This window comes from Saccostrea cucullata, unplaced genomic scaffold, assembly GCF_032062105.1.
Source record: "Saccostrea cucullata isolate Sc308-1 unplaced genomic scaffold, CSIRO_AGI_Scuc_v1 ctg797, whole genome shotgun sequence".
NCBI classification, from domain to species: Eukaryota; Metazoa; Mollusca; class Bivalvia; order Ostreida; family Ostreidae; genus Saccostrea; species Saccostrea cuccullata.
Window position 1 is genome coordinate 5220 of NW_026941714.1, and position 72089 is coordinate 77308.

Here is a 72089-nt window from a genome sequence, read left to right on the forward strand (position 1 = left end):
CCATGCAATGCATCTATAGATTTTCATTCCACGTTATTTAATAAAAAATCATTGATTCTTTACGTAATCTGTGAAGAACCCGTAAGCACTATAAATCAATAGATAACTCAAGAGCATATAAATTGCAGGCAATAAATTCAATTTTTGATCAGGAAGAATAAAACACCAGACGTGTAGAAATAACCTGTAGGTTGTGTGGTCAGAATAAACACATTACTGAAACACTAGCTTTCTTTTTGGTAAGTACAAGTAAGTCAAGCTATAGTCAGATAAGTAAACTGCTATTAATTTCCCATTTTCTCTACAGAATTCATTTGATATGAATTAAAATTTTTGATGTTATCGGTTACAAATCTACTCCTCAAACCTTCGTAGGTAAAATATTTTAACTTTTTAATTTATTTTATTTTTATCAAATATAACTTAATTTTTTCAAAAGAATTTGCAAAAAAAGAAAAATGCAAAGAACGATCATCCGGATTTTTACCTTAGGTCTTTAAACAAAGCCAAAATAGTTATAACCATGAAAATTCATTGTCCTCCGCTTTCACTGAAAGTAGAGATATAAAAATTGGGTCTGTCTATCCGTCCGTCTGTCCGTCCCTCTGATTTTTTCTTGTATGTAACACTCGTATCCGCGCGATATCGAAAATCCTTGAGCTTTTTTTCAATTAAATATCTTACAACTTCCTATGGCTTAAGGGAAGCCTATGGCAAGCCCTTTTACTATCTATTCGAAAAATAGAATTTATCTTAAAATTACAGAGATATCTCTCATTTTAGAGAGATATCTCTTAAAAATTGAGATATCTCCAACCTTAAAGAGATATCTCATACTTATTAAGATATCTCTTTGAAAAAAGATATCTCTTTTACTTAGAGAGATATCTCTTTTTATAAGAGAGATATCTCTTCCACCTGAACAGATACCTTTTTCACTTTAAGAGATATCTCTTTCATAAAAAGAGTTATTTCTGAACGTTAAAGAGATTTCTCTTTCTCCTAGAGAGATATCTATTTTACTTTTGGAGATATCTTTCCAAGTTATAGAGATATCTTTAAAAGTAAAAGAGATATCTCTCTTAGTTTATCTTAAGAGGCATAATTCTTAAAGTGAAAAAGATATTTTTCAAAAGTGTCTTAAAGAGATCTATATCTCTCAAGCAAAAGGAGATATAACTTTATTGCAAATATATACTCCCCCAACCCTGTCCTCTTTATCTTGATCAAGAATAAAGAAGGATTTTCCGTTATTCTTGATCAAGATAAAGAGGACAAGGTTGGGGGGTATGACCGGTTGGCGTTGGATGCTCACTCCTCAATGATCCCACCTCTGGATGATCCCACCTCTGATGTTTCCTAGTCCATGTTTGCTCTGCTCCCATTTTACATTGTTTAATGGATTTTGAGTTTGAATACTGTTCGTTATCTCTATATATATTCTTACAGAAAAACAGACTAAAAGACGGACAGAGCACAGACCTCTGAATTTCTATCAATAAACCGTTATATGATTGATTATATATATATAAATACACCAGGTATGCAACAACTTTTTACCCCCCCCCCCCCCCCTCGCCGATTCGGAGCCGATTTTTTGTTTAAAACGAACGTGTCTTACCTTTAAAAGTCTGCAGAACTGTGCCCAAAATTGATTTCCCTAAAATTCTATCGCTTCAAAAATTTCAAATGCATCGAAATATAGACGCAATCAACCATTATTTTCCACTTTTCAAAAAAACTCTACCCATAGCCACCGCCATGCGCTGACGTCACGTAAACGACGGCTCTGCACTGAACAAGTAAGTTCAAGCAATCTCAGTAAATTAAAAACAAATCATTTCCTACCACAATAAAAATTAACAAAACTATGACCTTTGAATTTTTTTTTGTTTTAGACTTGTTTTGATAAATGTTAATACAGTAGAAAAATAATTGCTTTCAATTTGGTGTGATTTATTCAGCGATGGAATTTAAGGAAAATCAATTCTGGGCACAGTTCTGCACACAAAAGCTTAGACACTTTCGTTTTCTTTTTACAAAAATTCGGCTCGGAATCGGCGAGGGGGGTGAAAAGTCGTTGCATACGTGGTGTATTCATATATAGAGGGGGGTATATATATCACTCTAATCAAGCATATAACAGCTTATTGATAGAAATTCAGAGGCCTGTGGACAGACAGACCCAATTTATATCCCCCACTTTCAGTGAAAGCGAAGGACAAAAATTGGACGACAGTGGAATTCTATCGTATGTTAAATTAAGCACAAGTATTTGTGAGTCTAGCAAAGAGTATGTATTTATAGAAAAAAATCAATGAAGGCCTACAAAACACACTCTTTTATTATTTTGTAAGAATAAGCAAATGTTTTCATGTTTTTTTTTTCTCCAGAACCAGGAGTTATCGATATGGACGAATACATCCGTGCCCAAGTATTGATACGATGTGATATTTGTAAGATAGAACAAGTTAAAACTCACTGTAATACATGTTTTATCGAACTGTGTAGTACCTGTGTTGGGGTGCACGTAGATTCTTACGAATCTGTGAAAAACACGAGATTGTAAAATTTACAAATCGAAAGGCAATTCCATTTTATCCTTAATGTTCCCTTCATGAGAACCTGCAATGTGAAATGTACTGTAATCAATGTAACATTCCTGTCTGCACTACTTGTATTACATCTGAACATCATTCAGGTCATACATTCTTGAAAATTTAAGAAAGTCTAGATGAAATGAAAAAAAAAATCTCGAGAGACCAAAAAGAATTAAATGATGAAATATTTCCAATCTACAAACAAATCGCAGCTGATGTAGAAAACACCATAAAGCAGCTAGAAAAGGAATATGGTGATATTTTAATAGCTGTTACAAAACATGCAGAAAACTGGCACCGAAAAAATGATCAAGTTGTCGAAAAACAGCGAGCCGAACTTGACGAATTAAAAAAAAACAACAAAAAGATCGTCTACAGAAACATCTGGAGGAAATTAACAAAACTATTTTTGAGATATTTGATGAAGTCAACTCAACTGATGTTGATAGAGACTCCCAGGTCATTTCAAAACTGTTAGGTGTTATTATTAATGTATCTAAATATAGAAAACTTCCATCAAAAATTGTGCCTGTAATACCAACATTCACTCCAAAGGTAATCCAATGGACAGAATTCTGTAGCCTATTTGGAAATTTATCACGTGGTGAATTGATATCGGAGGAACAAGGTTACAGAATCAAGGAAACAAACATTTCATTAGAAGCTAGATCATCTCCAGTTCAACAGCTGCTTGATCAACCAGAATTCATCGCTTCTAATCTGGCAACTATCTAGAAACAAAAGCTTATCTCTGTTGTTCAGCTTGCATAAAGAATTTAAGACCATCAAATATATGAATTAAGTTAAACATACTTGTAGAGCATAATTTGAATTTTTATGAGACATGATTATATACGAATAATAGTAAGTCGTACAATACACATTTTAACAAGCCTTTACATGTTCATCATATTGTATTTCTCGATAAAATGTGGCAAAAAGTAATATTATTTTACATGTAAACAATGTAAAGAATTGTAAAGTCATACATATTAAAAGTTAACGTATGATCAAAATTTTTCTTTACATTATCTTTAAAAAAATCAAATTAAGCTAAAATTCCATGACAACACTGAGCTTGGTTGTTAGATTACCATTTAACGTCTTTTTCAAGTAAAATATCCAAATATGAAACAGTTGTGTCAGGTTATGTGGTATCTTTTATCTCAAGCTCACCAGGATATATCGTACCGACATGAAAATGGAAATTACCATTGTTAATTAACAATACGTCGCAGGCACGTAGCATCGTTTTTGACCGTGGGGGGGGGCAACCAGAGAAAAAATTTTTTTTTACTCCTGTTTACAAGTTGACAAGCAAAAAAAAAAAAGGAAATTGCCCAGACTCGAAAATCCTATTTCGTCTGTGTGTGTGTGTGTGTGTGTGGGGGGGGGGGGGGGTAGTGGCCAACTTCCTTTCACTTCCAATTTTTTTGGCACACAATACTACATTTCCTTGATATCACTACAATGTGATAAAAAGTGTGGGGGCCCATCAACCTTTCAATGGACATTTTCAATAGTAAAGGTAATGTTGGTGAAAAAAGTAGGGGGCCCCCCCCCCCCCCCCCCCCCCCCCGCCCCACCCTCTGTTGTTACGTGCCTGCGTCGTTGATATATCTAAATGTCGAGTTAAAGGCCACCGCAAGTATTTTCTTCTTTTTACGCATAAGATTTTGCACCTAGTCTACTTCGCATGGATACAAAAATAGGTTTGCTTATAGCGGGGCGCAATTCCTTCCCATGGGAATTCCAATAGAATGTTCGGAAAACCTGGTCTAAAAAAACAACATATTAGATATTGTCAATCAGAAACTCAAGGATCTTTTCGGGGGCGACTTCAGAGTACTTATGTCTACAATCAGAACGTTTTTAACAAAATATTTTGCAAATGACTAATGACAAGGTTAGTAAATTTACGAGTTCCATTTTTATTGAAAAAGCTGCTGTCAATGATGTTCTTGTTAACAAATATGTATCTGAATAGATAAACATATATATCAAACAATTGTACGTTTGAAAATTAACTTTTATTTTCAAAAATGCTGATCAAATCGTCTTCCAATAATAGAACATAAGAGTCTACAAGTAAAGTAATCATTCTGAAAATAGCATTTGGCAGATCATTTCATGGGGTAGTGTTTTTCGCTCAAGAAAAAAAGAAACGTACTGTAGATTCCTAAATATACGCGTCGAATTTATTATCGCGTAATTTCGCGAAAGGAACCACACGTGAAATAAGATTACTCGCTTTTATTTTTATATAGCTGAAATCTATATAAAATCTCTTGATCAACCGTCCATTCGCGAATTATTATTCTCGCAATTTGCCATTGAAGAGCCCATTCGCGATAATAAGTACTCGCGAAAAATAAGGAATTTACATTATGCGACTTGTTGTGGAAAGTGCATAATCGACTGTAAGATATGTTACATCTCAATAAATCTTCATTCAAAACACAATTGTGTCTCAATCTGGTATGAGTTTCAATCCAGTAACAATCATCAACAGAAAAAAGATGGAGTCAGTGTTGTAAATATTTTTTTATATATAGAAACCTGTAGTAGGAATTATCTTGTGTCAAGAGGTAAAGAGTTCAATTTCCTTATTGCCACAGGAACAAAAGACGATTTATAAATCATCAATCTACTCATAATGATGAAATAATTGTGTGTGTCTTGTTACGTTATTTGATTCGTGTGATCGAATGTTTGGAAATATTTCTTTCAGAAACGCGTGATCGGGTACCATGTAAAAATTGTTATATAATTGAAAGTTATTCTTAGTTTCTTTTAACATTTCTTTTAACAGTTCTTTTAACATTAAGTATAATTTTTCTAGGAATATTGAATAGAACACCCACATCAAGCTTATGTTATGTATTCTGAATAAGGTTTTATAAAAGTAATAGCATTGTTACAACGCAAAAATTATAACAAAGGGGAAACTCACTTTACAAAATTGTTTGAACTATGACAATGAAACCGACTTTACGGCTTTTACAGATATAACTAAATCTTTTTTTTCTATCTCTGGCTTTGTTTCTAACATTTTATTGGATACACTGTACTTACAAAATATTAATGTGACTTTGATTGACATGCCTTTTTATAAATCATTCTTAAATCAATCTTATTAAATATATCTAACAAATAATATTTTTGATTACAAAAGATTGACCGTACATGTAAGTCTTGATATGCAAGTTCAGCTTGTGCACATTGGTTACATATAGCAAATTAGAAGTGTATGTGTGTGTATCGAGCAGGGGCATGGATGAGTTCGGGTATTTACTCCGTATGTTGATCATTATATAACTATGGACAAACAGAAACAATCCATTTTATTATTGGAGAGAGAGAAAGAGAGAGAGAGAGAGAGAGAGAGTTTTCAAAACAGTATTGAATAATAACCGGCTCCCGCTAAATATTTACACCTGCCAGTACAAGTTAATAGATTTTTTTTAGATTCAGTGCATTTGTCATTCAATGAGCAAAAGTATACTGGACAACAAAATCACCCCCTCCTAACAACAACCACCAGTCCCCGCACGCACGTTTCTAATTTGCAACACCAATGATTTGAATATTTAACCGATTTTAGATACATGTAGCTAATAAAATCATAAGATTATAAGATCTGATTTATTTTAAGAATAAGCCTATGTTTATTTTTCCTTTTTTATTTTCTTTTATTGTCCCCCGCTTGAAAAGTGGGGGATATCAATTTGGGTCTGTCCGTCCGTCCGTCCGTCTGTCCGTCCGTCATTCTGTTTGTCTGTAACGCTTTGGTTAGCACACGATATCTCGAGAACCCTTTAAGTTTTCGCAATGAAATTTTGCATAGCTAATTCCTATGGACTAAAAAAGAACCCTATTGATTTTGAGGTCAAAAGGTAAAAGGTCAAGGTCGTAAATTTGCAAATTCTGTCTGTTATAACACTTTCGTTTCCGCGCGATATCTCGAGAATCCCTTGAGCTTTTGCAATGAAATTTTACATAACAACTCCCTGTGGCCTAAGAAAGATCCCTATTGATTATGAGGTCAAAAGGTCAAAGTTCAAGGTCGTAAATTTATACATTCTGTCTGTATGAAACACTATCCTTTCCGGGCGATTTTGAGCTGAAAAAAGTGTAACAACGCAAAATGTAATAATCCAATTGCATTATTACACTTTGCGTTGATTTCGACGCAAAATGTAATAATGCAAAATGCAATAATCCCGGTTTCTTTCGTTGTTATTATATTTTGCGTTGTAACATAGCATTCTTTAATTCGTGTGATATAAGACACGTCAAAATAAAATGAATACATACAATATTACAGGATATAATTATTATAATATTAGCGTGATCATAATTGGAGAAAAGTAAGTGCAGAGAGCATGTTATTTCTTTAAATATAATTGTCATTGTAAATATCTAAAGAACTAAAATTGTACGTTTCTCATGTACTAGAAACAATATTGAGATAACAATTGTCCTTTTCAATATGTCCATTACGTAAGAGTTGGCGCAATAAAGAGCCCTTACTGATCAATCACCCTTAGTGCCAAGTACACGTCTAAATTTAAAGCCCTTCAAAGGCATACGCTGACATCGCTATTTGAGTTAAAATTCTAACATACGATCAATCGAATAATCATTATTAAAAAAAATTGGGTTATATATTAAACATCTTCAATACTATTCAATGAATATACTTAATTTTTTTTCTTAACATCAACTGCAGACCTCATTTCAACATTCAAACTGAGTGCAGAAAGGCTTATTCGTGCAGTTTGTATTTTATGCATATAATTGATAGGTAGACGTGAAATTATACCGTATATACTCGCCTAAAAGTCGATTTTTTGGACTGAAATTTAAGTCTTATAGTCGAATCATAAAGATTTTGGCATTTTTTCTGGAAAGTGAAATGTAGCATTTCGTATATTTTTCCGACGATTACTGAAGAACAAAGCCTAATAGGTATAATCGTTTATGCATTGAAATATTATACATATAGTACAAGTGTTGACTTTTTAATAGTTTTATTTTTATTTTAAGAGTGCATCACTTATTTGTTCAATGATTTAAAATTAGATATCAGCGTTATTTCGAAAAATATTAATAAAAAAAACAATTAAAAACATCAGTGCATTGATTTAAAATGTCAAACGATTCTGGCAAATGTTGTACTGATTTATAAGCGGGTCAATTGTAAATCCCTCCGAATTAACCTAAAAAAAAAATACAACCGACTGACTTATAGCCGGACCGACTTATAGGCTAATATATACGGTACACCAAAAGTATGCACGAGGGTCATTCAAAAAGTTCGTAGACTTTTGTCATAACTTTTTTATTTAACGTCATATTAAAACCAATTTTTTTTTACACATATTGTAACAATGAATTTAAATAATTTGAGCCAAAAAATTGGAAAATATCTTGATAATTATCAAAATTATCAGATTTAAGACAGAAAAAATGGGGTCACGGAGCAGGGTCAAAATTGATCTATTTTCTAATTATACACTTTATAATGTCTAGAGTCATACCTCTAATAAATGGCTCTTAAATGAAATAAAATTGAAATGTTTAAATTTAGAATTGTTCAATTACTTCATATGCTAAAATTAAATGTGATACATCACTTTGTTTAAAAGATATCAATCTTTAAAGGCAGATAGACTTCATGAAAAGAAGCAAAAAATGATGACGTCGAAGGACGTCACGGAGCTAGTAGTACCGATAAAATTTTGTTTTGCATTCGGGAAACCTTTAATAAAAACTCTGAGAATGCTTGATGAACCAGGAAATTGATGCAAAATGTGCTATGCATTTGTTTATTATGGGAATGACCATTGTTTGAGTGTTAGAGACTTGGAATCGGACCACGAACGATCTGCGAAGAAACAAATTATAAAAAAAATCTTGTCAAAGAGTTAGCAACGTCATAAAATGTGATTTGCGATTCACTTTTGCGGAACTTGTGAAAATAAGAGTTACGCGATAAAGAATTTGAAATTTAACTTTCAATTTAAAATATTTTCATTTTACTTCAGGTACTCAAACAATTGTTAGTGAACTAGGTGTAAAGGGCTATAGATTCAAGAATCCAGAAGAAGCAACAAACAGTGGATGAAATGAAAAGGCAGAGTAATTTAAAAAAAAATTTTCGACGTTGTTTTTGACGCCTTAGTGTTGTTAACCATGCTCCGTGGTGACAAAATATGTTACTTTTAAAATTGTCTAACACGAGTTCCATTAAAACAAATGGAATGAAACTTTAAACACTGACAAAATAAATGTTTTTCACATATAAAAGTGTGTTGATCTAAATTTTCGTAAGAATGATATGATGATGGAGGACATTGTCTACGTATTTTTTAATGACCCTCGTACAAGGTATTGGTACAACATACTTCCAGCTTTGTTATGGTTATAAAAAAACAAAAGATATTTATAATCAAATTTACAAATTAGTCGGAATCGCTTGAACTTTGTTTACGGGGTACAAATTGTAATTCTAAGCCATTTTGAACGGACAAGTTACTCAAAGCATGATTTAAAAGAAAACACATTGTAGATTTCTCTATCTCTGGCTGATGGTCGTTATAAATATTTTCCATTCCACCGAAGACCATACCGAGCACTGACACGGTTGACTGACTTGACTTCCGCATGAACACAACAGAGCCACTGTCTCCAGTGCGTGCAAAGTAATCTTCATCAAAACCACCGACAAGGAACACCCCATGTTTAACAGGAATTAAACTGGAATAGCACTCTCGACTCAGAATACGTCCTGTAGTCCATCCTGTCCTTGCTCCTTTCTTATGAACAATCCAATTATCTAAGTCATTTCCCTGATGAACTTCAACATTACATTCTTCGTCATCGTCGTTATGGAAAGTTTTAATGCATTGATCTATCAGGAAATCCTTCACTTCAAACACAGCAAAGTCCTCCCATTCATTCTCAGAGGTGTATACAGATTGACCAACTTCTGATGGTAGATCATTTTTTTGTATTTCCATGAACACTTTTTCGTTTTCATGTGGAATAACGTGACGACATGTTATACCATATAGACCTTTGCTAGTTATTTCTTCCAGGAAAGCCCCTAGTGTTCCGTATTGTATGTTGGAATTCGCATCTTCGCTATTGCTAGATGCGGTATCACTTTTTGCCTTTGTTTCCGAGTCATTTATTAAATGACCTGGGTAAAGTTTATCCCCTTGTCCTATATAAGGAGTGACTTCCACATTTCCTTCTAAAATTTCGAGAGTATGTGACTGAAGAAAGCTTTCTTCAGTATCAAGTGTTTTAAGTTCTTGTTCAATATCATCTTTAGCTTGTGGACACCGGGCGTAGTGGAAAGGTGTTTCCTTTGAATTTCCAGGGCGTCATTTGTCGCCGTCTCCATCGCAATGGCTATCTCGAGCGCAGATTGGTACGTGAGGTTTTTCTCCGAGAGAAGTTTCTTTTGAATGTGTTCGTTTTTCAGTCCACACACAAATCTGTCCCGTAATGTGTCATTAAGGACGTCTTTAAATTCACAAAACTCACTAAGTTTACGTAGAGCTGCAATGTACTCACGAACGCTCTCCCCCTCCTGCTGGTCTCGCTTGTGAAATCTAAATCTTTCTACTATAACCAACGGTCTTGGAGAATAATGTTCCTTCAGCGCTTTCGTAAGTTGCTTGTATGTCCTGGCCTTAGGTAATTCGGATGCTGTTAAGTCTCTTAACAATGCGTATGTTTTGGGGCCCACGAGGCTCAGTAGCGCGGGAACTTTTTTGTTGTCGTCCACTGTGTTTGCTGTGAAGAAATTATCCAGCCTTTTCTCGTACGCTGTCCATGTTTCGATCGCCGGATCGAACACATCGATTCTTCCAATACGTCCAGTGGCCATCCTCGTCGCCAGATATGTTGTGTATTCACTCGAATAAATGAGATTTATAACTCAGCCATGCGGTTACAAACTATTTATTACGGAAGTAACATGAATAACCTCTAAAACCGAAAACTTACAAATCTACAGAATTCCGGATTACTACAGAGAGGTTGCGCATATTGAAATAAAATTTAATATACAGATTTGTCAGATGAATATTTAGGTCCAGTTATGTTTTGGGTACGATCACACAATAATTGACAGAGTTATGCCCTTTTGGACTTGGAAAAATTCCTATTTATGGGGGAGGGGGCATAAGTGTTTTACAAACATCTCTTGTTTATATTGATATAGGATCTAAAAGTCAGTTGTTATACCCCAAATACTTGAATCTTGCTTAAAACCAATACTCAGGCAATGAAGTCAGGATTTTCCGTTATCAGATTTGGGATAGGTAAATTTAATACAAGTAAAATATTGCTTGAAGATAGTTATCCTCAAATGGAAAAAGTATTAACTGATATTTTTTTTTTCGTATTCTTCGTTATTCATTTTAATTTTTGTAAGTATTTATCTTTTTATATACTTTAAAACATGTTTCAAAGTTAGATGCATTTACATTTTCGCATCAATAACAAGAATATTTATCTCAATTTCCAATCAAAACAAATGTTTAATTGTCTTGGGCAAAAAATGATTTTCATAGCTTATTCATGTATAGAAAAATCATGTCTCATATGAATTTTTTAAATTAAAAAAAAAAACCTTTCGGTGCGACACACTTCTTTAATTGGGAACTTATTGATGTGACAAATGTAATGCTTGTGCTTGTGTAATCGCAATGTTTTAAATATTATATTTTCTTGAATAGATTTCCTTTTTCAAGTTATGATTTGATATGGTCCCCAATTGTAATCAGACGATGTGTGTTGCCGAAAAAGTTATTTTCTTCGCTGTTTCAGACTGATATTTTTATCAACTAATTGTTTTGGATAGTTTACAACAGTGTAGGGCTGGGCAATAATATCGATATTTCAATATATTGCAATACAATGACAAAAAATATCGTATCGCAATACGATTTTGTAATATCGATATATTGGCAATATGCTTAGATTTAGAAATTTTGTCATTAAAAATAAAAATGGACTTATTAAAGTTTGTTATTAAGCCAAGCAGTAAGTCAGAAGTTGTTTTTTGGGAACATTTCAGAGCATAACTTAAGTAAAATCAAAAAGATTAGTTACTTATCATAGTATGTACATTCTGCATGTAAATTAAAGAAAATATAGTACCAAAAAGCCATTTTTTATTACCTTGAAAACAACGCAATGACGTTACGCGCGATGTTGGTGACGTTTGACGTTACGCTTTCATAGCGTTATAGAAAAATTGCCGTAAAGTTTCTTGTAGTGTTACTTGCTGGACTGGTACCCCATCGCTATCTCTTTGTACTTGAAATAGAAGTTTTAAAAAGTCATAGACTATTTATAATTCAACTAATGAACATAAAGGGCGCTTTTTCATTTGTATATGTATGATAAATTTTGTTAATTACTCGAAGCAGTCTTAAACGCATTTCCATGTATTGACGTTGAAGCAGAGCGAATTTTACGCGTCAAGAACGTCCACTGGACAAATATGTTGAACCTCCTAAATGTTGCATAAAATATTAATTAATGGAGTAAATTTATTAATCTGACATTCAATCTAAACGTTTAGAGTAGCACATTGTGAACATTTAATTATTCTAGTAGTCGATTGGGAAAGCAATATAACTTAACGACTCAAAAAAGCATTGTCTTATCTTTACATGTCATTTTAGACGCTGGACATTTCTGTTGAACTTGTAATCCAATTACTGGCTCCAAAGCATGCAGTTTGATATCAACATCAATGAAATATTTCAAATCTATAGGAAAAGCACATCATTTTGATATAATTTGTTTCTATATAAACTTTCGTGTAAATGAGTAAATTTATTGTGTATATTCATATGCACGTTTTTAATTAAAAGCGTTACAGATTTTTTCATCTGTAAAAACTACTGTTTCTATTTCTTGCCAACATTTACTGCAAAATTGTTAATAAAGACACAAACGACATGGTTTTGCTCTTATTTTGTGAGGAAAATGAAAATTCTAGATTTACTCATGAACGCTCTCCACACGAAAAATGCGCGATCCCTGCTAAAAAATGTAACGCGTTACACGCTTAAAATACCCTTTATTTGCGTTTTAAAATTATACTTTTTGTTAAAAAATTATTTAAATGTTATTTTCTAACTAGAACCAGGTAGTTCTGTTGAAAATCTTTCCAATCATACCAAATTCACCCATACTGCGAGTATATTTTTAAAATTAAATTTAATTTTAAAATTAAAATGAGTTTAATAGGTCAGATTCTAAAATTTGTAAAATAACACCAACATCGCGCGTAACGTCAATACGAAATCTCGGGCCAATACCCAGCCCTACAACAGTGTCTACACGATCACATAATTTAAAATGGTGTTTGTTTATGTATAATTGGGTAAATTGGTATTTAGTATGTCCTTGGCGCATGCGTGATATCCCAAAGTTGTAAGCAGCTATTTATTTAAATGATGAATTTTATGTCAACATCCTCTGATTATTATTATGGATGATTACTGTGATTATAAAGTAGTTATAGGATTTTCCTTGTTATTTCTTTTGAAAAAATGTCCATATTTTTGGGCAATTTCCTTTGTAGATTTGTCGCTGATGACACCTCGTGAAGATTTTTGATATAAATTAAAAAAAAGATATTCCAAGGATTATTTCAAATTTTAAAACCAATAGTTCTAGATCTGTAACGTGCAAGGGAGGTCACTACCTGTGAACCCCCGCAGATAACCTTGATAAAAACGGATAGCCTTGAGATGCTGCAAATGAGTACAATACGCAGTCTTAATCACGTGGTACTGCGTATATAAGGTTTCTACTGGTAGCAAACAAGTGACACTGGCAGGGAAGTCCACACACTTCCACAGGAAACAAGCAGGGATGACCACACACTTGCCTTTGCGCAGTGACAAGCAGGGTTGACCGCATACAATGTACTTGGCACTAAGACACGGTTCTAGACTAAAGACAGGGATGTCAGCACACCAATGCTCTACTACAAGATGCAGGCAGAGATGTTCACACACCTGATCTTGCGCTGCAACAAGCAGGGATGTCCGCCCACTTGCTACTAAGAGATGCTAATTACATAGCAGGTATGACCACACATTCTGTCAAGCAATAAGTAGGGATGACCGCACACTTATCACAGTACAATATAAGCAGGGAAATCCGCACACTTAGGTGCACATTACAAGGTTTTTCGAGTTTAACCTCTAGAACCTCTTTCATAATAGTTCCAGTAAAAACCTATATATCCCAAGTACCATCTGTAATACATAGTGATTATTTATTTACAAACTAATAAAAACACCAATCAAGCTTCAAATCGACAAACTTTTATCAATTCAACTAAAGAAACAAACAATTATAATTATTGATAACTTTAATTGGAACTCGACACTAATTAAGTATTTATTTTTATGCATACAATAAGTAATTTAAAACGACGATGGCGATAACTTTCGCTATGATGAACAGATAGAAAACAGCTTTCCGCTTCATCACCACAACCCCAGCTTTATGCGTCCTCGCATAAGAAAACATACAACTGCATTTAAAAAAATCTATCAAACGCTATTCACACACAAAAACAAATTCTTCATTGCAATCACCATTCTGTAAAATAAAATATAAATATTCTACTCATCAGAATAGCAATAACAATGCAACTCTCAACATTTACCATTAGGCAAAGCAAAATGCAATATTTTGCTTAACCCAATGGTAAATAGAACCAGTCAGGTTCGCGTTCTTGCCCTGGGTACTTCTTAGTGTACAACTTATAAAACGTAGTCTTCATGCCAGCGGGGAGGATGGCGTTTGCGCTTATCTCCAATTTCCTCCTCAGTAGGACTTGGATTCTTATTCACTTGGTTTTCTTCTTTCGCAACAAACACATCCTCACATCCTCTGTATTAGCTACGTCTCCGTCTTACTCAGTCTCCCCATAGAGAACTTGTTGATTTTGCAGTCGAAGTCTATCCACGTAAATTACTTGAGACTTACCACGGTGACCACAGTTAACTTCGTATAGAAGGTCAGAGATATGGCGCAGTATTCCAAATGGACCCCTCCAGTAGCTGGTCAGTTTCGATGAAGCACCAACTTTTCTTGTTGGGAAAAACACGTACACCTTGTCGCCTTTTTCAAACTTTTCCCAATATAGTTTGGCGTCATGGTACCTCTTCTGTTTGTGCATTCCCCCTTGTACATATGCCCGAACTGCATTATGAGTTTCCTGAAGTTTTCTTTCAACTCCCATGCCCATTGGTTTTGAGGTACTTGGTCTGCGTCGCTCGGCATTTGATAAATGATGTCTAAAGGGGTCGCCACTTCTCGACCTAGCATTAACGAGTTAGGAGTACAACCAATGGTTTCATGCTCAGCGGAGCGGTACGCTATCATCAAGTATAGTAAATGCGCGTCCCAGTCTCGATGATGTTCGTCAACATACGAGCGCAGCATACTGGCGAGCGTCTTGTTAAATCTTTCGACCATACCATCTGACTTGGGATGGTATGGTGTGGTCCGAGTTTTCTTTATACCAAGAAGGATATGGAGATAACGAACAGTATTCAATCTTAAAGTCCATAAACAATACAAAATAAGAGCAGAGCAAACACGGACCCCCGAAACATCAGAGGTGGGATGAGGTGCCATGGAGGAGTGAGCATCCCTTGCCGACCGGTCACACCGCCGTGTGCTCCTTGTCATGATCAGGAAATAGCGGAAAAAATCCGTCGTCAATTCAGTGTATAAATAATGGACTAACAATTGGTATGAAAAACGTCAGTCAGCATTTGACTCAATGATGAATTGTATTTGCTGACAAGGTCATTGCATCGACCATATAACTTACGAAATGATGACTTTAAACAAAACTGCTGATATTCTTGTTTCATCAACTTGCTTGTCAATAATCTACCTCGTTTTAGAAATTGTTCATACGTAGAGCATGCTCTTGCGTATCGAATCAAATGAAATATATACTCCGTATGCAGGTGATGAAGGTATATTGCTGCATAAGTAAGGGAAGTTGACGATAGAAAAGTTAAAGTCATCACGTTTATCATATAGCTTGGTTGTTAGATTACCATTATTGTCTTTTAGCAGCCTGCACATATCGGAGAACAACTTGCTTTCATACTGCCCCCCTGGTCTGACTGGATATTATATGGAACACCAAAGCGCGTGATCACTTGTTCCACGATGATGCGTGCAACAGTTGCTGCTTCCATGTTGCGCATGGGGAAACACTAAGTCCATTTAGAAAAGTAATCTGCGACAACAAAGATGTATTTGATGCCTCTCTCTGTCACCGGTAATTCCCCAAGAATGTCGGTAGCACCAATCATTGAAAACTTCATTGGCGCTCTCTTGTTTCTCAGTGGAGCTTTACTTCAGCTACACTTATCACATCCCGCAATGTATGCCCTCACGTCCATCTGGAGCCCTGGCCAATAGAATCTTTGTCTTATCCTCCCAAGGGTCTTGCGCACACCAAGGTGCCCTTAGGACTTGTTTTGTGGCTCATTGCAAGTGTCATTCGCCTTTCAGACATCGGGAGTATGGCCTGTAATTTCTTCGACTTTTTAGGATTTTCCCATCTTCGGTAAAGAGTACCATCCGATATCTCCAACGAATTAAACTGCGACCACAAAGATTTTAGTACTCCACCTTCACCACATATCTCTGAGAACTCTGGTCGTTTGCTGGCTAGTATCCAATCTTTCACCTTATTAACTGTGCATCAGCATCTTACAAGCTGCGTAAAGATCCTAGGTCATCCTGGATAACGTGCGCAACAACAACATTAGGGCTTTGTGTCTCCCAGTCTACCGTTAAACCACATTGCTTACAGGGAATGCAGCTCAACGCATCTGCGTTCCGATGTTGAGTACCAGGACGATGCTCGATCTTCAAGTCAAACACACTCAGAGTCTCTAGCCAGCGCGCTATCTGTCTCTCTATTCCTTCTTCGTGACACAATACTGTCTCTCCGCTTTAGTCAAAGTTCGGCTGACGTATGCAATAGGGCGTTCTTTTCCATCTATGCACTGGGACAGAACAGCTCCTATAGCGAATTACTGGCATCTGTGTCAAGGATAAATGGCTGCTTGCAATCGGGCATGGCTAACATTGGCGCATTACACAGATGTTACACAGAGAGTCTTAAGACAGTTGAAAGCATCTTGGCACTCCTGTGTCCAGATTGACTAGGGCATTTCCCTTTTCCGTCAGTTTGGTTAAAGGTTTTGCATTTTCGGCAAACTTCTCCTATAACTCTCCTATAGTACCCGCAGATACCTAGGAACGAGCGCACCTCAGATACGATACAGGGCTCTAACCAACTTATTATAGCTTCTACCTTCTCGGGATCAGTGGCGATTCCATCTTCCGTGATTACATACTGTGGTTTCATCAATTTTCGTCGGCATCAATTTTCGTGGATTTTGTAAAACAGACAGTTTCGAGGATACATAATTTCGTGGACAAAAGCATTGCCTATACAAATGAATGACATATTTCGTAATTCAATGAACATTTGAATTCGTGGATCTGCTCAACAACGAAATCCACGAAAATTGGTGCTTAACGAATATTGATGAAACCACAGTAGCCCAAGAAAAGTACTCTGCGCGAAAAGAGCACACATTTCTTAGGTTTCAATTTGAGTCCGGAATCTACAATGCGGTCAAAAACTTTTGTCAGGTTTACAATCATATCTTCTAATGTTCGCCCTACAACAATTACATCGTCCAGATAAATCAGGCAAATTTCCCATTGAAGACCAACCATGACGGTCTCCATTAACCTTTGGAAGGTGGCTGGCGCGCAGGTCCGAATGGCATCTTACGGAACTGGAAAAGGCCTTTGCGCGTAACAAATGCTGCCTTGGGTCGGTCTTCTCTTTCACGGATACCTGCCAGTATCCCAAACATAAGATCAGTGTTGAAAACCAAGCATTTCCAGAAATGACCCCTTTTTCCAGCGTATCATTTACATGCTTGTCTATTTCCTCGGCAGCATGGAAAGGAACACGTCGCAGAGGTTTCTTTCTGGGGCGCGCATTGCAAACGCATGGGTGTGTTGTCGCAAAAATTCTCTCACTTTGGATATCTGGTCCTCTGTCAGATCGGTACTACTTCTTCAAGTTTTTCATGAAACGCAGATTTATCCTTTTTCTTTCTCTCAGCCTTTACTACGCAGATATTTTCTTTTTTGATACATCAATTGTGCATTTTTTTCTTCCAGAAAATCAAGGCCCATAATTCCATCATTCCGCAGGTCTGCAGCGACACCACCCAGTTTGCAAGAGAAACCCCTTATCTGTGTTTTAAAGGTTCCCTTACCGCTTATCTGGAGACAGTTGCCACCAGCATCCAGTATGTCACGACTGATATGTCACGACTGATGTGTCAAGCCTGGGTCGGTCCTCTTCTGGAATTCTACTCATCAGTTCTGTAGATATTAGGATGACTGTCGCACATGTGTCTACCAATATCTTCGCCTTCACCCCACAGACGTCCATTTCAATGAATAGGTCAGCGTCCATTCCGACTGGACTTGCTCCTATGGAAGCTTTGACTGCGGTTTTTACACTTCTGCTGGAAGACTTGGCGTCTTTGTTGCGCCTGAAAAGCTCTGCAATCCTTGCGCAGGTATCCGGGTTTTCGACAAAAGTAACATATTTTCTGTGTCTCGAATGTTTGCTTTGCTCTCCATGGTCGGGATCGTTGTGAACTTTCACTGAGCTCTGCTTTCATGGCTCTGAGTTCTCTCTGCAAAGACTAAAACTTTGCGCTCAATTCCTGAAGCATCGAGACAGTCCTTCCTTCCACGGATTCAACAGTAGCTGGGCGCGCATAGGTCTCTTTCTCAGCTCTCTTGTAAGCTTCTAGTTCGATAACCAATTGTATAGCGTCATTAAGATGTTTAGGACGTGCCTGTTTAATGCGGATGCGCATTTCTGAGTCGACCAATGCTAACTATAGTTAACTATAGGTTTTTTTGTTAGGGAGTCCGCACACTTACATGCACATTACCAGAGGCCTGTTCAGCAGAGCGCTCGCCAAAATTACTATTGGAGGTATAAGGAATTTTGGCGAGCGCTCACGAACGCTCGCTCTGCTGAACAGGCCTCGGGATTTTCGAGTTTAACCTCTAGAACCTCTCTCATAATCGTGATAGTAAAAACCTATATATCCCAAGTACCATCTATAATACAATCATATTGATTACATATTTACAAACTAATTTAAACACTAACCAAGCTTCCAATCGACAAACTTTTATCAATTCACCTTAAGAAACATACAATGATTATTATTGATAACTTTAATTGGAACTCAACACTAATTAAGTATTTATGTTTATGCATACAATTAGTAATTAAAAACGACAAAGGCGATAACTTTCACTATAATGAAAATATAGAAAACAGCTTTCCACTTCAGATCTATTTAGTTTACATGTGTATATCTACATTAAAGAACAAACATTATCGAAGACAACTAATTATAATGGATTAAAACAGCCACACTATTTCCAATGCTTAGGGATTGTTCTTTGCCGTAATATTATATCTTCTGCGATTTGTCGATGATCAGGTACAAAATGTTTTCTGATTGGTCAGCGTGTTTTGCAGATTTGGGAAGCATTTAATGACGTATTTATAGTAAAAAGTTGGAATTACAACAGTCGAATAGTAGACTGTGCCACTGTATCAAGGTGAATAGTTAATTTATTCAGTTACTTCATTTTGATTAATGAACTATTGATAAAAAAGTGGAATAGTAAGAAATAGAATAACATTTTAACATCAGAATAGTACTATGTTAGAGTCTCTAGTTAACTGGTTAAATACCAGTTTGAAGATAAACCTACCAAATTTTTTATAAGGACTAAGAATATAAGAGTCGTCAATGCCCGGTATTCAATTAATTTAATAAAAAAAGAATTCAATGCTAAATCTAATTTACATGTTTGTACCCCCATTTTATCTTAGTATATGTACATGTCATTTAGAATAAGATGTGTTTAGGAGATATCAAGTTGTGTTATCGACTGTTATCAAAGACAGCTAAGAGTAAATATATTGCTGGCTAGTGTGTTATTAAAATCAAATTGTTTTTTAATCATCATTAGTTTCATACCTTTTTGATAAGTTCAAGGCTTTCTTTTTGTCCTTGAAAATAAATCAGAACAGAGGCTGGCCATATATCTGCAATATCCACATGAAATTCATTCTCTCCTGGAATATTACACAAAATGGCTTTTATATATACATTTCACTTCAACAATGATCGATAAAGAACACTCAATGCGAAAATAGACCGTTTTTATGACAGTGAACTTACCAATCTCGGTAGGCAACAATCTTTTATTTTCTTCAGATATATCTGATGGTATGTGAAGTATAACCTCCATTGTTTCACTGAGTGACCATTCAGACTCCAACTTGTATCTAGCTTCGATGTTTTTCAGCTTACTTTCGAAAAGTTTTATCATTTTTTGCATATATTTGATGTGAGGAAAATAATCCAGGCTAACTTTAGCTCTTTCGCATAGAAATCCGAATGCACTTTTCTATCTAGATAACAAAAAAAGAACAAGAGGGCCATTGGCCATAACGCTCACCTGAGTTACTTTGCCCCCTCTGTTCCTTATCAACAGATTATTTTCCCTATATATTCTTATTTCCCTCATTTTTTCAAAAGCAAGGGTTTATACAATCTCATTTTTTTGCTGTGCGTTTGCCAGCAAAACTTCAATATTAATCATTATTTTTGAATGAAGGAAGATGAAGCTTTAATATTTCACATGTGCATTACCCGTTACAAGACTCTTCCAAATAAACACTCTGCCCTCGAAGTTATGCCTTCTTTTCAAAACATTTAATTTCTTTTTTTAACTTGGTCATAACTTTTGAGTCAGTAAGGATTGGATGTTCATATTTCATATGTGCATTATCTGTGAGCGGATTTAAATGTGTTATGTTTGTTTCCCAGATGCCTTGACCTTTCCTATTTATTAATATTTTTTTAAACTTTAAATAAAAAAAAACTGGCCTCTCATATTTAAATTTTCATTACCATACCTTATGCTTTCTGACCATGTGAACTTGACCTTGAACTTTGACTTTTTTTGTGATAAATTTTAAATGAGAAAAGATGGTACATTCACATTTTACATATACATTACCTACAACAATACCTTTCTGAAAGGACAATCATTTCTGAATTCATGACCTTGACCTAGAAGTTTAACCTACTTAACAAACTTTTTTTTTAATTTCTTCAGAAGAGATAGAACTATTGCATTTTTTTCAAATGTTCTTGACTTGTGATGTCTTTCGGATTGTTATATTATATATGAGGTGATGAACTTGGTTTTGAAGTTCAATGCAGTTTTAATAAGCTTCAACCTTCACCGCTATCTTTCTTAATTTATTTTTTATATGATGGACAGACAAGACAGGACTTCTCCTTGGCAACTGATCCCATCTTTAATTTTTTAGAGATCCGTGTTTGTTCCACTCCTAATTTGTACTGTTCGAATGGATTGTTGAGCTTAAGTAATGTTCGTTATCTTCATATTTTTCACAAACAAAACAGTTACAATGTACCATAAATACCTGCATCACTGTAACTAAGATATCGAACACCATTCTTTTATTTCGCTTTTGCATGTGTTTGATCACAAATTTTGGCTTACCCTACCCAAAGGGGTCATGATTGGAACGATTAGAACAAATTTCAGCGTATACTACCCGAGGATTTCTCTATATGACTTATCATGACCTTTCTGTTCTTGGAAAAAAATTAAAAGACTTCCTCACATTTTCCCCTGTAAAACTTTTAATTCCCATTTTTGTCCAAACCTAACCCAGGAGACTTGATTTAAACAAACTTCAACATACACTACCCGAGGATGAATCCATATAATATACCTGATCATGGTTCTGCTGCTCTTGAGATGAAGATTGATAAAGATATTTGCTTTACTAATTATATTCCTATTTGAAACTCTGATCCCCTGTTGTGGTGTACTACCCCTTAGGGTCATTATTTAAGCACAGTACTTGAGGATGCTTCTGTATTTATATGACGAATAATGGCATTGCTGTTCTTGAGAAAAAGTTTTTCAAGATTTTTTCCTTTATATTACTATGAACAATTATGACCCCCGAAGTGAGTCCACCTTTTTCTATGGGTAATGATTTGAACAATTCACACTGCTTGAAGAAGTTTTTGTATTAATATGACTAATTACGGTTTTGCAGTTCTTGAGAAGATTTTCAGAGATATTTTCTATAAAATCCTACGTAAAAGAGTCTTGTCACAGGTAATGTTCATATTAATGTAAATCTACAACATGTAATGAAGCCTACGCATAATTTTCATTATTTTTCTGGCAGAGTGGTCCTTGAGAAGATGATTTTTAAAGGATGCTATCAAATGTTCACGGATTCCCTATTATTTCCCAGTTACAGAGGACATGGTGCTTCCCGTAAATGATAGTAAATTCTCTTCACCCACGGATGTTTTGTGGTAAATTTGGTTAAAATTTGCTAAGGGGTTTTTGAGAAGAAGAAAAAAAGTGAAAAGTTTACAGGTAACACACGACAGACAGAGACAAACAGCTGCAGACACCGGAAACATTTTGATAAGAATTATTCATTTGAGCCTTCGGCTCAGGTGAGCTTTAAAGTACATGTTATACAGCTGTAAAACCCGATGTTAAATTGAATTCTATTACCAAACTTTTAAGAAATGTCTTTATTGATTAAATTTATTATATTTGTTTACACTATTATTTAGTACAAAAGCAGTTTCCACTTTGAAAATCAAAACAAAAACAAACAAAAGTTGAGAAATAAATAGCAAAAATTAAATAAATAAACAAAAAATACCCCCTCATATATTTTCCTATATATTGAAGCGGTTTTTTTGTTGGGGTGGGGGGTGGGTGGGTTGGCATATAATTCTCCAATATTTGGGGGGGGGGGTTACAATTGTGAGAAGGGAATGAAATATATTAAGGCCTAAATTTTTAAGGGACTATGATGCACGACGTGGTGAAATTAAAACATTTTATTATATGACTGAATAATTTCCATCTCTCTGATTGGCTGAGATCCATTTATGTTAGAAAAATACTACGTTGTATTGACCTGCATGTGACGTTCCAGGTGTATACAAGGATTTATTTCCCCTACATTGATCTAAAAATTAATCGGGAAATTCCAAATTGATACAAAACATTTTGGAAAGCTATTTAAATGACTATGAATTTTTTTTATGTGAACAAAACATAGGCGAATATATATTTTCGGGTGAGGGTGGTAAGAGCGGATGCAGGGACCCCAACCAACGCTTTTACTGAACAACAATTTTTAGATAATACTCCTTCATTTCAAAATCTACCATATAAAAAAGACTGACATTATAATTTTTTTCATGGCAACTAAAATTGATAAAAACATTTCAAATTGCTACAACTAGTAAGGTTTATTTATACATTTTAATTTTTCTTCTCTCTTGTATTTGGCTAGGACTTAATTAAACGCGAACATGTAACGAGCTGTATAATTTTATCAGTGAATCATATAATAAAACAATTATTGCTGTTTTTTCGGTCGATACAATGATTTAGCCATCTTCGAAGTACAATATTCACCTCGCCCTTCGGGCTCGGTGAGTATTGTACTCCTCAGATGGCTAAACCACTGTATTGACCTCAAAAACAGCAATAATTGTATATTATTAAAACTGAGATAATGATTTTATTCTAGTTATCTATATTTCAAACTAAATAACTAATGTCTGGAAAATTGAAAAATCAATATTAAAGTCAACCATATTCAAAGATTAGCATAGAATGCCAGGAATATTTTAAATGACTTATCAGCAAGATGTAAACATAATTTGTTATAAATTTAGAAATTCTTTAATTTTTATTGAATTGTATAAAAAATAAGACTTACCGGATCTAGACAAAAACTTTTTGGATATAGGTCGTTCATCCCAAACCCTTTCATCTTTGGGCTATAGGATTACACATGTACATGCATTTATGCAAGGGTTAGTAAAACAAACAACACCACACACTCAGAGAGAGAGAGAGAGAGAGAGAGAGAGAGAGAGAGAGAGAGAGAGAGAGAGAGAGAGAGAGAGAGAGAGTTTACCTCGCAATAACGGAAACTCTTTGCCACTTCCATTTCTGTATAGAATAAAACATCTTTTAAAACATATTTTGTAAACACTTTTCATTGTTTCCCTTATATTTACTTATTCATAAAAAAATATCTGAAAGTGATAAATGCCTTATCTGTATGCACCCTTAATATCTTTCTATAAGCCTGTTGAACTCAGATTATTTCTAGGAATTTAATTAAAATAACATCGCACCAAAAACATACATATTGAATATAAAAAAGTATGAGTTTTCTTTCTTTGTGTTAAGGAATATTACTTCGAAAAAAAGGACTTAAATAATGTAAACATATGCGTGAAAGGATCTTGAGATAACGTAGACTCTATATTGTGAAAATCAATTCCCGGTGGTATATTTGGGCCAATGCAGGAGGCTGAATTTTCATATTGAATATATTGGAATCTAGCAAATTAAAAGATGTGCATCCCCTTTCAGTGTTTTACTCTGGGGATGCAATAAATGATGTAATATTGTAAATGCTTTTTTGTTTGTCCTTTATAGATCATAAATAAAATTATGAATTATTGAATAGACAAAGGTGACGGTCAAAATTGAAGTTCTTCAAAACTGCATCGAAAGATCAAAGTCAGGAGGTCAAATATCATAAAAGAATTTGAAAAGACTTGTCAAAAGTAATTTTCAGGGAAAAAACATAGAAGCCCTATTTCTTCTGAAGCACAAATAAAAATGTTCATAAATAGGTCAAAATTCTAAGTCAGAGTCATGAATACTGAATGGTGTTTAGGTAATGCATTTAAAAAATGTGAAAGTTTTTTGTTACAAACTGACAGAAAAGCAAACTGACAGACGGACAATGATAAATAGCTAGACTGAAAGACGAATGAGAATTTTTCTGTGGGTTAAGTCAAATAAAACTAACCGGAGGGTAGGACAAAAGAACACATGAAATTTATTAAGAAATGAATTTAGTTTTTGAAGATTCATGAGGTTATGAACTACGACGCTTCACGCCAGCATATTTCATGAAGGGCGTTAGCGCTTCATGATAAATATGCCGGCGCGCGTGAAGCGTTGTAGTTTATATCTCTCATGAATCTTCAAAAATTAAATTCATTTCTTATATTTACATTATTTTTCTGATGACTTGCCATAAGTTTAGGCAATTCAACTGTCATATTTAAACAAAACAGAACACTATATTTTGTGACATCAAGAGCAGTATTATGACGTAACAATGGAGATATTCATGCTTATTCGTGGTGCATATGTAATGTAGTTCATGATAAAATGACCTGCATTTTATTTTGTAAAGAATCACGGGGAAAATTTATTGGAAATATAGATATATGTGTGTGTCTATTCAGACGTACATGTATAATGAAAAAATATGTACATAATAAAGTTTCTGTCATAGTGTACACTCTTAATTGTTCAAATCATGGCACCACATGTAGGTTTGGGACTCAGTGTGGTAGAACATTTTAACACTTGAATTTACAGGAAAATATCTTCCATAATATTGTTTTTCTCCAAAACCACTGGACAAAAAACATGGAAACTTTTTCACATGCGAAACATTTCGTCATAATCTAGATTAAAGATTCTTAAAATCATTGCTCTTAGAGATAGATTTGGGCAACAATGGGGGATTAAAGTCTTATATTGGAATAAATAGCAAAACAAATTACAATCATTCTTCTAAAGACACAAACTGCCTGTAATGTGCTAAATATTGTGAAACTCGAATTGTTTTATTATAATTAAATTAACTGAAGTTATTTTGTCTAAGCTATCTGTCGTGATCTTGCTAATTATTCTTAATACTTTTATAATACATCTGTAATTAAAATTTAATTATATTATTTATTAGATACATTTAATTTAACTTAATAAAGAAATAAAATATCATTTTTAGAGTTTCATTTGGGTATGACATGAAGTCGGTCACGTGATCAAATTCTATAACGCTCGAAGGGCGTTTTAGTAAATTTGATCACGTACCGACTTCATGTCATACCCCAATGAAACTCTAAAACTGATATTTTATTTCTTATATTGATATTTTGTGTTTTTATTCATGTTACAAAGAAATATAGGCATTATTTAGACTTTGATTTTGAAATGCAACGTAACGTATCTACGACGTTATGTGACGTCACAGTCATAACTTTCCAAATTGCTCTTGCAGTTTGCTTTCCGTACGCAAGAAAGTCTGATCATGTGACCGACTGCATGTCATTGAAAATTGAATTTCAATTTTATTATCAGTGTTATATAAGGAAAGACATTAGCAAATGTAAATATTAGTACATAATCATAAATAAATTGTAAGGAATGAAGATATGCCCAAACGAAATGTTTCAATCATCCGCTACAGAGTAAATGATAATTTTATAATCAGCGCACAGCTTAAAAACTATCTACCAAATAAGTACAACATTCTATGGAAGGAAACACCCCTTCATTCGATATGCCTTCTTAAATATGCGTGTATGTAGGTGTTTATTTCATGTCGTGAATATCAGGGTTGTATAGGGTAGCAGTTATTCATACGAGGGTTGTTCAATAAATAATTTCCTGAACTGTATGAAATACAATACAGATATCATATGACATTAAACTTGACTTTCCCTCGTTATTAAATCTTTACTGAATTTATATACTTTTCATCACATAGTTTCATCGTGAGAAGCTGGGAAACAAGGGTTTTTCGAGACACTGCATTATAAATGAATGGTAAAGAACCGGTAAACTACAGTGAAAAATAAAAGCTACATTAAAGCTGCTGTAAAACTTGTTAAGAATTCCAAAGAAATATTCACTGAAATATGTGTCATTTACAGCAGCCGATGCCTGATTTATAGACAAATGCTCAGATAGATTTCAATGACTTATATACTGTTTGCCAAATTTCAACAAATAATATTTGATGATGTATGATTGACTTTAAGACACATAGCAAATTTGATAGATTTCATATCGGGAGTAATCTACACTGTTTTTAAGAAACGTTTGAAAGTAAAAAAGCTAGGTACTCAAAGATCACCCTATATTTTGAAAAAAATTAGTGAAAACGACAGCGTGTACGAAAGTCTTAACAAATATTTTAAAATATCAGTAAGTGTAGTTATCCACGTTTGTTTTATATTTAAACAGATATTGGAACATAAATCTCTTTCTTAAAAATAATCAAAACAAAATTTACCATATGATGTACTTTATAAAAACGGCGAAGGTCAGACAAAAAGCAAAGGTATGCAAGAGCACAAAGACAGATTTCTTAAATATTAGTGGTATTGTTGTTCAAATTCGTTTTCGGAGAGACTGTTTGATATTTGGAGGAGTCTAGAAAGCAATTTTTTGCCAAAAAATCGGAAGGTTTGTTAGAGGAAGGACCCAGAATCAGGAATCCACTGCATTGAATTTCTTCATGACAGCGTCCAAACCAAAGCATGCCCTAGAGAGTAAAGGGTTTTTCGGGATCAACAGAAAGTTAATGTTTTTTAACATTAACAATATTTGCCAGATCTTTGACCTTTTGACTTTTTTCTATTTCCAAACTTGAAAAAAACATCTTTCAGAAGGAAAAAACAAGTCCAGGAAATCATTGGATCTGCCATTTTCCATTATACTGAGGGGTATACCCAAAAATGAGTTCTAAAAACAATCAGAAATTGGATAAAAATTGTTACGGACATGTGTTTTAATTAAAAGAGATCAATAAGTAAAATCATGAAGATTAAATCATTGAAAAGCGTCGTTTGCTTCTTTCCGAGCACCGAGGACATTATTTATTGAACAGCCCTCGTAAAAAATTTCACATTTTAAGTGTTTAAAGCGGCAATACGGCTGCAAATCGTGTGCTTTTTCATTCAAATTTACCCAATATATCATTCAGGAATAAGGTAAATAGTTGAAGTAAGCATTTAGAAAAAAAATAAATATTCGCTTCTTATACGCTTCTTATACAAAATTAACTTAATTAGAATCTGTTGGTAATCAAGGGTCGTACAATTTAGATCTGTTGAATTCTAAAATAGCACGTGCATACAATGTATAGGGTTTACAATCATAATGGAATATTAGGTAAAAGAAATTCTTAGAATCAAAATATCTTAACTCTCCGGTAAATTAATTATAGTTAACATTTTAGTCTGTATTCAGACGAATTTAACATGATTAAGTACAAATGTTGACGTTTTGTGCATTGGGATGCAGGAAAGGAAAATCCACAAAATCATACGTCATCGCGGCAAAATGTCAAACAAAATATCTTTCTGCAGTTCACATACAATTTGCACTTCAAATGGCAATAATTTGTATATGTCATTGTTGAGATTACACTGATTTTTTTTTGTTAGAAAGCCATAGAGATACGAGAAATGATAGCATGTATCAACAAACCTGTAGGATACAACTTTCACGAGCCCCACGTGAATGTCGCCGAGATCCCGTTTCTTCTTCATCTATGATTATATTGACCTCCCAACTAAATTTTTGTCAGGAAAGTTGCTTTTTGATTCCAAGCCCTATTTTTGGTTTTGTTCGTTTTTGTTCGACTTTGTCAATGTAGCAGGCCTACCGGCCGGATTCCCTCTCTTACCATGTTGTTTTGTTTATGAAAACTATACGCATGCGTGAATAGCATGGAATGTGGAACCTCGAACACGTTGTATATATTTATGTACCATAAAAAATTATTAATTTTGATGAAATAATAAGAATTATTTACTTATGAAATTTGTAATTTTCTGAAAGTGTATACATTTATGAGTATGAAAATAATTCCAAATCCAATAGGAAAAATTTAACAAGTCTGTTTTTTGAAGAGATGCGCCGTATTGTCACTTTAATTATACGTCTGAATAGGGAAGCACATATTAAATCTCATGTGTTCTTTTGTCCTATCCTTCGGTTAGATAAGTTTTATTTGACTAAACCCATAGAAACTAAAATTGCGTCTTTCCCACATTGAGATCATACCAAAAAGTTACATTAATACAATATCTTGATTAAATTAAAGTACATTTAAATGTTTCAAACTGATTCAATAATTTCTACTTGTCTCTTCTAGCATATTGTTATTATATTTTTCTCCATTTAATTACAGAGCACATGTTAAAAGGCTGTTTCAGTTAAAATTATGCGGGCAAATTTCATCAAAAAGCATTGACAATTTGCATGAAAAATCACAAGCTAAGAGAAATCAATCCCAAGGGCAATTTTTGCATCTTTTAGTCAAATAAAACTAACCGGAGGGTAGGACAAAAGAACACATGAAATTTAATATGTTTCTCTATTCAGACATGCAAGTATAATGAAAAATTATGTACATTAGAAAGTTACTGTCATAGTGTACACTCTTAATTGTTCAAATCATGGCACCACATGTAGGTTTGGGACTCAGTGTGGTAGAACATTTTAACACTTGAATTTACAGGAAAATATCTTCCATAATATTTTTTTTTTCTCAAAAACCACTGGACCAGGAACATGGAAACTTTTTCACATGCAAAACATTTCGTCATAATCTCGATTTAACATTCTTCAAATCTTTGCTCCAAGAGACAGATTTTGGCAACAATGTGGGATTAAAGTCTTATATTAGAATAAATAGGAAAACAAATTACAATCATTCTTCTAAAGACACAAACTGCATGTATTTGCTAAATACTGTGAAACTCGAATTGTGTTATTATTAAATCAACTGAAGTTATTTTGTCAAAGGTATCTGACATGATTTCGCTAATTATTCTAAATACATCTGTGTTTTAAATTTAATTATGTTAACTGTACATATATTTTTACTTACATGATCATAAATAAATTGTAAAGAATGAAGATATGACCAAACTTAACGAATTGATTCAATCATCCGCTACAGAGAAAAATGATAATTTTATAATCAGCCCACAACTAAAATACTATCTACCTATGAAGTTCTATGGAAGAAAACACCACTTCATTCGATATGCCTTCTTAAATATGCGTGTATAGGTATTAATTTCATGTCGTGAATATCTAGGTTGTACAGGTTAGCAGTTATTCATATAAAATTTCACATTAATGAAGGCCTCTTGAATTAATCATTAAAAGATAATGCCATGGAGGAGAACGCAACTCAAATTTATCTTTCTTCCAAGAGTTAAATTACACGCCTGAATAGGTAAGCGCATATAAAATCTCATGTATTCCTTTGTCCTACCCTTCGGTTAGTAAAAATGTTTTATTTGACTAAACCCATAGAAAATAAATTGCGTCTTTCCCACTTTGAGATCATACCAAAAAGTTACATTAATACAATAACTTGAATAAATTAAAGTACATTTAAATGTTTCAAACTGATTCAATAAGTTCGTCTCTTCTAGCATATTGTTATTATATTTTTCTTCATTTAATTACAATGCACATGTTAAAAGGTTGTTTCAGTTAAAATTATGCAGGCAAATCTCAGCAAAACCATTAATAATTTGCATGAAAAATTACAAGGCAAATGAATTCCAAATGCAATTTTTTTTTTACTAATACATGTATCTACTGAAATATATGAGGTGCTAAGTTGCACCATCTATTTTTGCTGTCACATCTCATGATCATCACAATATCAGAAGAGAAAAGGAAAGTATTGATTTTGTTGACCCTATACATTTACATAAATTGTTAATTTGCTGTGTATCTTTTTTTTTTTTAATAGATTATGTTATACTCAGTATATCTTTTAACTCCTACAGATACTGTGTTGTTTTATGCCTTTACGCGAGATAACTGTGGCACATCTCTCAGACCCTCGGTTAAAATTCGGAATGACATAATTTCCAGTATATTTCAAATACATTACATGTACTAAAGTTGGGTGCATGTGATTTCTTTGTTAAAAATGAGGGTTATCTGTACATAACTTTAGAAGTTAATACCTACACTTACTCAGTAACTTGCTCAGTCATAAACTGCAGGTACATGTACTCGAACGTGGAATGATATAGGCTTCCTTTTCAAATCAAAACAAAGAATTGCTTTAAAGAAAACAAGATTTATTTACGAAAAAATACTGAAAAAATAATTAAACAAATCAATCACGCACACACACACTCTCTCAAATGATCAAAAAGAAAAAAAATGTTGATTACAATGAAGGAAAAAATAATTAAAATATGTTAAATGCAACTGTTTTTAACACGTGTCCTCAATAACTCAAACCTATCCACACATTGCCAGCACTGTAAATGAAAGTTCACTCAATTTGGATCAATTATCCTCCAAATCTCCGGGACTGTAGTTCTAGACTGTTGTTTGAGGAACAGTCGTTTCGATTCACTACTGCTAGTGATTCCCGGGCGTATAATTCACGGACATCATCATCGACGCCTTCTTCATCAACAGCATCATAGCCAACGACTTCATTGCAGGGGATCTGTCGTATTGGGAAATAACTGACCCACTATCTCCTTTTAAAGAGAAGAAGTAGTCACTGGAGTTTAAACTAGAGTTCATGAACATTTCACTTCTATTTTCAAGAATTTATAATAGAACTCATAGCTGATGATCCGACCCTCAGAAAAAAAGTTGTTAGCCATGAATGACGTTGTTCATATTGAAATTTTGCGAAGAGCGATGACTTAAACAGTTGACAGAATACTTCGAAATTTAAACCTGTGTCATGTATTGAGGTAAAGAATTGGTAATAGATAAAAAAATATCTTTCTAGTGGTCATAAGTATGGTGTTTCGGGCACTAGCATGTAAAGGGTGGTATTTAAAGGTAGGGTAGTTATCGGAAACTTCATGGGCAACTAATAGGTTCTTTATTTCAGCCAGTTAATTTCGTTCATTTAAATGTAAAGCGAAATGATTTTATCGCAAAAGAGCTCCTGTATATCGTCAAAGTGTAAAAGTAAGCCGTTGACTGTTAAAGTTAGCGCTCTTCGCAAAAGTCCACTAATATTTAGTCCATTATTTACACTCTGAATTGACGACGATATTTTCCGTTATTTTCTGATCATGGTAAGGAGCACACGGAGGGTTTGACCGGTCTGCAGGGGATACCCACTCCTCCATGGCAATTGATCCCACCTCTGATGTTTTGGAGGTCCGTGTTTGCTCTGCTCCTCTTTTGTACATCGTCGGTAACCCACGGGTGATTCACATCGATTCTCTATATTCGTGGTTTTCGACGATTTCGTGGTTTTTGACGATGTCTTTTGTATTGTTTTATGAACTTTTGATCTGGAATACTTTTTGTTTTCTCCATATGTTTCACGTACGACAGCATTTACCGGTATTGGTCCATCATAAGTATTTACATTGCATGGTTTTTCTATTGTATTAAAAAGGTCCTAACACAGTTTCTACGTCTTTCTTTATCTATTTGGAAAACAGCCAAATCGTGGAAACGTTCTGAGAATAAATGCATTCTCCTACTTAAATTTCTTCAGAGGTAGTGTATACAAATTTTCTTCCTACGTAATGCATGACACGTTGACACGTCAATCCATACAAGTCATCGGAACCAAGATTGTCTTTCAGATGAGCCTCAGCTGTAGCATAGGAAGATTTTGAATTTTCACTGTTTTTATCTTTGATACACATGTACTTTATCTCTTTGCTTCACTTCATCAGACATTATTTTTAGCGATAAATGTTTAAGAATTCTGGTTCAAGTTTGTATACTTCAGTTTTTTAATGTCTGTCTTTTTTTAAACAAACATTTGAATTCTGTTGTCTTCCAGATACCAAAGCTTTCTACGTCAGATGTCCTGGAAAGACAAAAATATTATATACAATCTTTATCCTTTATTGTCATAAAATTAAAATAAATTTAGGCACGACGTATTAAAATTCAACAAATGATTTTTTCATCCTCAAGTTTTTTTTTTTCATCTATGCTGTACTCTAAGTTGGACATATTAAATATCATAGTAAATATCAAATCTACTCAAACGTTTTTAATCGTTGCCGGGATATGTTTTCATTTCTCATCAATGATATTTGTAATTTTCATACGTTCAATATTTTTTTAATACTTTTACTCGTTTCTCGCCAACACTCTGTTCTTCAAAAAACCCTTGCATTTCTTCAAGGTGTTTCGAAGAAGAGATGAGAGTGCCGCGAACTTTTTTCTTTTCTTTTTTTTGCAATTATCGAGTATGTTGTTTCCTTGCTTGTCTCGTTTAAAGGTCATCATTTCGTAATATCTATGGTGGATACAATGACCGTATCAACAAATCTATCATTGTATAAAATGCTGACTGCTGTTTTTCATACTACTTGTTAGCTCATTATTTGCGTACAAAATGAATTATCGACGAATTTCTCCGTTATTTCCTGATCATAACAAGGAGCAACGGTGGGTGTGACTGGTCGGCAGTGGATGCTCACTCCTACATGACACCTAATCTCAATTCCTATGTTTAAGACACAGGCACTTGTTACTGTAATAAAGGATCACTTCATTATAAATAGACATCTGACCTATAGGACCGGGCTCGGTTTTTTTCTCTACAAAAAGCCTGTCGATTTCCGTTCCGATTAATGACATTAGGCTTAATACATATAATAATTTGGTTTTCCTAATACTTTATGTCAGTAAGTAGAGGTAGGAGTAACCTTTCATTGATTTTATGAGTTTGTAATCTCCAAATGTAATAATTGATATTTGTCTTTACTCTAGATCTCATTGTGCATAATGGTATGTCTACTGTCTCTGAAATTCTACTCTTTATATGTCTAGGCTATTTATCCGTGGATATGATAAAATATGTCATTAATGTGTGCAAATTATATTGGTCTAAATAAAATCCAAGGGAGTAAAGTTATTGATAAATGTAGCCAAAATCAATATGATTAAATTCTACGGAATATATACAATTGAAATTCATAGCAGCTCAATGCTGCCAAAAATACCTGTATCGAGTAACACAGTGTGAGTTATTCTTTTCCTCGCAGAAAGTGGGCTTCTTCCGAGGTTTGTTTCGCCTGACTAACAACTGTACATTGGATTTTTACGATTTGATATTTCTAAAGTGTTTCTAATATCACGAATAGGCATGCATAAAAGATAGATACACAAATCTATAAAAAAAAAACTTAAAATAGTCTTTGAAAAGGCGAAATTTAAAACTTTAAAAGTGTGGTACCAGGTGGATTCGATCCCCCGACTTTTCTATAAAATCCTACGTAAAAGAGTCTTGTCACAGGTGATGTTCATGTAAATGTAAATCTACAATATGTAATGAAGCCTTCGCATAGTTTTCATTATTTTTCTGGCATAGTGGTCCTTGAAAAGATGATTTTTGGGAGTTGAACTATGTTCAATCTCCCATGGTTATCACGTATTCAGCATGCGCAGTAATTTGTGTTGATTATATAGAGCCGAAAGCGAGGCTACTGTGTCGACCAATTTACTCCGATGATATTCAACAGAAAACATGCATAAACATCCGCCACAAATAGTTCATGTCATTTTCTCCTGAATTGATCTAATTTTTATAATTTGAAATGTAAGTAAATGTAATGATAAAGTAAACATATTTTGAATATTAGATTTCGTTCAAAGTAAAACATAATTATAAAGTACCTCAAAAGTTTTTCGTAATGGAACTCATTTTTTAGTGTAGCGTCATCTATAAACGCTGAAAGAGATACGAACGACAACTCTACATACTAACGGCAAGCGATAAATCTAGTCTCCCCGACTCCCGACGGTTCCGGATTTTGTATTTTTAGCAATTTCTTTTTTATCGGTGCACAGAATTTATTCAAATTTTCCTTGAACATTTTCGTGGTTTAAATGAATTTATTAATGCATAAAAACTTTAGGAAACATGCGTATTGATTACTAAATCAGCAGTATCACCTGCCAAAAAGCGGTAAATCTAGTACTCTGTTATAAATGTTAAAACCAAACATGGACACTGATGTTTTCGTAGAATCGCGATTAAAAACAACAAAATGAGGTGTTTTTTTTTTTAAATAAAAGGAAAACCTCATTTACATACCAGATAAATTGTACGCACACAAACTCTCACAAATACCACTGTTTTTATGTTTGGTAATTGAATATTTGTTTTTAACTTGGCATCGCCTTTTTCTTCACAATATTAAAAAAAAGTAAGTTCTAACGTACTATAATGTTGACTTCGTGTAATTGAAATACATTTATATTCACAGAAAAGTTTTATTACAAACCTGTTAGCTCTTAAAAGGATGCTGTGTGAAAATCCACATTTATCAACATTGATATTATTCCCGTGAAACTGAAATTTTCATAACACATTGGTAAAGGTGCCAAGGAAAAATAAATTACAAATTTGTAGATGAACTAGAGGTACTGTGAGCAGTGAAAAATATAAATGATCAACCGCCTCTAATATGAATATAATAGCAATGTCCATGTTTTGTAATGGGAAACCCAAAATATGTATAGGATGGAAAAGTAATAGAAGGTGAACAACGGCAATATGTGATATAAAGATTCTATGAAAATTTCATTCAGTGGTGTAAGAGGAGTTGCGGATAAGAGATGGGTATACCTAAAGCGTAACAAACAGATGGACGGACATCCCGATTAATAAATACCCTCCCGCTTTTCAAGCAGGGGGTATAAAAGGGGCTAATGTAGGCAGGCAAGCATAATGGCCCATGCATTTTTTTGCTATTCAATGTCCCTGAATGTCTTTCTCAAGATTGTTGCAACACAAAAAATCTTAAACAGTTGTCTGTATTTGAAATACATGTAATAACATTGTTCACTCACTTAACCTCCCGATCAAATATTTTATTTTACACCATGTTCAACTCCCATGAGTACTTTCAGTACTTTGATTTAAAGATGCTATCAAATGTTCACGGATTCCCTATTATCTCCCAGTTACAGGGGACATGGTGCTTCCCGTGATTCTCTTCACCCAAGGATGCTTTGTAGTAAATTTGGATGAAATTTGCTAAGAGGTTTTGGGGAAGAGGAAAGAAAATGTAAAAAAGTTTACAGGTAACACACAAGGGCAGAGACAAACAGCTGAAGACGCCGGAAACATTTTGATAAGAATTAGTCATTTGAGCCTTCGGCTCAGGTGAACTTAAAAGAACATTTTATATAGCTGCAAAACCCGATGTTAAATTGATTTCTATTACTAAACTTTTAATAAATGTCTTTATTGGTTAAATTTATTATACTTGTTCACACTATTATTTATACAAAAGCAGTTTTCACTTTAAAAATCAAAACAAAAACATACAAAAGTTGAGAAAGAAATAACAAAAAAGAAATAAACGAAAAATACATTTATATTCACAGAAATTCTATATATATTTTCCCATATACTGAAGCAATTTTTTTTTTGGGGGGGTTGAGGTTTGGCATATAATTCTCCAATATTGGGGGGTACAATGGTGAGAAGGGAACGAAATATATTAAGGCCTCAATTTTTAAGGGACCATGATGCACGACGTGGTGAAATTAAATCATTTTATTACAACTAAGATAATGATTTATTCTAGTAATCTATATTTCAAACTAATTATAAATAATTAATGTCTGGAAAATAGACAAATTAATCTTAAAACCAACCATATTCAAAGATAATAATAGAATGCCAGGAATATTTTTTAATGACTTATCAGCAAGATGTAAACACAATTTGTTATAAATTTAGAAATTATTTTTTATCGAATTGTATAAAAAATAAGACTTACCGGATCTAGACAAAAACTTTTTGGATAAAGGTCGTTCATCCCAAATCCTTTCATCTTTGGCCTATAGGATTACACGTGTACATGTACATGCATTTATGCAAGGGTTAGTAAAACAAACAACACCACACATTCAGAGAGAGAGAGAGAGTTTACCTTGCAATAAAGAAAACTCTTTGCCACTTCTATTTCTGTATAGAATAAAACATCTTTTATAACATATTTTGTAATCACTTTTCATTATTATCTTTTATTTTCTCATTCATAAAAAAAATATCTAAAAGTGATAAATGCCTTATCTGTATGCACCCTTAATATCTTTCTATAAGCCTGTTGAATTCAGATTATTTCTAGGAATTGAATTAAAGTAACATCGCATCAAAAACTTACTTAATGAATATGACTGATTGTATATTGTTTAACGTCCCTCTCGAGAATTTTTCACTCATATGGAGACGCCATCACTGGCCGGTGGAGAGCTGCAAATTTCGTCCTATACTCGGCACTCAGGGCCATTGAGCAGACAGGGATCTTTTTCATGCCAGCACCTGCTGCGACACGGGACCTCATTTATACGGTCTCATCCGAAGGACCGGTCTCCACGTCCCACAGTGGGATTCGAACCCGCGACGTAAGGATCAACTCCTTACTTCGCGACTCTAGAGCAGCCGCTCTAACCACTACGCCACGCGGGCGACCATATTAAATATAAAAAGTATGTGTTTTCTTTGTGTTAAGGAATATTATTTCGATAAAAAGGAATTAAATAATGAAAACATGCATGAAAGGATCTTGAAATAACGTAGACTCTATATTGTTGAAATCAATTTCCGTTGGTTTATTTGGGCCAATGCGGGAGGCCGAATTTTCACAATTGAATATATTGGAATCAAGCAAATTAAAAAAAATGTGCATCCCCTTTCAGTGTTTTACTCTAGGGATGCAATTAATGATGTGATATTGTAAATGTTTTGTTTGTGTGTCCTTCATAGATCATAAATAAAAATATGAATTATTGAATAGACAAAGGTTACGGTCAAAATTGAAGTTTTTCAAAACTGCATCAAAAGATCCAAGTCAGGAGGTCAAATATCATAAAAGAATTTGAAAAGACTTGTCAAAAGAAATTTTCAAGGAAAAAAATAAAAGCCCTATCTCTTGTGAAGCACATATTAAAATTTTCATAAATAGGTCAAAATTCAAAGTCAGGGTCATGAATTCTGAATGGTGTAATGCATTTAAAAAAATGTGAAAGTTTTTGTTACAAACTGACAGACAAGCAAACTGACAGGCGGACAATGACAGATAGCTAGACTGAAAGACGAATGAGATTTTTTCTGCGGGTTGAGTCAAATAAAACTAACCGGAGGGTAGGACAAAAGAACACATGGAATATAACATTTTTTTCTATTCAGACGTATAATGAAAAATTATGTACATAAGAAAGTTTCTATCATAGTGTACACTCTTAATTGTTCAAATCATGGCACCACATGTAGGTTTGGGACTCAGTGTGATAGAACATTTTAACACTTGAATCTACAGGAAAATATCTTCCATAATATTTTTTTTTTCTCAAAAACCACTGGACCAGGAACATGGAAACTTTTTCACATGCTAAACGTTTCGTCATAATCTAGATTAAAGATTCTTCAAATCATTGCTCCGAGAGATAGATTTGGGCAACGATGGGGGATTAAGGTCTTATATTGGAATAAATAGGAAACGGAATTACAATCATTCTTCTAAAGACACAAACTGCATGTATTGTGCTAAATACTGTGAAACTCGACTTGTGTTAGTATTAAATCAAATGAAGTTATTTTGTCTAAGCTATCTGTCATGATTTCGCTAATTATTCTAAATACATTCATAATACATCTGTATTTTAAATTTAATTATATTAACCATTAGATACATATTTTTACTTTCATGATCATAAATAAATTGTAAGAAATAAAGATATGCCCAAAGTTAACGAATTGTTTCAATCATCCGCTACAGAGAAAATGATAGTTTTATTATCAGCGCACAGCTTAAAACTATCTACCAAATTAGTACAACATTCTGTGGAAATAACACTGCTTTATTCGATATGCCTTCTTAAATATGCGTGTAATTATGTTGTTGTTAATTTCATGTCGTGAATATCAGGGTTGTAAAGGGTAGCAGATATTCATATAAAATGTCACATTTTTGAAGACCTCTTGAATTAATCAGATGCTATGTAAAAAAAATTATATTGTTTTCTGTAAGCGATACGCAAAACTATCAGCCGGAGTAAGGGAAATAAATAAAATACTATGGAAAAGAACGCGACTCAAATTTATCTTCCTTTTAAGTGTTAAATTATACGTCTGAATAGATAAGCATGTTAAATTTCATGTGCTATTTTGTCCTACCCTCCAATTAGTTTTATTTGACTAAACTCACAGAAAAAATTGCGTTTTTTCCACATTGAGATCAGACCAAAAAGTTACATTAATACAATTACTTGATTAAATTAAAGTATATTAAAATGTTTCAAACTGATTCAATAAGTTCGTCTCTTCTAGCATATTGTTATTATATTTTTCTCCATTTGATTACAATGCACATGTTAAAAGGTTGTTTCAGTTAAAATTATGCAGGCAAATCTCATCAAAACCATTAATAATTTGCATGAAAAATTACAAGGCAAATGAATTCCAAATGCAATTTTTTTTACTTTTACATGTATCTACTGAAATATATGAGGTCCTAAGTTGCACCATCTATTTTTGCTGTCACATCTCATGATCATCACAATATCAGAGAAAAGGAAAGTGTTGATTTTGTTGACCCTATACATTTACATAAATTGTTAATTTGCTGTGTATCTTTTTTTTTAATAGAATATGTTATACTCAGTATATCTTTTAACTCCTACAGATACTGTGTTGTTTTATGCCTTTACGCGAGATAACTGTGGCACATCTCTCAGACCCTCGGTTAAAATTCGGAATGACATAATTTTCAGTATATTTCAAATACATCACGTGTACTAAAGTTGGGTGCATGTGATTTCTTTGTTAAAAATGAGGATTATCTGTACATAACTTTAGAAGTTAATACCTACAGTTACTTAGTAACTCTGAAAAACGACTTTCAGAGATCTTGTAGAGATCAATCAGTCAATGAATTGCAGGTACTCGAACGTTGAATGAAATAGGCTTCCTTTTCAAATCAAAACAAAGAATTTTGCATTTAGAATTTAGAAAGAAAGCAAAATTTATTTACAAAAGAAATAAAGAAAAAAAAAATTAAACTCATCAATCACACAATCACGCACACTTACTCTCTCTCAAATTATCGAAAAGAAAAAAAAGTTAATTACAATGAAGGAAAAAATTAACAAAATATGTTCAATCAACTGTTTTTAACACGCGTTCTCAATACTGTAGACGTACTTTTTTCCACGGGATCATAATTCCGCGGAATCTCAATTTCTGTTTAATGCGCCGGTAGAAAATTACGCGGATTTTCTAGATTCTCACTATATGCCTTACATTTATTTTGAGTACGCTTGGACAAATTTCTGCGGAAAATTTGTGACCGCGTACATAGCGTAAATTAATACCACGCGGAAAAAAGTACTTTAACAGTAACTCAAACCTATCCACACATTGCCAGCATTGTAAATGAAAGTTCACTCAATTTGGATTAATACTATCCTCCAAATCCCTAGACTGTTGTTTGAGGATCAGTAGTGTCAATTCACGACTGCTAGTGATTCCCAGGCGTATAATTCACGGACATCATCATCGACGCCTTCTTATCAACATCATCATAGCCATCGACTTCATAGCAGGGGAATTGTCGTACTGGGAAATAACTGATCCATTATCTCTCTTTAAAGAGAAGGAATAGTCACTGGAGTTTAAACTAAAGTTCATGAGCATTTCACTTCTATTTTCAACATTTTATAATAGAAATCATAACTGATGATACGGCACTCAGAAAGATAAGTTGTTAGTCCTGACTGACGTTGTTCATATTGCACTTTTGCGAAGAGCGCTGACTTTTACAGTTGAAGGTATACTTCCACATTTAAACTTGTGTCATGTATTGAGGTGCCGAATTGGTAATAGATAAGAAATACCTTTCTAGTGGTCATAGGTATGGTGTTTGGGGCACTAGCATGTAAAGGGTAGTATTTGAGGGTAGGGTGGTTGTCGGAAATTTCATGAGCAAATTTTTCCTTTTCTTTCAAAAATCTATTCCTTCTTCAGCAATATATATGTATCCTTCAATTTTTTTGCTACATGTAATTTGAGCACAAGTAGACTTCACTAAGATACATACTTCTATTTATTGTGTTTTGATTTTCTTGATAGCTGTTTCCATGGACAATGATGGCAAACAATCAAAGATTGTCCTTTACTCTGCCTACAAGGTGAAACAAATCATTCATTTTCATAGTGATGGCAAACCCTTTTTTCATCTGGTAATCTTAAATACAGCACTGAGAACAAGAACCTGGATATCTGTGTGACTGAATGTGCAGCTAACAGTACATGTATGCATACACCTGTGAAATACTATTAAATGAAGCAAGGATAAACAACTTCAAGTACCATGCAATTTGAAAATTATTAATCAAAAGATAAATTTTTAATTTGACCTTGAAGTCAAAGGTCAAGGTGAAAAGAAGGTCATGGTACTTTTTGACTCATTTTCATTCCAGATGCACCAATCTGTTATATTGGACATTGCTTCTTATAGGATAATTACTTATAATACTATGAATTGTTCACAGAAAATCATCTATAAATGCCTAAATTTGCATATCTTTGAATCTCCATGGCAACATTGTTTTTGATTGTCTACCTAATTTTATTTTTTTAATTCGTTAATTAACAAAACACTAACAAAGTCACACTAAAGAGTTTATGAGTAGTTGCACAGCATTTTTTTTTAAAAAGTCTTTTAAAAATGGTGCAAATTCAACTATTTTTTGCTTAAATCATATCTCTGCTTCCAATCGCCATAGCAAGGTACCGAAAATGAAATCATACTTAGTTGGTTACCAAAGAAATTAGAATTAAGTCCTCTTTAAGAAATAAGTAATTGCAAACAATCTTTTGACAACATCTATGTGCATATATACTCTTTTTATGGCAATATTTGCCTGTTTTGAAAGTAAAAAATCTATTCTGATAACTAATGAAATGTTTTTCCTTTGATACGACAGTGTCGTTATGGTTGAAATCATTATTTTTGTATTTTTTGTTTCATTGTGACAGAAATAATGCATAAACATCGATTTCAAGAAAATTAAAATTTTTGACTTTCCATTCAATGCTCAATGCTTACTGACATGGCCTCTTAATTTATTTTTCCCACTAAAATTGCTGGTGTCTTTTATCTTCGTCCTAGCTAAAATGCCAACTCCGCATTCATTTCAAAAATAGTAAAAATTAAGTTTTTTCTGAAGTTCACTTGCTACAATCTAATGTTTTTCTAATGCACGAAAAAAAACTTAGATTTCTATGCTTATAAAAGTAACATGAATACATGTAAGATAAGCCATAAAAACCCCCTTTAAACGAAATAGAATTTTGTTTGCTTGTAAAAATGTTTAATTATGATTTGTATAAGCCCCCCCCCCCCCCCGTTCCAACTTTCAAAAACGATACTATGTGACAGAGAGAGAGGAGGGAGAGAATGTCATGCCCATTAACCTGCTAAAACAGACCAGTAAAGAGTTTAGAATCGACATTTTTGGGCGAGAATTGCACACACAGATGTCATTGCTCCGCCCCCCTCAAAATGTCGAAGTATAGAATACTATCGAAAACAGGATTTATATCCTTGTTTCACATCAATAATAAACTTTTTTGAATTTTTTTCCGTCAGGGAGGTTTTTAGTAATCCTACCCAACCGAAATTATTTTGTTTGCATCCCCCCTCAACCGAAAATATTTTGTTCGCATCCCCCTCAACCGAAATTGGTTCCAACGGCCACGCTGTTGTATCTTTATGATAAAAACGAAACAAGGTGAAAGGCTTTTTCACTGTCTAAATTAATGACATGTATGAAATATTAATACAATTAAAAGGAAACAACCTAATTTGATTTAGAATTTTAATCTGATGTTCTCGTTTGTAATTGTATACACAGATTATGCATACATAGCAAATAAATCACGAAGACACTATATAAGAAGATATAAATTTAGAAATACAGGTATTTACTTTTGAATGTTAACGGGAATATCCATTCAACATGAAAATCATGTATTGACCCCCCCCCCCCCCCAAAAAAAAAGACCCCCCTTCAATCCATATACGAGTATGAGCTCGAGATTGTAAACTCTTGGACTCATTTCGCACAGCATTAATGATTACTATGTGTCAACATTAACCACATTTAAACCAAGAGGATTTGAAATCAAAAAATGTGCAGCATAATATTACACACATATTACAGAACACCTGAGACTTAAAAACAGTTAAGTAGGTCATGTTATCCAAATGCGCATTTATTTCCATTCGGGGTAAGAGAGTCGCCATTAAAATCTACGCTGAAGTCAGGTAATACCAATTACTCTTTTCGAATAAAATGTAAAAAGTTTACGTTGAATATTTTTTTCTTATCTCTCAATCAAGACTTAATTAATTCTATACATATTAAAATTCTTATTTTTTCACTTAGCCCTATATGTAATTATTTGGTATTTTTGAAAAGATGAAATGCACATGCCATTACAGAGAATTTTTCATTTTGTTAATTATGTTCTTTTTTTTCTTAAGATATCATAATATTATAATAATTTATGCACAATCAAACCTCATTATTCCAAAATCAATGGGATCAAGATCATTTTTTTTTACCTTGACATACAGTAAACATTGTTTAAAATATAAAGTGAAAATGAAAAAAAAAATATTCAATTTGTAAATTTAATTAATTTTCGGTGTTCTCGAGGTATGTAGAGACCCATGAATTCATGACCACCACGAAATGAAAAAAGAATGTATTCACAATGACAAAAAAATTGATCTATGGAAGAGAACAATTTCCCTGAAAAAGTGACACTTAAAAATTAATTTTTATTTGTTGTTTTCTACGGTATATGTGTCTAAATTTTTTAAATTTATATTTTATACCTAGAATATATTATATACAAAATTACAATAAACCTCCAAAGTTGGCCGAAACTCCATTTTGTCCGTTAAAGCGTAGATTTTTGCATGAGTTTTGGCCTAGAAGTACTGCAGGACAGGCCTGCCCCTAAATAAAATTGTGATATTTTGATAAGTTTGGATGTAAGAAATAATCTAAGATAGGATTTTTTAGGGGCACCCCTGTCCTCGGGTCGAAATTCATAACAAACCTACAAAAAACGAAAACCTGATTTTAATAATCTGTTTCCAATTTATACATTTTAAATCTTGTAGTCAGACTAGCTCAGTTTATACATGTATGCGTTTACTACTACACCCTGCGCTCCAACGTTTTAAGGATTGGGGGTTCGAATCCACCTGGTACCAGACTTTTAAAGTGTTAAATTTTCACCTTTTCAAAGACTACTTTAATATTTCTTTATAGACTGGTGTATTTTGCATCAATAATCTATTCTTTAGGCATGCTCATTCTTGATATAAGAAACACTAAAAACACCCCTACTAATGTTATTGTGATTTAAATTCAAGACACGTGGTTTAATTTACCTATTCAAAGGTTATAGGGTAGAACCAGTGTTATAAATAAAATTGGCAGTAAACAGGAAATTGCTATAGTCTGTTTCTTCTGTAAACTTGCCCTGTGAAAAATGTGTTTCCTCACCTTTCTGAAAAACGTTCATAATTTTCAACAGAAATGGGTGGCTTAAGGGGGGGGGGGGGGTTAATTACAATTAATACATCTTATCATAGTTTACTGTAAAAATTACAGCTCACTAACGACCGATACGCTGGTAAAAATGTGTAATGACATCTACACTGACAAACCTTTGTTTGCCTTATATGGCTATTGCTATAAATGCACACAGAGGGTCTTACCACGAGCAACTGACCAATTGTTGACTGAATACGTTTACGCCAAATACATGTTTACATGTTACTTCGAACACGTGGTTCAGGTCAATCTATAATCATGTCAGTGTAGTGTAAAATAAAAAAAATGTTCTTATGAACAAAATGCAAACATTAGAAACTATGAAAAATTATCACGGGCGTTTTTAGTTTGTTGTAAATTAGAGAAAAATACGTTTAATTAAATGTATACCTAGTTAGTGTCAAGTTCAGAACACCAGCATTTCAAGGGTAAGGAGGACGAGCAGTTTCTCGTATGCATTTAAATGGATAAAACATTTTTTTATACAACTATACTAGTGATCACGTGTGTTGGCCAAGGAATCCACCTGACAATTGTATTCACCGATAGTACAATGAAGGAATTTGTCAAGCGTAAAATTACTGTAGTATTCGTATAGTAACCTGTAATGCAGTTCTCATTCATCTGATTTGTCACTGGTGCCTCATTTGCTAATCTGAAGCCAAAAATATAGTCCCGATTCCCATGCAAAATATTTGTCCAAAAAGAAATTATAATTCATAACAGCAGAATATTGTATCATAGAGAATACTTATAAATTTAAACTTGAATTAATTCAAGAAAGATCGATTGAAGTTCATTTCTACAGAATGATATTATAGGGTGGTGAAAACTAAAACGCAGCATAACTTTTCTGTTTACCATGTCTCCACGTGCTAGTCCCTTCCTAGCCACATATCCGTGAATAATTTACCCTATCTCCCTGAAGTCTCGCTAACTCTCGCCAGAGCCACTGCCAGAGCTACTCTGAACTCATCGGGTTTTATAATTTGCAGAACACCGAAAAATAAAAGGTTCCGAACACATTAATAGGGGTGAAAAAGATATCAAATAGTAACAATCCAATGTTATAGTTGTCAGTCAGGCGGAACAAACCTCAGTACGTATAAGCACACTTTCTCCGAGGACAAGAACAACTTATTCTGTGTTACTCAATACAGGTATTCTTGGCAGTATTGAGCTGCGAAGAATTTCAATTGTATATATTCCTTAGAATTTAATCACATTGATTTTGTTGATTTTGGCTACATATATCAGTTGCTAAACTCCTTTGTATTTGATTTAGGCCTATATAATTTGCACGCATTAATGGCATGTTTTATTATATTAACGAATAAAATAGTCTAGATATAAAGAACAGAATTTCAGAGACAGTAAACGTTACCATTATGCACATTGAGAAGTTAAGACAAATATCAAGTATTACATTTGGAGATAACAAACTCAGGAAATCAATGAAATGGTTTCTCGATCGTACCTCTACTCGCTGAAAAAAAGATTTAGGAAAAACAATTTGTTATATGAATTCAGCCTGTCATTAATCGGAACAGAAATAGACAAGGTTTTTGTAGAGAAAAAACCAAGCCCGGTCCTATAGGTCAAATCCCTATTTAGAATGAAGTGATCCTTTGATATGTTTTTCCACTCAATACTTCTTTCACCACGAAATCAATTTCCCACATATCAATATTTTTTTCTCAATTAAACTTCGAAAATTTGTCCCCGCTAAAATATGTGATTTTACAGAATGCTGACATGAGCAGTTTGAAAATCAATGATCTAAGTCACTTTGTTACTAAGGTGACTTATTATTATTAAATCTCAATCGTCTATCCGTCTGTCACAAAATCTTTAACCTTGGTCATAACTTTTAAATGAGAAAAGATAGGGATTTCACATGTACACATGACACGATCTTTCAAAATATACTACGATTTTTGACCCCCTTGACCTTGTAGATTGACCAACTTATCTAATTTTTAAATTGGTCATAACTTTTGAAAGAGAAAAGATAAGGCTTTCCTATTAAACATGCATATTTGCTGTGAGAAGACCTTATCTATACTATATATATACTATCATAATTTTTTACCCCTACTTTTCGGAAATGTTATTTTTCCTTATAACTTTTGAATGGACGGAGATAGGGCTTTCATATTTGATATATGCATTTTCTGAGACAAGATATATCGAAGTGCTATGGGATTGTACCTTCATGTTTGACCTAATTTTAAAAAAGTTTTAACTTGGTGATTACTTTTGAATGACAAAGGGGAAGGGGGGACTTACATATTGTACACAAATATGCATCCTATCCAATAAGACACCGAAAGCTGGGGACCTCAATTCTTTAAATTTGCTTGTTGAATGTCATGGTAAATATCTGGAAAACCCCTTTTATCAAAGTTTTAAAGTATATAAAGTGTTATGGGTTGTTAATTCTCTTTAACGTAAATATCCAGTGTATTCAAAATATTAATGGTCGAGAAAAGAATGTTCAACTGTAAGTTTTTCATTGAGTAACACCTTTTTAAGGAAAATTACATTGTCTTGCATGTGCATGTCACTGAAAATATTATTTTTTTATAATATTATGAGACTAATTTATGGAATTATATTTTTTTCATAATTATCTTTATTTTCTTTTATTAAAAAATTCTGAATGTTTCCTTTAAATTCTAGTCATGGACCCACACATTCGTGCCCAGGAGTTGATACGATGTGACCAGTGTAAGACTGAAATGGTACAGGTTCACTGTGATACGTGTAATGTCAGACTGTGCAATTCCTGTATTGGAGAACACATGGCATCTGACGAATCCAAGAAAAAGCATGAAATTGTAAGATTCACGTTTCGAAAGTCGATACCACTTTACCCTCGATGTTCCTTTCATGACAAAGAGCGATGTGAAATGTACTGTAATCAGTGTAATGTTCCCCTCTGCATCACTTGCATTGCATCTGAAATACATTCAACCCATAAGATATTGAAAATTTTGCAAATTATGGATGAAAGAAAAGAGAGGATTTTCAAAGAACGAACTGAATTAGCTGAAACAATACTTCCTACATGTATGTATCTCGACATTGCATCTGACGTAGAAAACACAATAATGCAATTAGAACAGGGATATGGGGATCTCTCAACAGCCATAACAAATCATGGGAATGAATGGCACAGAATAATTTATCAGAGTGTTAAAAAACTTCATGCTAAGGTTAACAAGATGAAACTCAAACAGTTACAAGCTCTACAGACTCATCTGGATGAAATTAAGGAAAAAATTTCTGTTATAAAGGATGAAATTAACTCAACTGATGATGTAGATTCCTTTGACATTTCAAATGTGCTTAGTTTTAGATTAAACATACATAATGAATATACCAAACTTCCCAAAAGAATCGTGCCAACTTTACCTAAATTCACTCCGGGAGAAGTACAAGAGGACGAACTTTGTAACTAGTTTGGAATTTTATCAACAAGTAAATTAACTTCAGAAAAATGTGGATACCAAATAAATAAACCACAAAAATTTCCAGAAGCTATATCCTCTCCTCCAGTAAAACAGCTGCTTGATAAACAAGAGATCATCGCTTCTATAAAGACTGAAAGTGGTTCAAACCTGTATGACGTTGCCTGTCTAAATGAAGATGAGATCTGGACATGTGGAGATCGGAACACAATGAAGCTCTATAGTATCAGTGATGGCTCACTTCTCATGTCAATCATAACAAAGTCAAAAAACATCCCTGACAAGAATAGATATGGGTTACCCCATATCCAAAGATATTCGACTGTTAGATTTAATATGTTTAACAGTGTTTATAATGACGTTAATAAAAAAAAATGCACTGTCTAATTATGGAACTGTTGTAAATATCGTGATTCCATAGCATTACGGTCACCCAGTCTTCTAACAAACAGTACACATAGGCCTACATGTACCTGTAGCCTTGGTCTACACACGTGCAATGGAGCTGTCACACGCATCCAGCGAGCTCGGAGAAACACGTTTTGTTTTGCCGAGAAGTTACGGTGTCAGACAAAACTTTTCTTTTCTTAATTAGATCATATAAATACGAATTCTGATTAATAAAAATTATACAATCCCTGTTGAACTTTATATAGTTTGTTCTAACATTTGCATCTGCAACAACTTGTGTTTAAAATGGCCGGGTTGGGAAAATCAGGACCGGGTCGGAAAATTCTAAACTGAAAACATGGAAAACCTTTTTTGTTTTGAAAATAACTGAAATATACTAATATATTTGTCGCAGAAATTACTTACATTATTCAAGTTCTATATATAATGGTATGCTGAACTTCAACACGAACCCGAATCTCCAACCCATGCAGTTCTCGTTTTGCCACACATACCCTACAGTTTACAAAGTGTAAACACGAGCAGGCCAGGGATTGAAAATTCCGTCATTTAATAATACACACACACAGCTGCTAGAATGATTAATTTTTTCTTTAAGAACAAATTGTATGATAATTAACGGACTATAAACATGTACTTAATACAATTGTTGATATAGTATTATCAATTCATTGGTGAAAAGATATGAATCGAAGAATGACCTAATTATTCTCTGTTATCAAACACGTAAAAAAAAAGGCTGAGGAGGGAGCGAGCGTAGGAATATTGATATTTTTTATTTGCATTTCGGGGGGAAAGTGACTTTCTAATGATATTTTGACGTTATTTTTGATTTCTTTAACGTATGACATACACAACTTTACTCTTATCATGAACAATAATGTTGTATCTACTTATCATGATGGAATTATTTTGGTCGGACCAATATGTGTGAGCTGCCGCTGAATACAGTTATATATCTTGCAAAGATAGTATGCATTGATCGAATATATAGAAAACATAACAGTAATAAAAGATGGCCATCTTGTTTATACTGATCCCAATGACAAAAGTGTGAACATTGTAAAGAATAAAGAAAATGATATTGTGGTCAAACTACAAAAGTGGCGACCTTTAAATGTCTGCAGCACTTCCTCTGGTGATCTCCTGGTTGTCATGGACAGTGATGATAACAAACAAGCAAAAGTTGTCCGATACTCTGGCTTTACGGAAAAACAAACGATCCAGTATGATGACGAAGGTAAATCTGTCTATTCAGTTAGTTCCCCCAAGTACATCAACGAGAACAAGAACCTGGATATTTGTGTGGCTGACGCTCTTGCTAATACAGTAGTGGTAGTCAATCAGGCTGGGAAACTTAGATTTAGGTATACCGGACATACTCCTGCTCAAAAGAATGAACCATTGACTCCATAAGGAATCACCACAGACAGCCAGAGTAACATCCTTACGGCTGATTTTAACAATCACTGTGTCCACATTATAAATCAGGATGGACAGTTCCTCGGTTACATCGAGTGTGGGCTCAGTTATCCCTGGGGTCTATGTACTGACAAAAATGACAATCTTTTTGTTGCCCAGTCAAGAAACAAACAAGTGAAGAAAATCAAATATTTGCATTGAAGTTAAAAACGTCGCTGAATTGAACATGTTCAATGACAACACTGTTCACTAAATGCACGCAATGAAGAATGATCATTAAATTTTGCACTATGGACATTAACACAAATACTGACATACTGTCATTTCTCAAGAATTTTTTTTGTGTAACTTGGTTGGAATAAAATCTTCAAATCCTGTGGCTTTACAAAAATTGTGCGTAAATGAGAGACTGTTTCTTATAGACTCCAAGATATAGGAATATATACCCAGATTTCACAGTAGAAAACTTGAGCTGAAGTTTGCATGTTTTGTGTTTTCTATTAATGGCATTATCAAAACACTTGAATCGGTAGAAGTTGTTGTAAAATGTAAGTCGTCACCCTTAGTTCCTTTTACGTAAAATGAAAAAAAAAATGTCAAGATGCCGCAATACGGATAAATAAGACTTAACAAAGTTAATTTTCATATTTATCGATATAAATCGGCGCTAACGCTCCTCGGACTGTCTAATATCTGACACAATAGACAGTTTTCTACTCATATAACTACTCGTATAATTATTTAAAACTTATTCAAGATTTCAAGTCGTGTTTGTAGAATTGTCATATATATAAATCCTAAAAAAAAAAACATTATGTTTACAAAAAGATTGTTCTAAAACATCTTTTGAGTCAAAAATTTAAAAGTATGTGTTCTAGTCTTCTTATGAATTTATCCTAATGCTGTTAGCGATTGATCAAATGAATTTTGTTTTGTTTGTGAGGGTGTGTGTGTGTGTGTGAGTGTGTGAGGGTGAGTGAGGGAGGGTGTGTGTGTGTGTGTAATTGTAGCAATTCACCAATATTGTACTGTACAACTGAATTTAACTCTACCTTAAATGATCAATTAATATTTATACAGTATATAAATATAAACTACAAAATGTTTCTCTTTGTTACGCGGACTATGTATTTTTTCTGCTGCGATATTAATTTCCGTACTATAACAACCAAATAATGCATTTATTGTTAAAATAAACAAATTCTGGGATTATATAATTGTCAGACGGACGGGCCCATGTAAATGTTTGAGGTGTATTGTGCATCTGTGATAAATGAGACATAAAATGCACGAATAACTTTGTTTTGAAGTATAAGGAATATAAAACTGCAACCGAAACCCACATGTTGGTATTTAAAGGATTTCCCCAGGTTTTTCCATTTTTAAAAAAAAAAAAGGTTTCAACAATAAAAAGATATAATGTTGTAATTCCCTTGGTTTAATATGCATCTGGTTTTAATATTTGCTCCTGACATTTTTTAGAGAGGTACATGTAATTGAACCGGAAAGTCGACATATTATAGTTTTTCTATCCTACTATAGGTCTGGATTATTTCCAAAATATTTAATATTGAAGTTAAGAACGATAACTGAATGTTGCGATACATATACACGTTATTATTTTTCTGTCCAGTCAGACAACAACATATTTACACACTCCAAAAGCTATTTTTTAAAAAACAAAAAAGATAACATGGTTTTGTTTTTTCTTCAAAAAGATTTTTTTAATAAAAAATGAATCTTCACAGGTAAGATGATGACTTTTGAAGAATAATGTATTCCCATATATTAATTAATGTTTACCTTGACATTTTTATGTCGGTAAAGAAAAAAATACATGATACAATGTTACAATCGTTTACGGAGAAAAATCACACCAGCAAGTTCTTAGCAAGTTCAATAAAAACAATTACCAGAATATACTATATGCTGGTGAATACAATTTTGCTAAGCCGTCCGATTATTATCATTGATGCAGCTGTCTATAGATCCACCTCACACAGGTGTTTGTATCGTATTGATTGCAGATCGTTTTAAAATATCACCGCTTTTTCATGAGCGCCTAGTGCATAGTTATATGCAGAATACTTTATATCGCGATTACTTAACTTAGCGGGACTTTTTTGCGATGGAGGTAGGAAATGTCTGTTGGCTGGGGACAAATGTGCTATGGAATGCAATGCAAGATGAATCGTTGTAGAATTTATAAGGACAGATAAGTAAAAATTCTTTTTTTTTTAATTTTATTTTTTTTAAACACAATTCATTTCATACAGAATATTCATAATTAGTCATTGTGACATAATAATTTTGTATTTTTACATATATGAGAAAGAGAGAGAGAGACAGAAAGAGAGAGAGAGAGAGAAAGAGAGAGAGAGAGACAGAGAGAGAGAGAGAGAGAGAGAGAGAGAGAGAGAGAGAGAGAGAGAGAGAGAGACAGAGAGAGAGAGAGAGAAAGAGAGAGTGGGGGGAGGGAGGAGGGAGTGGGAAGAGAGTGAGAGTAGAGAGAGCTACAAAAAGAGTTGGTTCCACCTGTTCCACTGAGTGTCAAATTTTTCTTTTTCACCATTTTTATATGATATATATTTTTGTGTTTGGTAAAATTGATTTAAGTGTGATATTGCAAAGTGCATATTTAGAGGTTTTTCGGTACATCTAGAAGTATAAATATAATATTTTAGCCATAAAACTATAATATTCGCTATTTCATTTTGGTTATGGGCAACTGGAGATTTCTCTGTTGAAGATGATATTCAAAATTTTCAAGGAATAGTTGTACAAAATCACATTCCCATAGGATATGTTCAGTTGTCTCTACTTCTCTTTGACAAAAATTACGCTGCTTAGAATCTACCTTTCTGATTTTGAATAAAAATGAATTAGTTGCCAATATTTTATTTAGAATTCTGTACTGAAACCACTGGAGTTTACAGTTTTTTGTAATTTTAAATGGTAATTTATGGATTACTTTGGATTCCTTGTTATCTAATTCAAATAATTCAATCCATTTCTTAAAACCAGCTGACACAGAAGAGTTTTGATTTAATATTTCGTAGAAATTTTTTGATTTTTTACATTTTGATACCAGATAACAATTAGATGTAATAAGAGGATTTTCTGATTTTTGTAATTTTTTCTCAAAATTACTCCTCTTTATACAAGCTTTAACTGCATGGATTAAACTAGAATATTCTAAAAAATTAATCTTTACATCTCGATAAATATTGCAAAAGCATTCATAGCTATAAAAGGTACCATCTACTCCAATGATATCGTTGATATATCTAATATTATTGTCAAAAAGTTTTTTACTATAGAAGGTTTTCCCTCCAATATGGATATTAGGGTTATAAAACAATGGACAGTCCACATTTACCTTAGAATTACTACAAATTTTATTCAAATCAATCCAGGACTTGAACACATCAATCCAGAATTTATTTTTTAAGTTTTTTATAAGTTGAGTGATGTATTCAATTCCACAGGATGTAAATTTATACATGTTCATATTCTTTATGAAATTTTCCCACCCTTTATTAGTATAAACCAGATGTCTAATCCAAAATAATTTCAATGAAGCAATGAAAGAATATAAATTTATCATTATCAGTCCTCCATCTTCGTAGCTTTTAACAATGACATCTTTCTTAACTCTATGTGTTGAGTTATTCCATAAGAATGAGAAAAAAAGTTTTTCTAATTCTTTACAATAAACATTAGATGGATTTGGGATTGACATTAGTAAATGATTTAATATCGGTAAAGCCAAAGTCTTTATAACAGTAATTTTTCCTATTGGTGTTAAAAACCTTTTTCCCCATTGACTAAGAATGGATTTTATTTGTACTAGCTTTGGTTGGTAATTTATTTCAGGCACTTTTTCCAAGTCAACATCAAAATTTATTCCTAACAAAGTAAATCTAGTTGTTCCCCAATTAAGTTTGTAATTTGGGATTAAAACCTCATCACTGTATTTTTTTATCCAATCCAGAAACTGTGTGTTTGGAGTAATTAATACATAGTCCAGACATTTTCGAAAAAGTGTTCAAGGTATTCAGTGTTTCTAAAAGAGACTCCTCACTTCCGTCAAGAATAAAGGAGGTATCATCCGCAAGTTGAGATATCTTTTTTTCTACATTTCCAATGGTAATACCTTTTATTTTTTTATTTTTCCTAATTTGTATAGCTAAAATCTCAGCGCATATCAGAAAAATATATGGAGACAAAGGGTCTCCTTGTCTGCATCCCCTTTGAATTTTAATTACATCAGAAAAGTTACCTCCTTGATTAACCGTAGCTTTAATGTCAGTGTAGAAAAGAGTGACCCATTTTCTAATGGAAGGGCCAAAATTAAAAAAGTGCAAAGTTTTTTGTATGAAGTTCCAGGAAAGAGAATCAAAAGCTTTTTCAAAATCGATTAATAATAAAAGTCCTGGAATATCTTCTTCTTCTGTAAAGTGCATTACATCATATATCCATCTTATGTTTTCTCCAATATATCTATTTGAGATAAAACCAGTTTGGTCAGGGTTGATTATTTTATCTAAATATTTCTTAAATCTGTTTGCAATAGAGCCAGATGCTATTTTATATACAGTGTTTAGCAAAGTAATAGGACGCCAGTTTTTAATGAAATGTCTTGGCTTGTCGCCCTTAGGTAATAAAGTTATAACTCCATGTCTTTGCGTAATAGACATAATATTTTTCCTGTAACCATAGTTAATAGATCTTACAACAAAATGCCCAATATATTTCCAAAACATTTTTAAAAACTCTGTGGAAAAACCATCTGATCCTGGAGATTTGTTAGCCTTCATATTATAAAGAGTATTCGAGGCTTCTAACAAGGTTATTTCGCCCTCTAAATTGTTTGATTCTTCACAAGAAAGTTTGGGAGCATCAGTATTATTTAACTCATTATCTAGATTTAAGTCTGTATTTTCTTCTTTAATGGTGTATAGATTTTCATAGAAGGATTTAATTTCTTTCAAAATATGTGTCTGATCATGAATAATCTTGCCATTTTCTATTTCTAATTTTGGTATAATTTTACTTGTAAATTTTCTAGACTCCAGTTTGCAAAAGTAACTAGTGGGCTTTTCCCCCTCCTCAATCCATCTTGCTCTACTTCTTATGTAATTACCTTGTAACTTGTGCTTTCTAATTTTTTCTAATTCTTGATTTTTATCATGTAGTTCTTCTAAATTACTTTCAGAAATATTTTCTTCCATACATTTAATGTCCTCGATCAATAATTTTTCCTCATTTTCTCTCTCCTTTTTGACATATGCTGAATAAGATATAGTTTTACCCCTTATTTCTAATAGTAAGGTTTCCAAAAATAGTTGATCATTGATAGTGAAGCATATATTTTCATCTGGCACTGTATGAAGGTTGTCATAGTTGTATACCGAGATTGCATATTGTTTTTTGACTTGTAAAATAACATCCTTAATACAGTTCAAGTAATTTTCATCATAAAGCAATGAATTATTAAATTTCCACAAACCGCAACCTCTCTTAAAGTCATTAAATATCAGCGAAAGAGAAATAATAGAGTGATCTGATCTGTAACTGGGTTCTATAGTACATGTATCTAATCCTGATAAAAGTGAATCTGACAGTAGGAAGAAGTCAAGCCTACTTTGCTTAAATGGAGACTTTTTTCTCCATGAATATCTACGAAGTGTTTCATGAAGTTGCCTAAACGGATCTATATAGCAATTAACTTCTATTATTTCTAAAAGTTTGTTCCTTGCATTTGGATTATTAATTTTTTTGTAATTATAATAATCTAACTCTGGATTCAGAACCAAATTAAAATCTCCACACCAGATAATGTTACTACACTGCAAATCTTCTATACGATTCTGTATATTTTCAAAAAAATCGGGTTTTATCAGTATTCGGAGCATAAATATTACATATCAATGCCTCATGGTTCTCTATATTTGTTTTAAGTATAAGATAATTTCCATCTGCATCTCCTTTTTCTGAGATTACTTTGATATCGGTATTAACATTGATTAAAATAGCAACCCCTCTTGAATTAGTGGTATATGAGCTAAAAAAAAACATTGGTATCCCCACAAATTTCGAATATCATTTTCCATTTCCGATGAGAAATGAGTGTCTTGCAAACTATATATTACACTTTAAAGACTTGAGGTAATTAAAAACATCTCTGCGCTTTGCAATATCACCAAGACCTTGACAATTGACTGAAATTATTTTAACCATAGGGTATTTGTATAGAAATAGACATACAATGTACATGTATATGTAAATAAATGACACCTAAAGGGATTTCGGAACCGAGCAGCAGAACAAAGAGAAGAGGAGAGAGAGGAAGAAGAAGAGAAAGGATAGAATAACACAAACATATATATGACAAATGAAAATAGAGTAACTGTGTACAAGTAAAAGTTTACTTTCATGAGTAGCATCATTGGCATGATTGGCATACATGTCCTTCTTTATACGGTCAAAATCGGAAGTAGGAAGGGCGTAATAAATGCGGAGCCCATAGCGGTTAGTCCTTAGAATTCCGGTGTTTTAATTTGTAGTCGATATCATCCAGAATGTCGAATTTCATTCGTTTTTCATCCACACTGGCATACACAAAGCCATTGAAGTACCAGGCTGATTTAATCTCCGTGTATTCCATTAGTTTTGCAATGAGTTCGCTGTTTTCCTTTGTCACGTCATCTCCTAACCTCACGTTGCCCTCCGACTCTTTGACTTTTGACCTTTTTCGCATAACTTTAGCTTTTTGTCTGCATTTTTAAATTTTATTAGGATAGGTCTTGGGGCCTTTGGTTTTCCGGGTATGCGATGAATCGCAATAATGTCATTATCATCGATATCTACATCTCCCTTTGTTTTCAGTATTTCTTTTCCAACCTGCAAAGTATCGATCTTCACCTTTTTGTTCTTGCACCCCTAATATTTTCACATTGTTTTTGCGACTATATTGTTCGTTGTAGTTCGCCATGACTGTTGCAAAAGAGGCAAGTTCTTCTGCTTGTTGGACTCTGGTTTCTAGGTCACGAGTTTTTTTTGTTGTTTTTGCATATTTTTTCTCGGAGTGTTTCATTATCAAGTGTCAGTTTGTCCACGCTTTCGGTCAGCTTTTCAATTTTTTGCTTATAAAATAGATCTTTCTTTTCAGTTTCTTTCTTAAACTCCTCGAAAAATTCTTTCACAATGCTTGTAACTAGCAATTTAATATCGTCTGTTTTTATTGTGCTTTTGAGCTGATCTTTAATCTCTTGTAGATCTTTTTTAATAAGACCCCATTCTTCGCCCGATTGAGTTTCTTGGGGTTGTCCAGCGTTTTCTTGCATTTTTTCGATGCTATCACTTTTATCCCCAGTGTTTTTTACTTGCCTTTTTGGTGGCATTACACTACAGTTTTTTAACGCAGTATATCAAGAACCGGTTCACAATAACAATGAAGAGTACTCACGATTGTTGAGACGTAAATATTTCAATCCACAGAAAAAAGTCCTGTCCGAGCTTGTATCACATTAAGTTTTCATTAATAATATTAAGGGGATTCTGGTGACTTATTTCATGTAAAAATTTCAGAAGTATATGCAATTAATAAGTCATTAAATTGCCAAAAACTGCCCTCACCGAGCTACCGTGTCATCACACCTCGAGCGCCATCTCTTTTTCCCGATTACAATTCTTGGTGGAATACCTTGCTAACCAATCGCTGAACCAGTCTATTTAATTTTTGAGAGGAGCTTATCCTAAAATGTTACATTTTTAACGATATTTTTAACGAAGCAGGCTCCTCTCATTTAATTTTCATTGAAATCGTCACATTTAAAGCTGGAAAAATAATCCAAACATTCCTTTTTTGACAATCTACTATTTGAAGTTCAATTCTTGGCAATACATTGTACTTTCGGCTTAAAATTGTTCAAATCATTCGATTGTCACTACTGTAAACAATGTCATGTGCCCTAGTAATCTCGCCAGATTTGAGCTTTCTCGACTCCCCCGCAAAAGAGCGGTAGTAAGTTAGTTAACTTTGAGGTACTCGCGATATTACGTACTTAAAGCTGACATGAATTCTTAAAAACGCAACATTTTCATCTATGTACGACTTGTTTCATACCAACTATAGCCGTATTCCGCCATATTTCTTTCAGATACCTTGTCTCATTGTAACGATGTATACCCCAATGCGCTCGTTTCACTTGAATGATTTTTTTGGATTGGGTATCGACTTGTGCACATCTCCGATAGTAAAGCATATGAGAACACATGAGGTGATCAAGACATTTCAAAAACAAAATAAACAACATAATAATCATATTTTTGAATGATTATTGATTTGAATCAAAAGAAAAAAAATGCAAGTTTGGAAGAGAAATTTAGATGCATGAGTACGTATTTTTACAGTGCGCCAATTTATGCAGAATAAACTTAAAATAAAAAGCAGTAAAATTTGCGAACACATTTTGTAATTATATCATTTGAATGGAACAAAACAACCAACGTCTTTGATTTGCAGCTCCTATGCAATTGATGCATATCGAGAAAACGCTTCGAACGCTGTAAACGTACCCATACCTGGTAATAAGGTTACTGCATCGGTTCGAAGATGTGCACAAGTCAAGTGATATACACCCTGAATTCATTTATTGAAATATGCATCACAAAAAATAAAACTCCATAAAAGCTCAATAGTAAACACACTGTCATTACTCCGTACACACTAGCACGACGATACGCTTAGTCCGTGCTGATCAGATTTTGGTCAGGGAAAATATCAAAAGTGGAAAGAGAAGTTATTTGGTATTTGCGCGGCTGAAAGGGGGGGGGGGTATTATAACTGATGTTCATAAGCTATAATTGTGAATTGTTTATCTACATGTAGTTCTTATAAACATTCTATACAAAGTCATGTATAAAGTCTGCAGTTGGCTTGCGTCTCAAAATTCATTTGTAAATTATAACTGATTATTTTAGTACTAATCAAACCTAAACCAAGTAATTTGATGTACGGCAGTAATTTACTTCAAATCTTAAAAGCAATTAACCAGAATACAGATTTTTATGTGCACATCTATACATTCTTTAACACATATACAAACGGAGAAAGGCCATCCCCTGTTCAGATTGACATTTAGGCATTTGATTTTTTGGACGAGGGGGGGGGGCATACAAAAATAATTGACATGACCATTATTTATACATTCTTGAAAGACAGACATTTCTGCCGAATTCAGTTTTGAGATTCTTTTAAAATGTGTCACTCCGACTACAAAATATGTGCATTTTGAGGAATGTAACTGTTGTATATTGTTACAGGAAGTATTTCGAGATTTCGGTATCCCTGCCTGATAGTCTAGGTATTTTTTTTTTATATATAAATAATTTCTGTAGGTGGATTTGGGAGATAATTTTAAAAGCTAGGGTAGGGATACTTGACACTGGTTGAATACGGATAATTATTATTTATTCTTTTTGTATATTGAACTCTCTCTCTCTCTCTCTCTCTCTCTCTCTCTCTCTCTGATAATTATTATTTATTCTTTTGTATATTGAACTCTCTCTCTCTCTGTCTCTCTCTGTCTGTCTGTAACCACCCGTTGGGGCAATGATAGGTATAAAATCATACGCACTTTGTGCTGTACCATTTATTATGCCTTAGGACAGATCAAGGATTTTTTTCAGACGGGATGTCGAAACTTCATAAATTGAATAATAATTTTACTTTGGACAGGAAATTAACCCAAACGCCCAAATTGAAAGAGAAACTAGACGTACATGTATTATGAGCAATGAGCTCACTAAATGATACCCCCTGCCTCCCATATGGTTATAATGGCAAATTCCGTATTTCGCTAAACCTATATGTGTCAGATCAAAAAGTAAAATAGGAGGTGCATAATGGTAATCTGTAATAAACATAAGATTCTTTGAAAGTTTCATTAAGTTTCATTAAATTTCTCTAAGTGGTTTAAGAGGATATGCGGATAAGAGATTGGTACCCCAAAGCGTAACAGACAGACGAACGGACATAACGATTACTAACGATTACTAACCTTCCACTTTTCAGGCAGGGATATAATAAACGTGAAATATACATCACAGGAATGGGAACATTGGGAACTTTCTCGAATATCTTCTCAAACGTATGTGTCGAACTTGGACAACAGAACAAGAGAATTTTTAAAAAGCAAATTTTCACGAGGAGTTTACTCTCTCTCTCTCTTCCTATATGCTTTTTCTAATAATCATTAATTATTTATGTCTAAAAATTTAATTCACATTAACTTCTATTTTCATTATCATTGTACCAAAGAATCAAACTCGTTTATTATACCCCATGCGTGAGGTATAATGTTTTTGACCCGTCAGTCAGTCTTTTTTTTTCTTGGTCAGCGCAACTTCTCATAAAGCACTGTACAGAGTTTTGTCGAACTTTGCATATATTTATAGGAGACAATGTGTGTGTAGATTTGCACATCACCAGGAAATTCCGAATTTTTTATTTTTTTATGGAATTTCCGCACTTTTACATTTAGATTTTGGTCATATCTTGAATATAGAGGTGAACAATTTGTCAGCGCAACTCCTCATAAACCGCTGCACACAATTTCGTCAAACTTTGCAGATATTTAGGACACAATGTGTATAGATGTGCATATTACAAGGAAATTACGATTCCTTTATTTTTTTCTGGGAATTTCAGCACTTCGACTTTTGGGGGAGCGTGGGGTATGTGAACGTGCTCACTTTTTCTTTCATAGTGCATTAAACAATGTTAAAATATAAATAACTTTAAATCAAATTATATTAGGTCTAAAAAAAAAAGCCAATACACAGTATTTATTTGATAATAATTGATCATAAAGAAATCCAATCTGTTTCAGACGTTTTTCTTTCATTATTTTTATGAAAGTGTTATGCATGTTTTATTACACCCCCACCCACCCCTCATATCACGGGAAAATATCTTCAAAAGGTGAATGATTCGTAATATGCATGCTTTTTTAAATAAATTTAATGAAGTTATACCATGTAATCATAAATTTTATTTACAACATTTACAGACAAGAGTAATGTTTATTTTTGAAAAAATTACTTGCATTTTTTTCAATCAACCCCACTAAGCTTTCAACCTTTGATATTTTCCCTGACCAAAATAAAATGATCTGCATGGGCCACGTGTGTCCAAGCATCTTTTACTGTTGAGTTAGCACAGGATTACATGACTTCTGAGATACATTTTTCATTAAAAGTAAAATGGAATAATTCTTTCGACATGTGCACATTCCAGTAACGATAGCAGTATATTCAGGTAAATGTTTTATCACTGCGTTTGAAGCGTTTTCTCGACCTGCATGGGTTTTTCCTGTACATGAATGTATTCCGTGTTAGTGTATTTTCTATATTGCAGCAAATGCATTCAAAAATAATTTAATTCTCGGTATAGTTCTATTTTTTGTTGAATTCTTTCTTTTCAAACATGTATTGGGTCAGTTTATGGACTTCTAAAAATTATGCTATCGAAGATGTGTACATATCGACAGCCAGGCTAGAAAATCACTCAAGTGAAACAATTCTGCAAGGCTATATATAGCAGGTACAGGTGGCCAAAAATCTTCGATTAAATATGGCGGAATCGAACAAATATGTCGGACAAGGGCGTACAGGAATGTAGTAAGTCGTACAAAGATGAAAACTGATGCCCTTTTAAGAGTTCATGTCAACTTTAAATGGGCACAAGTTTATCTTTTAAAAAGATAGGTGAGCTAGCGCCGTAGCAATTTTTAAACACAGAAAGGAAGATCCGTGATCAAGTGATTTATTTTGCTGAATTCTTTAATTTTTATCGAGGCTGGAGAGTGATAAAGTTATTATTGTTTTGTGAAGCGTATTTTATAGACACATAGGTAAAGAGACAGGGGGGGGGGGTTGACCTATTGGAGTTTTGGCGCAACGGAACATATATGACCTTTACTGGAGAGGGGGGGGGGGGGCTCTATATAATATGAAGAAGATGCCGATTGAGACATTGCATGTATGAGCTGATTTAAAGAAGAGAATTTCTTGGCAATGTAGCAAAGAAAATACATGGGAGTTGAAAGGAATATAGAAAATAACTCAAAGTGTATGTTGTGTAAAGAGTCCAGAGAGTTTGGAACGCATGTGAAGTAGCTTGGTCCTTTGGGTCATCTTTGTCAAGATATGTTAGGTTAAAAGCCATACACATCAGAATTTTTTAAACACAATTAGTGGATTTATTCGTTATTTTTAGTGTATATTCTTGCTTCTGTTTCTGGAATTTGTAAGATTGGCTGAATTGACCAATCAGAAATTAGAATCTATCTTTGATTGTGCTTAGAAAAAAAACAATCTCCCTTGTCATTGTTTAGAACAATCAGATTATGATTCGGGCTTTTCCGTCAGAAACCCCAGAATTTAGAATATTATAAATTATATGAAGTTATCTTTAAAGTGTAAGCTACACAATAAATGAACAGTTATTTCATGCTACAACATGATACAACGAAATTGTTATCGTACGGTCTATCTGTAGTAGTTTTCACAGTTTTCCCAGAATGCACCACCATGGCGGCCGAGCATGCGTATTCAAGGAATTTGGACTAACGTAGTTGCTAGCGCTCGAGAGCGCTAGCAATAAGAAAAGGCGTCAGACGTGGTGAAAAGAGATAAATCATATATGATTGCGTTTTATTCCAATACCTCGCATACCTGAAAGTGCATGAACGATTTTGATATGCATGCACAAAAATGATTAAGACTGTTGTCATATCTTATGTAAGGCTCTGAAAAGTGAAAAATGTTCGTATTTATATCACATTTTTGACATAAGTAAAATATTTGGGAGGTAGCAATACAAATCAGGAGCAAAGCAAAAGCTGACCTTTAAATGGATCACAGTCGGGATAGGGCGCCATGGAGGAGGAAGCATTCTGTCTGCTCCTTTTCAAAAAATAATTCGAAAAAAGTAATTGTGTAAATAATGGCCAAACTTTAAGTAAGAAGTAAGAAAAACATCAGTCAGAATTTGACCTAATGAGACTGTTCATTATACTTAACATAGACTTGAGAAATGATGACTTGATACTTTTTTAAATTAAATTGTGGAGTAAAAGCTTAAATAATACGATCGTATGACAATTCTACTAGTGTGTTGTTCATAAAATTGCACCTGATCCCACCTGATGTTTTGGAGGTCTGTGCTTGCTCTGCTCCTATTTTATATATTGTTTCTTATTTACTCTGTTCATTATCTCTATATTCTTCACAATTTTAAGCGATGCATGTTTTTCATTTTTCTTATAATAACTTTTCTTCAAAATTTGATTTCCTTAATACTGATTCCATGTGTTAGATTTACATAGTGCAGAGGTGATACATTCGATGTACAACGAAAACTTCCGTTATATAAATACAAGCTTTAAGAGAATGAGTTTTCCAAATTGGTTTTTTTCCTGTTTATCCGATCTCATATTCCATGTACACCATTGGATATTTACAAAAACAAAGGATGCTTATGTCAAACATAATTGCCTTCATCTTTATCTCAAGTTCTTTTGGAAAAATATGTGATAAGTATGTATCACTTTTACAAATTAATGTTTATAAATGTGTTACAAAATTATAATTGTAATGTAAATTATATACCGAGACTGTAGTGAATAGCACGGAAATGAATAAATAATTCGAGGAAAGACTTTTTTTCCATTTTGTTCTATGATTTCTAGACATATAACAATGTTTTTTTTTTAAATCTAGCTTTTAATAACTTAATAATGATTTTTCATCGAGTGATTTTCTGTTTTTATCCATTGGAAGGGGATAAAAACACACAGATTTGATGAAAAATTATTTTTAAAATATATCATTCACCAAGGGGTTTCTCAAGCTTACCTAAACTCTTTTGAATGTTTTGTTCTATTTTACTTTCCTGTAGAACACATGCTGCATCCATGTAAAATAATTAGAAGCAATATGAAATTAAAGTAAAATAATTTGTGTCGGAATTAATTTCATTAATTTGATTTAACCTTCATCCTTATATAACTACCGGAATTTGATAAGATGATATCTCAGATTACAAAATCTAAAAAAAAAAAGAATATATTTCTACCAACATCCAATAATAAAGAAGTAAACTTCACTTAACTTTTCAACCTTCAATTCTAAATAACATTACTGCATGATAGAAATTATATTAACAAAATTATTTCGTCTATTTTCTTCTACCATTATTTGAAGGTTTGATACGGAAGCCCATTAGTGCCAACCTGTATATATAAAGGAAAAGCAATATATAAAAGCAAACCTCGATATATAAAGGAAATGCGATATATATAAACAAAACCTGGATATATATAAAGGAAATGCAATATATATAAACAAAACTTCGATATATATTAAGGAAATGCGATATATATAAACAAAACCTCGATATATATAAAGAGAAATGCGAAATATATAAACAAAACTTCGATATATATATAAAGAGAAAATTTTCCACCGCCTGACCTTTAACATGTGTTATGACCTTCAAAACAACAGAGACTTCGCCAACATACGATAAGCAGCTCCGATCTAATGTTCTGATTGCGATCAGTTGGTGTGGCTGTTTCAGGATGGTATTCAGTGTGTTGTTTTCTTTAATTGTATATCTTGATAATTATAATGATTAAAACTAAAGCTGAAAAAACTGCTGTTCTTCTTCATGTGCCAAAATGATGTTGATTCTTTGAAAAAATTATGTACATTTATCTCTAAAATAAATAGTATTGTCTGTGTATGTATATACTGTATATTTTTTTATGTTTCTGTACCTTGTGTACCATTTACTCTCCAAAAAGAGACTTCCTATTAAACATTCTCGGTCGTGAAACCAAAGGTAGTACGGCTAAGTTTTGTAAAACAGTAAACAAGTTAGCTCTAGGTTAAAAAAACGAAGTTGATCATATATACATGTAAAGCCAATAAATGCACAGAAAATACGATAAATATTATACTTATTTCATTAATATATATACTAGTAATTAAATCAAAGGCGGATCCAGGACCGGCGTTCCGGGCGTGCCCCCCCCCCCTGTTTCTAATATTTGTATATAAAATTTATAGGTCCATTGTCCTAAATTCCGTACAGCCACCAGACCCCTCTGCCTTCTACTGCCCCGCCCCCTCCCCCCGTTACGAAATTCCTGGATCCGCCACTGTAAATGTTCTTCTTCTCAATTAAGTGCATTATTTAAGGAATGTTACAATTACAGTTCATTGATATATGCATGTACAAACAAACACTATTACATAGCAACATTATGCCGATTCTGGGAAAGTTATAAATCAGTACTGTATAACTGATTTCCCCCTGCCAGGAGTTAATCTGTATATAATCTTGATGGACAGCCGAGCTCTATAGGTCACGCAGTGGAAAATTTTCTCTTTATATATATCGCATTTCTCTTCATATATATAGAGGTTTTGTTTATATATTTCGCATTTCCTTTATATATATTCAGGTTTTGTTTATATATATATCGCATTCCCTTTATATATATCCCAGTTGTGTTATATATATATCACATTTCCTTTACATATATCCAAGTTTTGTTTATATATATCGCATTTCCTATATATATGGAGGTTTGCTTTTATATATTGCTTTTCCTTTATATATACAGGTTGGCACTAATGGGCTTCCGTAGTTTGAAGCAAAATCAAGAATGTTTTATAGGATTTTTTTCTTTTCAAAGTGTTTTTAGGGAAAATCCTGTAGCATCTTTCCTTTCTTCCATTCCATAGTTAAATATATCCATTTTTTCTAGCAGACAAAATGCTTGCTGCAATGCTTACATCTGGAATAGCACGCTGCAAATTTGCCAAGGTAGTAAAATATTTTTATTCTACAGCACATTGGAAAATTCTTTCAAACATTTACGATGGGTATCTGCCTTCTGATATCTGCGTTCAGATTAAAATAAAATTATATATAAGTTGTTAATTGAATTTTATTTAAATGTATGCTTGGCTATAGTGGAATCAACTGTTCTATGCTCCGTCCATATCCATTGTACGGTGTTGAATCTCAACAGAAGTGCGGATGTGACGAGGACTCCTGTCATCCAGCGTCTGGATGCGCCATGAAAAGTAAAGATATTTACGTACATTTTAAAGAAAATCAGTAAAGAAGCAAAATTAAGCTTGTTTCAGTCGAAAATATTTTCAACCCAAATATTTTTTCCTTTTAAATACATTTATGTAATACCTGCTTGTTCACATATCATTGAGATCTAAATAAACCTTCCACTTTCTTCCTGGATAAAAATCTCTATATTTGTCTGAATTGTCATTTATTGAAAAAGTCAATAAATGGGGAGATCAAAAAACCTTATACAAATATTCTTTGACATAACCGAGTAAAGTTATATAATGATCTCCCCTGTAACATGTCAAAATAATGTACGAAAAATTTGTAAAACATTTATACATTACAAGCAAAAAGTTGGCGTTCAAAAATAAAAACAGATTTCTTAAGTAGAAAAATTTAACGTGTTTTGTTTTCTCTCTAAATCAGTGAAGTGGCGCTATTCTGAGACACAAGAAAATACACGCTTCTGATTGGTTAATATACGCTGGTTTGCATTGGCTAATTCCCCAATAGACGCCAAATACACATTACATATAATATGTTTGATTATTAAGAAAACAAAAACTCTAGTACCACAAAACACATGATTACATAAATGCTATTATTTGACAATAATGCTGTATATTAACAAATAGATTCGTTTCATTATCATTCCAATCTTACTTTTCGTATTGATTTCTTGTATTTTGATTGGACGAGAACAAATTCAAGAAAAAGTTTACACATCGATATTTCTTTTAATCAGAACGGCTTTCTTGACCTAATTCTAGACGATTATAGAATCAATGAAAACAGTTACTTAAAGTTAGCTTAAGATAAATTATGATAACAAGAAACGAAATAAATAAGAGGCCCAGGGTCACATCGCTCACATGAGCTCTGGCTATGTAAAACTAAAAGCAAAAATCAGTTAAGTATCGAAAAAATTAGATAATAAAGTGGGTTCAAGTGGAATCATGATTTTAACAAACTTGAATATACACCACATGAGGATGCTTATATATAAATATGATCAACGATGGCTTTGCAGCTGTTCTTGAGAAGATTTTAAAACTTTTTTCCTATGTATTCCTATATCAAAATTTGAACCCTGACCCATCATAATGGCCCCACCCTACCCCTGGGGTCATGACTTGAATAAACTTGAATCTGCATTACCTGATGAAGCTTCTACATGACGTTCATCTTTTCTGGCTAACTTGTTCTTGGAGAGAAGATTTTTGAAATATTTTCCCTATTTATTCCTATGTTAAACTTTGACCCTCCCCCATTTTTGCTCCATCCTATCCCTGGGGTCATGATTTGAACAATCTTAAATCTACACTAACTGAGGATGCTTTCACATAAGTTTCATGTTTCCTGGCGCAGTGGTTCTGGAGAAAAAGATTTTTAAAGATTTACCCTATGTATTCCTATGTTATACTCCCCCCCCCCCCCATCATGGTCTTACCATACCCCAGCATTGTCATGATTTGATCAAAATTGAATCTACACTCCATGAGTATGCTTCCACATGAGTTTCATTTTTACTGGCCCAGTGGTTCTGGAGAAGAAGATTTTTAAAAATATTCCCTATGAAATCCTATGTTAAACTTTGACCCCCCATTGTGGCCCCATCCTACCCCTGGGGGTCATGATTTGAACAATTTTGAATCTACACTACCAGAGGACGCTTCCACATAAGTTTCATTTTTCCTGGCCCAGTGGTTCTTGAGAAGAAGATTTTTAAAGATATTCCCCATGTATTCCTATGTTAAACTTTGACCCCCATTGCGGCCCCATTCTACCCCCGGGTCTCATGATTTGAACAACCTTGAAACTAGATTACCAGAGGTTGCTTTCACTTGAGTTTTATCTTTCCTGGCCTAGTGGTTCTTGAGAAGATTTTTAAAACATGCCATTAATTTCTCATTAATTCATAATTATCTTCCCTTGAACAAACTTGATTTTCCTTCACCCAAGGATACCTTGTTGCAAGTTTGGTTGAAATTGGCCCAGTGGTTCTTGAGGAGAAGATGAAAATGTGAAAAGTTTACGACGACAACAACGACAACAATGACGACAGACAACGGACAAATTCGCTTCAGGTGAGCTAATAATATGACGAACAGGTCTGACATACGGGAATATTAAATGTTTTTGTCATACAGTCGCCGACAAAGCATCCTTGGATGAGTCCACTGGTTACTCTGAAAAGTGACGCAGGTTACCCCTTCGTTAACAAACACTACAATGCATGGCAATAAAATGTATGGATAATAATGAAGAAATATGGACGAGAGGAAATGAGAAAACCATGAAGCTATTTAATATCAATGAAGGTTTAGTACTAAAGTCAATCCCAACTAAATCAGGAAATGCCCCAACGGACATAGCAGTAACAAAAGACGGTCATCTTGTTTATGTTGATCATAAACAGATATCTGTAAACATCGTGAAAATGAAGAGATTGAGACGGTGATCAAACTAATCTCTGAAATCTCTGCATGTCTTCTTCTGGTGATTTTCTTGTTGTCATGTACAGTAATGATTTCAAACAATCAAAAGTTGTCCGTTACTGTGACTCAATGGAGAAACAAACAATTCAGTTTGATGATGATGGCAAACCTCTCTTTTCATCTTCAAACCCAAAATATATAAGTAAGAATAGAAATCTAGATATCTATGTGGCTGACTACGCTATTAAGGTAGATGGACTGGTAAATGAGGCCGGAAATATGAGATTTAGGAACACCGGACATACCCCTGCTCCAAGGAAAAAACTCCTTTAAACCCAAGATGCATCAACTTACCAAGTTTGATGATTCTAAACCAATTAGTACCGGAGATACTTAAGGTATCCGATCCATAATTCAATAAAAATTGATACATGGAAAGCATATGATTTATTTATTGAGTATTGATGATCACCCCATGGGGGATACAAAAACTAGGTCATCAAGGGTGATAACTCATAAGGAGAGATAACTCTGGATGTTTTCAAAATTTTTAAAATTTGATTCACAGCATTCATAAAATGACAGAAATGTATTAAAAACAATAAAAGTCAATTTAAATACCTGTTGTATTTTATCATTTATATATAAATACATGAAAAACAAAAAAAAAATTCAACATTTACAATTTCTGCAAGTGAAATTATACAAAAAAACCCACATTTTTGGACGTTAAAAAATTAACAATTTTGGTTAATTTGAATAATTTATAATTCTCTTATATAACTGGAAGCAATATTTTCTTTTGTGTTTAATCTATAGGGCAGCAACAGTAGTTAAAAATAAATAGGTCATCAGGGGCAACAACTCACAAAGGGAGATAACTCATAAGCAACTTTTCGAGAAAGTAAAGTAAACAAATTTTCTACGGTTTCAACCTGATATTTTCACAACACTAAATGTATTTCTCTCAAATTTCAAGCTAATAAATCATAGAAATATCTGTCTAAAATATTAATATATCAATGTTTGCTCTGTTCCAAGTTTGTATTGCTTGAATGGACATTTGACGTTGATTATACAATTTTACACATAATAACATATCAATTGCTAAAATATGCACATAGTTTTGGAATACATTCTCCTAACACTCTTTTGTCTGATGTGACTCTTGGTTTCTCTAAACTATTTTACAATTTTACACATAATAACATATCATTTGCTAAAATATGCACAAAGTTTTGGAATACATTCTCCCAACACTTTTTTGTCTGATGTGACTCTTGGCTTCCCTAAGCTATTTTACAATTTTAAACATAATAACATATCATTTGCTAAAATATGCACACAGTTTTGGAATACATTCTCCCAACACCTTTTTGTCTGATGTGACTCTTGGTTTCCCTAAACTATTTTTCATAGAAAACACATTAACCAGTCCATCTTCACCACTTCTCTTGAATATCAGTCTCAAATGACCCAGATTCAGTCCAGATCCAGCAATATTTTCTACCGTGCAGGATTTCATTACTTTTTCACCAATAAGAGGGCGAAGTGAAGCAACATTTTTTGATTTACAAGAATTAAATTCTTCTTGAAGAAATTGGCAATCTGTATCATACGAATGTTTTTTAAAGTCTGAAACAGAGATAAGTCCTGCTTCAATAATTTCATCTAGCATGACAACATCATCAACAGCATTATGGGCATTGTAAGTATGACCACAAAAATGCTGTGCCAGAAATTCTTGCTTATACTTATCAAGTTTAGGGTACTTTTGTCTGAAAAGAGTAAGCGAGTCACAAAATGCTGCAACATTAGAGCAAAATCTCTCTTGCAAACCACATCTATGAAATGCCCTGCATAATACTCGAAAATCGAATGTTCGGCCATTGTGTGCTACCATTACTATGCTGGGAAATTTCTCTAACCACTCCAAGAAATCCTCCAGTGCCGACTTTACTCTCACAAAATCAACTGGCTCACCACGGTAACATAGAACTCCACCACTCCAGGTTATGTTGGTGACCTTTTCCGCCATTGGTGTAATGGGCAGGTCTGGAGCCACATATCTGGAGAACTGCTCCTTTGTATTCCTATTTACAGCAGCAATCTGGGTGATGTGGGGCACAATGCCATGCTGAACTGAAAAAAAATATGGATGCAAATTTTTATGGTAGTCCAATCTTATCTGATTACATAGAGTATTTTAAATAAATATTTTTAAAAAAATATTTACTCAGGCCAGTGGTTTCCAGATCTAAAATGACAACATTTGGTGAAGGGCAGTGCTTCAACTTTGTGGAGGAGCAAAAGCTTGGTTTTGGCACAGGCTCAGGGATACTTTCTATATCTTCTTTATCATTGACAGAAAGTCCTATTTCTAAAACAAAAAAAAATGTTTTTATATTGTACACTGTACATACTAAAATAATTGTGAAAATTTCTGCATCTGAAAAATGACAAACCAGACTGATAGGACAATCCTTCCATTGCTTCATTTCCTCCCTTTGAGGTTGCTCTCTCTTCCTTCAACGTCAGCCTTCTTCTCTTTCTCTCTGGTAACCTGGCCCGCTCCATCCTCTTGATCCTGTCAGCGTCCATCTTCTCTGCATAGGACTCGGAGAAGTGTCCAGGAGACAGGTCATTGTTGACGAAAGTCTGTATGTATTACAAAATAAAATACTTGAGTTCACAACATTATTGTAGTAAATTTTTATAGATTAAATTTAATTTCTCATGAGTCATGATCTTTATTTCCCAACAAATTCTTAGTGTCCTATTTTTGAGTCTTATTGTTATTTTGATAAAAATGCAGAAAATATGTTGTAACTTCATCAAAATGTTGTATCAAACATTTATCACATAAGTAATATCCTACCGGAAATTCCCAGTAATTGTAAACATGTAATAAATAGAAGTTATTATATTAGTGCTTCAACAATACCAGATCTTTAGTGTCTGAAAAAGTAAACGCAGAATGGCAGAACAAAGAAAATTAACAAATGTCAACATTTCAACTAATCCCAACAAGAAATAACAAGAACAGAAGTACCTTTCAAAATTCCAACTTGTATCACCAGAAATTTCAATAAACAACAGAAAAGAAAGAACTGAACCATGAACAATATACCTCTGACAAGTACTTTCTACCCTCATTAATATATGCTGCTGTTGCTTTCACTCTAAAATCTAAACTCTCACTTTCGCCATAATGGAGATGCTTCGGAACTCTAAGACATGTCTCTCTATTGGCATGTTCACATGCCTGACTTGACCCTAATTCTACATATGAAGCACTTTTGGCAATGATTGGAGCAAAAATTTCATCAAGACTATGACGTAACAATGGATCCTGCAACGGTACTTTATATGGCAAACTTCTATGAATGTAAGTTTCATTAGGTTTACGTTTATACCCACAAAACCTCCCATGACATTTGCTGTGGTCACCAAACTGATGTGGAACCAATGCTACCAAATTTTCTCGCATTCCCTCTTCATCACCTTGATTCTTCGCAAATATGTATTTGATGCACTTTGCTAAATGCTGTATGACCTGATTGGAAATTTTGACCACTTTCGAATTGCGAAGTTCATAAAAAGTTTTTATAATATTTTTAACACAATGATTTTTGTCAAGTCTTTTCACAACTGACAGACCACACTGACTCTTTAGACGGGCGATTAGAGTGTTATCCCCATCACCTTCAATAATCTCAACTGGTGTACCTTGACTGGTCATTTCTTTCAGTGCAAGTAGTCCAGCCTCACTCTCCATCATCTTAGCACTGCCTCGGTGGTTCCAAACACATCTGTG

General features: G+C 33.5%; 4 protein-coding genes and 1 long non-coding RNA gene across 6 annotated transcripts in view; 1 reads left to right on the plus strand and 4 right to left on the minus strand.

Moving 5' to 3' along the window:
- Positions 1 to 9020: 9020 nt before the first annotated feature.
- LOC134258285 (uncharacterized) lies at positions 9021 to 10503 on the minus strand. The gene is made up of 2 exons (XM_062740812.1): positions 10105 to 10503; positions 9021 to 9976 (listed from the first exon to the last, which is right to left on the minus strand). The coding sequence occupies exons 1-2, from the start codon at positions 10501 to 10503 to the stop codon at positions 9068 to 9070; spliced, it is 1308 nt and encodes a 435-aa protein (XP_062596796.1). The 3' UTR covers positions 9021 to 9067.
- A 9298-nt stretch (positions 10504 to 19801) lies between these two features.
- On the minus strand, positions 19802 to 29718 carry LOC134258286 (uncharacterized). 2 transcript variants are annotated; one of them, XR_009990133.1, is made up of 5 exons: positions 29626 to 29718; positions 23824 to 23858; positions 23623 to 23683; positions 19994 to 20226; positions 19802 to 19887 (listed from the first exon to the last, which is right to left on the minus strand). It is a non-coding gene; the product is annotated as an uncharacterized LOC134258286 (long non-coding RNA). The 2 variants fall into 2 exon arrangements; XR_009990134.1 differs by lacking the exon at positions 29626 to 29718 and adding an exon at positions 26124 to 26227.
- A 17326-nt stretch (positions 29719 to 47044) lies between these two features.
- Positions 47045 to 49660, plus strand: LOC134258288 (uncharacterized). Its single transcript, XM_062740814.1, has 2 exons — positions 47045 to 47200; positions 49313 to 49660. The coding sequence occupies exons 1-2, from the start codon at positions 47045 to 47047 to the stop codon at positions 49658 to 49660; spliced, it is 504 nt and encodes a 167-aa protein (XP_062596798.1).
- Positions 49661 to 69596: 19936 nt separating this feature from the next.
- Positions 69597 to 70873, minus strand: LOC134258289 (uncharacterized). The gene is made up of 3 exons (XM_062740815.1): positions 70738 to 70873; positions 70509 to 70652; positions 69597 to 70414 (listed from the first exon to the last, which is right to left on the minus strand). The coding sequence occupies exons 1-3, from the start codon at positions 70871 to 70873 to the stop codon at positions 69597 to 69599; spliced, it is 1098 nt and encodes a 365-aa protein (XP_062596799.1).
- LOC134258284 (uncharacterized) overlaps positions 70786 to 72089 on the minus strand; it is a 3062-nt gene continuing 1758 nt past the window's right edge. The window contains exons 6-7 of the mRNA XM_062740811.1: positions 72002 to 72089; positions 70786 to 70930 (exon numbers count right to left, since the gene is read on the minus strand). The exon at positions 72002 to 72089 is cut by the window's right edge and continues 116 nt beyond it. Of these exons, the coding sequence (XP_062596795.1) occupies positions 70914 to 70930; positions 72002 to 72089 (105 nt within the window). The 3' untranslated portion in view covers positions 70786 to 70913. The remainder of the gene's footprint in view (positions 70931 to 72001) is intronic.

Bases quoted from the DNA above. Each gene is read 5' to 3' on its own strand.
- LOC134258285 (XM_062740812.1), bottom strand. From the start codon at position 10,503: ATGGCCACTGGACGTATTGGAAGAATCGATGTGTTCGATCCGGCGATC. The intron at 9,977-10,104 runs GTGTGTGGACTG...GGAAATTCAAAG, and splicing joins ACACATTACGGGACAGATTT to GAAACACCTTTCCACTACGC.
- LOC134258288 (XM_062740814.1), top strand. From the start codon at position 47,045: ATGGACCCACACATTCGTGCCCAGGAGTTGATACGATGTGACCAGTGT. The intron at 47,201-49,312 runs GTAAGATTCACG...AACATTGTAAAG, and splicing joins CCAAGAAAAAGCATGAAATT to AATAAAGAAAATGATATTGT.
- LOC134258289 (XM_062740815.1), bottom strand. From the start codon at position 70,873: ATGGACGCTGACAGGATCAAGAGGATGGAGCGGGCCAGGTTACCAGAG. The intron at 70,653-70,737 runs GTTTGTCATTTT...TTTTTGTTTTAG, and splicing joins AGGATTGTCCTATCAGTCTG to AAATAGGACTTTCTGTCAAT. The intron at 70,415-70,508 runs GTAAATATTTTT...ATTTTTTTTCAG, and splicing joins TCTGGAAACCACTGGCCTGA to TTCAGCATGGCATTGTGCCC.